Source organism: Salvia splendens, chromosome 7 (assembly GCF_004379255.2).
Source record: "Salvia splendens isolate huo1 chromosome 7, SspV2, whole genome shotgun sequence".
Classification (NCBI taxonomy): Eukaryota; Viridiplantae; Streptophyta; class Magnoliopsida; order Lamiales; family Lamiaceae; genus Salvia; species Salvia splendens.
In genome coordinates this window covers 150283-211230 of record NC_056038.1, presented here as the reverse complement: position 1 = coordinate 211230, position 60948 = coordinate 150283, and the positions used below count along the sequence as shown (strand labels likewise).

General features: G+C 39.1%; 8 protein-coding genes and 1 long non-coding RNA gene across 9 annotated transcripts; 7 read left to right on the top strand and 2 right to left on the bottom strand.

Annotated features, from left to right (window-relative positions):
• The first annotated feature begins 581 nt into the window (after positions 1–581).
• LOC121811123 (serine/threonine-protein kinase tricornered-like) lies at positions 582–5451 on the top strand. Its single transcript, XM_042211919.1, has 13 exons — positions 582–817; positions 2061–2235; positions 2353–2436; positions 2578–2819; positions 2923–3166; positions 3315–3394; positions 3561–3645; positions 4012–4143; positions 4210–4323; positions 4650–4697; positions 4775–4862; positions 4940–4993; positions 5071–5451. Exons 1-13 carry the CDS (start codon positions 672–674, stop codon positions 5142–5144), a joined length of 1566 nt encoding a protein of 521 aa, XP_042067853.1. The 5' UTR covers positions 582–671; the 3' UTR covers positions 5145–5451.
• A 2539-nt stretch (positions 5452–7990) lies between these two features.
• LOC121742751 (protein phosphatase 2C 50-like) lies at positions 7991–10783 on the top strand. Its single transcript, XM_042135994.1, has 5 exons — positions 7991–8186; positions 8578–9562; positions 9645–9965; positions 10032–10137; positions 10228–10783. Exons 2-5 carry the CDS (start codon positions 8858–8860, stop codon positions 10560–10562), a joined length of 1467 nt encoding a protein of 488 aa, XP_041991928.1. The 5' UTR covers positions 7991–8186; positions 8578–8857; the 3' UTR covers positions 10563–10783.
• A 2338-nt stretch (positions 10784–13121) lies between these two features.
• Positions 13122–14270, bottom strand: LOC121811420 (probable WRKY transcription factor 43). Its single transcript, XM_042212276.1, has 3 exons — positions 13888–14270; positions 13679–13808; positions 13122–13595 (listed from the first exon to the last, which is right to left on the bottom strand). Exons 1-3 carry the CDS (start codon positions 14141–14143, stop codon positions 13466–13468), a joined length of 516 nt encoding a protein of 171 aa, XP_042068210.1. The 5' UTR covers positions 14144–14270; the 3' UTR covers positions 13122–13465.
• Positions 14271–21626: 7356 nt separating this feature from the next.
• On the bottom strand, positions 21627–22645 carry LOC121741060. Its single transcript, XR_006037763.1, has 2 exons — positions 22540–22645; positions 21627–22213 (listed from the first exon to the last, which is right to left on the bottom strand). It is a non-coding gene; the product is annotated as an uncharacterized LOC121741060 (long non-coding RNA).
• Positions 22646–28165: 5520 nt separating this feature from the next.
• Positions 28166–28780, top strand: LOC121741623. Its single transcript, XM_042134474.1, has one exon. It carries the CDS (start codon positions 28166–28168, stop codon positions 28778–28780), a length of 615 nt encoding a protein of 204 aa, XP_041990408.1.
• Positions 28781–31385: 2605 nt separating this feature from the next.
• Positions 31386–33119, top strand: LOC121810266 (ankyrin repeat-containing protein ITN1-like). Its single transcript, XM_042211041.1, has 2 exons — positions 31386–32015; positions 32096–33119. The coding sequence occupies exons 1-2, from the start codon at positions 31443–31445 to the stop codon at positions 32834–32836; spliced, it is 1314 nt and encodes a 437-aa protein (XP_042066975.1). The 5' UTR covers positions 31386–31442; the 3' UTR covers positions 32837–33119.
• A 3142-nt stretch (positions 33120–36261) lies between these two features.
• On the top strand, positions 36262–38110 carry LOC121811173 (ankyrin repeat-containing protein At2g01680-like). Its single transcript, XM_042211973.1, has 2 exons — positions 36262–36930; positions 37319–38110. The coding sequence occupies exons 1-2, from the start codon at positions 36367–36369 to the stop codon at positions 37964–37966; spliced, it is 1212 nt and encodes a 403-aa protein (XP_042067907.1). The 5' UTR covers positions 36262–36366; the 3' UTR covers positions 37967–38110.
• Positions 38111–41995: 3885 nt separating this feature from the next.
• Positions 41996–46008, top strand: LOC121811666 (omega-amidase, chloroplastic-like). Its single transcript, XM_042212561.1, has 10 exons — positions 41996–42260; positions 42715–42831; positions 43365–43589; positions 43812–43905; positions 44375–44449; positions 44573–44651; positions 44784–44799; positions 45292–45372; positions 45513–45595; positions 45665–46008. Exons 1-10 carry the CDS (start codon positions 42021–42023, stop codon positions 45735–45737), a joined length of 1083 nt encoding a protein of 360 aa, XP_042068495.1. The 5' UTR covers positions 41996–42020; the 3' UTR covers positions 45738–46008.
• Positions 46009–49606: 3598 nt separating this feature from the next.
• LOC121741175 (protein BIG GRAIN 1-like B) lies at positions 49607–50387 on the top strand. Its single transcript, XM_042133867.1, has one exon. The coding sequence runs from the start codon at positions 49614–49616 to the stop codon at positions 50364–50366; it is 753 nt and encodes a 250-aa protein (XP_041989801.1). The 5' UTR covers positions 49607–49613; the 3' UTR covers positions 50367–50387.
• Positions 50388–60948: the final 10561 nt, after the last annotated feature.

The window sequence follows — 60948 nt, the reverse complement described above, 5'->3', positions numbered from 1 at the left end:
TAAACATAAAATAAGAAACATTGTTCCACCGACGAATAATAATTTAATTAATATAGTAGGAGTATCTACTCCAGCTGCCAAATAGTAAGATCTTGTCATTTGGCCCATAATTAATTTATCATCGTTACCTTTTCCTATTTTAAAAATATGATAGATCTATTACTGTAATTTATAAATGTTAGTAGTACCTTTTTCTATTGAAACCCGCAAATCGATCAACAAACCATATTCATAAAATTATTTATTGAGTCGTTCAAAATTACTGAAAAATCAATACCGTAAATTTTAGTTTCAATATTGTTTTATTACATGATTTGTTGGGCGTTTGATAAGATTATAATTATGATTAGAAATAATTTTATGAACATAATTAAAAATGTAACGTATATAAATGGTGTAAATAAATCCAGTAAAAATTTGGACGACAATGAATCGCATTCGCACGGACTTGAATAGAATGTGCGTTGGGGAAAAGTAGAAAATCCTGTCCGGAAAATTGAGCTGAAACGACGCCGTACAGTAAAACATAAAGACTCAGTTTGCTGTAGCTTGTACGTATATATATATATATATTGAAGTAGACAAGGTATCAAGGAGAGGAGAGGAGAGAAGAGAAGGTACAGTGACTAATTGGAAATCTAGAGAGAGAGTGAGAGAGAGATTCAGATTGAATGGAGGAGGAAAAGAGCAACGACAAGAGCGGCGAAGAAGAAATTCTAGGTTCGAGTTTGACTATGGAAAAAGTGGCAGCAGCGAAAAAGTACATCGAGAACCACTACAAAAATCAGATGAAAAGCATACAGGAGCGGAAAGAGAGGTATGCTTCGAAATGGCGAAATCGTTTGGTTTTACTGTTTTGCATATTCTGTGCTTCGAAAATGCAGCTCAGTGGCGAGAATTGATTGTTTCGAGCTGCGATGAAATGCGTGGTTTTCGAGATCTAGTGTCTGCTTTGATATTTCTGTCGTTTTTGTGGTCTAATTGCTCTGCAAATTTAGGTTTTCAACAGTTAATTAAGATACGAATGGTTTCGATTTTAGTGTTTCAGAGACTGAACTCTATGGATTTGTAAGTGAATTATGTTCAAATTAGGAAAATCGGTTTAGTTTCCAAGTTATGTTTGCTGTTGTATGCATATGTATGGCAAACATTTTGCCTACTAGAGAGGGAGGCTGGAAAATCTTTCATGATCTGTTTTTATATTCAACCCAAAGTTGTGTGAATCCCTACTGATAAATTAGCCAAGCAATGCGATTGATGCCGTTTGTTGGAATCATTGGAGTGTTTCTGTGGATTGAAAGGCGGTTTACTTTCCGGTACTTAATTTAAATACTAAAAAGTGTGATGCCGGAGGCGGAGGTTAACTGTGATTCGTTTACTCTTGGAACAATATATGCTTCCATATTCTTTTAATATTAGTAGATTTTAGTGGTAGTTAGACGCCTTTTATAGGAAGAAGAAACTCAAGTGATCGGCAGTTCCAGTCTTCCAGTTCCGCGTGAATATAACATTCGTAATTTTTGACCTGGAAAAGAAACTTCTCTTTTATCAAATATCAAAAGACATGTCTGCCTCTATGTGATTATAGCGAGACTCATCTAAAAAGTTCTGATGTATCTTCCCTATAAAGATATTTCAAGCCAGTTTGGAAAGTTTAGATTGCTCTTTACTCTTTAGTGTTATTGGCGACACTAGTTTTGATGCTAATATATATATAGGGTTTTGATCCATGCAAAACCATTCTTAATACAAAAATGCAGAACCAAGCATACAAAAGTCATTTTTAGGTCATTGTAAGCTTATTTTTACGTCATTATAGTAAGGATGACATGAAATGATCTTAACATGACCTCAAACCCAAAGTTTATAATATGACCTAAAACTGCTTTACAATGACCCTCCGTGTTTTTGTTTAATTATTGACCATTGGATTGTCAAATCTCATGGTCAGGATTTGGTTTGGATTTTGTATTGAGATCAAGTTTTGTATTGATCATTTTCCTATATATATATATATATATATATATATATTATATATATATATGCATGTATGGCTCTAGGAGGTGGGTACTCGAAAGGAAGTTGGCCTCTTCAGATGTGCCCAAAGACGAACAGATAAATTTGATCAAAGATTTGGAAAGGAAAGAAACGGAGTTCATGAGACTGAGGAGAAACAAGATATGTGTAGATGATTTTGAGCTTCTTACTATTATTGGACGCGGAGCCTTTGGTGAGGTTGGTGTCACTCTCGGATATAAATTTTATTTTGCATGCCATATTTTAATTTGTTCCTGAAATCTGATGAGTTTGTAAATGTGACTATTTGTAATTGCTCTATCTTTGACATTTTAGGTCCGACTATGCCGGGAGAAAAAATCTGGAAATATTTATGCCATGAAGAAGTTGAAGAAATCAGAAATGGTCTCAAGGGGACAGGTAAAAACATTGATAAAGCATAATTTGAATATCTTACCATTTTGAATCAGTTTATTAATCCACTTATTATGAAATTTTAGGAAAAACTTGTCCATTAGTCGAGATGTCCTAATGTCCGTGAAAATGTTATATGTTCCTCAGGTGGAGCATGTAAGAGCAGAAAGGAACCTATTGGCAGAAGTGGGAAGCCATTGTATAGTTAAACTGTACTACTCTTTTCAAGATCCCGAGTATTTATATCTTATCATGGAATATCTCCCTGGAGGTGACATGATGACTCTGTTGATGAGAGAAGACACATTGTCTGAAAATGTGGCTAAATTTTACATTGCTCAGAGTGTGCTGGCTATTGAATCTATTCACAAGCATAATTATATTCACAGGTTTGTGTGATTTGATGTATATATCCTACAAACGATTGTTACATTGATGCAATTATTTTATTTTAAGACTTAGCCTTCTGATCCCCTTTGTTTTTCTCATCAGGGATATCAAACCAGACAATCTTCTTCTTGATAAGAACGGTCACATGAAGCTCTCAGATTTTGGTTTATGCAAGCCACTTGACTGTAGGACTTTGTCCACGGTGAATGAAAACGAAGAATTGGATGATGAAAACATAAGGGAACCAATGGACATTGACGGCCGTTTTCCTGATGCTGCCAATGCTAGTAGTTGGAGAAGTCCCCGTGAACAACTTCAGCACTGGCAGATGAACAGGAGAAAGTTGGTAAGCAATGAGATGCGATGCATGTTTTTTCCTTCTCCAGAAACTTGCTCTTTGGGGGGATGGTGAATTATTGCAAAAAGCAGCAAAATACCGGCATCAGATTTTAACTTCTCTATTTAATTTCTCATCTTCACTTTGTCTTTTGAAGGCATTTTCTACTGTTGGTACACCTGATTATATTGCTCCGGAGGTGCTGTTGAAGAAAGGATATAGCATGGAGTGTGACTGGTCAGTCCAATTTCCCCCAGTAACACCCACCCCGTCTTCTATTCCCTTTATTGTTACACTTCATCATTCGTGAAAGTTGTTTATGTTGATATCGTGGTGTGTCATTTTCGAAGCTCAAATGTCATGATACAAGGCTTTTCGACTGAATTACCACATATACTTGCAGGTGGTCACTGGGTGCAATCATGTACGAGATGCTTGTTGGCTATCCTCCATTTTATGCGGATGATCCTATGACCACTTGTAGGAAGGTACATGTCTATAGATTTACTTTCTTCTTTCATTTTTTGTTGACTTAAAGGGTAAAGAGAAGATTATTGGCGTACATGCATTCAATAGTTTACATTGTCCTATCGGCACCCTTCATAGCACCATAAAAATAAAAATCTCTTGGGGTTATTGTGCTCTGGCCCGCCATCCAGTCAACTGCGTTATCTTTGTGAAACAGAGAGCAACATACATATGTCACTCCCCCATTTCAATAGCTTTCATTCTTTGCATACCTCTGCACTATCCAGGCAATTCTGTGCATGTGTTGTTCATTTATAGTTGTTACCTTTTATTCGTCCATCTATTTACTGTTCTGTTTCGTGATGGAGTTTTCTTATGTTCGCTAGATTGTTCATTGGAAAAATCACCTGAGATTTCCCGAAGATACCAAAATCAGCGCTGAGGCAAAAGATCTAATATGTAGGTTACTCTGTGATGTAGAGCATAGACTTGGAACAGGAGGTGCAGCACAGATAAAGGTATTACTTGGTCAACATGAGATTCTTGTGTTCTTTCTCTCTCCATTCACACGTGAGTTAATACAGGCCCACCCTTGGTTTGTCGGTGTTGACTGGGATAAATTATATGATATGGAAGCAGCATTTAAACCAGAGGTCACTGGGGAGCTGGACACCCGGAATTTCATGAAGTTTGATGAAGTAAAAGCCTCTCTTTGCTTTTATTACGTTTCACGCCTTCTTCTCTACTCCACAGATAGTCATTAGTTGCATACTGTTTTATTGCGCCAATCTCTGTGATACACTTGACCAATCTCATGGCAAGACATTAAATGCCGTGACGTTTTCTTAAGTTTTCATGATAATATATCCTAAAGTTGTCTATTACAGTTTCATTGTACTCGTTCCTCGTGTTCTTGAACGACTCTCATCTTCTAGTGTCTGACGTTTTTCATTTATGGTTGCCTTTGATGTCGCTTCTTTGGATAAGACTATATAATAATGCAATTATGCTGTTATTTGAACAGCTGGATCCTCCAACATCATCAAAGGCTGGCTCAGGACCCTCAAGAAAGGTCTGTATATTGCACTGACAATTCTTCAGAATTTGCCAAAATGTAGTTCTCATCTTGATATAATTTTCTTCAAACAGATGCACCTTACTCCAGAAGATTTGAGTTTCGTGGGCTATACTTACAAGAACTTCGATGCTATCAAGGAGGCGCTGCGTAATAAATCAGGTATTAAGATATTCCATATCAACATCTTTTGATTCATGTTACTGAATCTTGAAGTAAATTTTCATTGGTAATTGCAGGCACTGCAGAAGACACGAGGAGTACATCCCCGACATCAGTTGATTCAAGATATGGTATGCTACATTTCAAGATGATGCATTTTGCCCTCGTACTTGGGTTTGTGACTCGAGCACTGTATTTTATATGTTAGGTGAATTGAAGGAGATGACAGAGGGAAGAGATGTGCGGATGAACTCATCAATGGATGACGTAATGTCTCCATAGTTGCCTACATATACAAGAATGGAGACATTGCGAGGCCTGTATATTTGTAGAGGTTCGTCATCATTATCAGTATTTGTAGGTTTGTCGTCATTATCACCCGTATCCGGTGGTTAATGCTCTGCGGAGTGGTTGTACAGTATTGTTGGGAACCTTGGTCGCCTGGCTGCCCAGGTTGGTAGGGGGACCTGCTTCCTCTTGTGGCAGCTTCTGGTTTTAGACGACGATTTATTGCATCTCTAATTATTCGGACTTTACAAATCATGTTTTCGCAGTGGATAATAAACTCAAGGTTTCTTTTTCCTACGTTTATTATAGCTTTCAATCTATTAATTGCTGAAAACAAGACATTTATTCTATTGTTTCCGATAGCATTTACGCAAGTAAAAAACCATAAGAAAAAATTGAAATAATGCATTATTTCAATTTTATGATGCTGAGGGTAATGCACCCCTGTCCAATATCCTTGAGCTCTCCATCGGAGAAATCAGCAGCATGCCCCACACACATGACTTATCATTCCCTTGATGCTCTTGCACAGTCATTGTGGATAGGACTATATTTACAGTCAATAAAATATCAATTTTCAGCAAAACATATAAACATCTATTATCAAGTACTCCCCTCTTTCCCATAATAGATGACATACTTGGAAAATGCTACGAGATTTTAGAAGATATTGTTTTATATGTTAAGTGGCAAGAAAAAAATAATATATTTATATTAATATGAGAGATAGTTTTTTCCCAAAAAAGGAAATGTGACATCTTTTGTGGGACAAACTAAAAAGGAAAGTGTAACATCTATCATGGAACGTTGCTCGATGCATCGAGCACGTCCGTGCCAGCGAGCAGGTGACGTGTCGTGCTGCGATTGGGCAACGGCTATGCCGTTGCATTTGAATATTTTTATATTTTTTTCAAAAAATCGGTTTTTAATTATAAAAACTTAAAAACCGATTAAAGATAAAAAAAAAAAATTTCCCAATCCCCAAAAATGGCCGTTTTTTGCCCCTTTTCTGTATTTTTTAGATTTTCCCCCCAAAATCATCTATAAATACACACATTCATCTTCCATTTTCCACATCAAATCATCTATCATTTATATTTTTCATACAACTTATCTACACATTCATCTCTCACTCAAAACCTCAAATGAATTTCACCCATCTTATTGCGGAAGCGGAGCGCGAAGAACAAGAATACTACGAACAACATCGTGCCGCTTATGATGCATATGTCGCAGCGAATACCCCCGCCCCTCCTCCTCAACCAACTAGATCAACTAGCCGCTACATCCATCGTGACCGGGAGGGAGCCCACGAAAGGCTCGTTGCCGACTATTTTGCCGACCCGCCGCGGTTTCCGGCGGATTACTTCAGGCGCCGTTTTCGCATGTCAAAGCGCCTGTTTATGCGTATTGTCAACACATTGTCCGTCCGTGTTGAATTCTTCCAAACAGGTCCAGATGCAGCCGGCCGGCAAAGTATCACGTCTTTGCAGAAGTGTACGTGTGCCATCCGACAACTCGCTACAGGGCAAACGGCCGACCTCTTCGATGAGTATTTGCATGTCGGTGAGTCCACTGGAATCATTTGTCTTAAAAATTTTTGCGAGGGCGTTCGTACAACTTTCGGTGATGAATTCCTTCGGGCACCTACCACCGATGATTGCCAACGGTTGCTTCGTCTTCACGAATCAGTCCATGGCTTTCCCGGAATGCTTGGCAGCATTGAGTGCATGCATTGGAGGTGGAAGAATTGTCCGACTGCTTGGAGGGGGCAACACTTAAGCGGCCACAAAGGCGGCGGCCCAACACTTATCCTTGAGGCGGTCGCCGACTACCGCCTATGGATTTGGCATGCATATTTCGGTGTTGCCGGATCCAACAACGACTTGAACGTGCTCTATTATTCACCCATCTTCAATGATGTGTTGAATGGTGTAGCACCGGCGATCAACTTCACCTTCAACGGAAATACATACCACATGGGTTACTATCTCGCCGATGGTATGTACCCAAGGTGGTCGACTTTCGTGAAGACGCTCAGCAACTCGCAAGACCCGAGACGGGTTCTTTTTGAGCAGCTTCAAGAGTCCGCGCGGAAAGACGTCGAAAGAGCCTTTGGGGTCCTTCAAGTCCGATTCAACATTGTGAAGGCCCCGGCTCGACTGTGGTACTTGAACAATATCGCCGACATCATATACACGTGTATTAACTTACACAACATGATTATAGCCGACGAAGGACCGAGGGCGGCTAACTTCTACGACGAGGATGAAGCTGAAAGCTCAAGCGCGATGTATCCCCCACGCCGAGGTGTGCATACGACGGTGGGTGAGAGGATCGAAACAAGGCACACAATGCGCGATACCCGAACCCACGTTGAGCTACAAGAAGACCTAATCAAACACATGTGGGCGAAATTCGGCAACGCGTAGTGTTTTTTTTTAATTTTATGAATTTAATTATGTAATTTTTAATTTTTAGGATTTTAATTATGTAATTTTTATTTTTTAGGATTTTAATTATGTCTTTTTTATTTTATTTGTAATTTGTAATATTATTTCGGTTTTTTAATAAATTTTAATGTTATGGAAATGTTTTTATTTAAAATGATTGTGCTCGTCCTTGCGGAAGAGCACAACTGTTGGTGTTGTTCTCTTGCCTAAGAGCAGATAGGAATAGTGGCGCCGGGCCCACAACCGTACTCGTTGGCAAGAGCACGGTTGTGGGTGCTCTAAGTAAATACTCCAATACTCCTATTTGTTTGAGCATGATTACAAAAAAATATTGTACTAGCCTTTTAGTTACTACGATATCTTTTTAATTATTTAATGCTTAACTGCAAAATTAAGTGAAAAAAGAGCCCCTCTTTCGGTAATTTTATGCTCTTGTTCATTCAACCAACACAGAACTACCAGCTGCAAAATCGACCCACAAACAATTTTCGGTTGGATTCGTGGGTTTTCCCTCAACAATTTTCTTCTGTTAGATTCAAGAAAGTAGAATTGGCGGTACCTGCTTCAAAACAAGCAAAAGAAAGTAAGAATTCAGCAGTAGCTTTTGTTCAGCTGATCACTTTCTCCCTTCAGATTATACATAAATTGAATTATTAATGTGATTATTTGTTGAAAGAGGGACTAGACTAGGTAAAGGGTCACGATTACGTTGCCTCAGATCGTGGTAAAATCTTTCTTGCAGAGAAGAAAGATTGTCTTTTTTAAGATTTCATGTGATTCTTGAAACTCTTGTGTGTGTTGGAATTTCAAAATAGTGTTATGTGACCTAATTGAATGTCTGAACTTTTTTGTATTTTCACATCTCTTTTTTATATATTGTAGAATCCTTACTTTCACATTTCTGTATTTGGTGATTTATAGTTTGATGCCCCTTTTTCACGGATTCTAGTTGGTGTTTTGTTTTCATCAATCAGATTCGACCAATTTATTGGAGACGCTGTGATTCGACTCTGCATTTTGAGTGTTCATCCGTTTGCCATGTACTACTGTGTGATGGTGATTGGCATGTGAGCTTTAATCTCTAGTTTTTTCGAGGTTCTTTCTAGAAATGACTATGAATTAATGCGACAATGATAGGGCTTCAGTTTTAAGTAGCTCTTGCTATTTAGTTATAGGTTGTGATGGTGCCCTTTAGATTAGGTTATTGTGATTCTAAGTTTTGCAATACTGAGGTTTGGAGATTGCTCGATTGTTATGAGCTTCGAGCTGATGGATAGCTTGCTTTTGCGTTCTGAGATCGAAGCACTAACTAGTGTAGATGATGAGAATGAGGATTCTGCCTTGGGTGATTTGGGAAGTGAGATAACTTCTGTTATTTTCTTGGATTCTGATTCTGAAGAGAGTAGGAGTGGGGTGTCGTTTATTATGGCTGCGACTTATGAGGACGAAAACTGGCTGCATAGTACTGATGGAAGGCAACTGAGCGAAGTTGGCGATCCTAATCTTGATGGCCTGTCTATGGTGAGTGATGCTAGTAGTTTATGTGGTTTAGAAGTGAAACCTGAAACTGGGGCGCCCTTTGCGGTCGTTGAGAGCAGTAGAAGTGCTGTTGAACTTATTTCCAACACCAGTGAATCTCTATCTGTAGCAGTTGATAATGGAGAGGAGATTGTAGATTGTTCCAGCTCGAGACCATCTTTGGATGTTGTGCCATTGGATTTTGGATCGAATGGGAGAGCAAGCCGTAGTATTTTTGAGGTGAGCTATGTGCCACTTTGGGGTTTTACATCCGTTCCTGGTAGGAGAACGGATATGGAAGATGCAGTGTCAATCGTACCAAATTTCGTGGAAATCCCTCTCCAGATGCTCGTTGATCGCCCTCCTGATGGACTGACTTCCCGTGTGACTCATTTGACTGGGCATTTCTTTGGAGTCTTTGACGGCCATGGAGGCGCTAAGGTATGTATCTCTTCGTTTTCCCAGTATCCTCACATAATAAATGCTGTAGGAACACTCTTGATTATAAAGACTTTGTTTTCAGGTTGCGGATTATTGTAGAGATCGTATTCATTCTGCTTTGGCCGAAGAGATTGAAATAATCTCTACAGAGTTAAGTGATGAAGGAGATAGAAGGGGACCTCGTGAAGAGCTGTGGACGAGGGTGTTCACTAGATGTTTCCACAAGGTGGATGATGAGGTTGGAGGGGAAGGCGGTCGTGCACCCATTGCTCGGGAGACTGTTGGCTCGACTGCCATTGTTGCCATAGTTTGCACGTCGCATATAATAGTGGCTAACTGCGGTGATTCAAGGGCTGTTCTCTGCCGTAGGAGGGAAGCTGTTGCCCTATCTGTGGATCACAAGGTAAGCAAGCATGTCGCCTTGAGTTGAGATTTTTTTTACTAACATTATTGTTCTCTGTCTCTTAAGCCCGATAGGGAGGACGAGTATGCCAGAATCGAAGCAGCTGGAGGTAGGGTATTCAACTGGGACGGATGCCGTGTCTCGGGAGTTCTTGCCATGTCTAGGTCTATTGGTATGTTCTTCATAGCCTCCATGTACACTTACAATGGCGTATTTGCAATTTTGTTTGTGTTTGAATCTGAACGCATTAATGTCCTTGTAGGAGATCGATATTTGAAGTCTCTCGTGATCCCTGATCCCGAGGTGATGGTTGTCCCACGGACTAGAGATGACGAGTGTCTGATTCTAGCCAGTGATGGTTTATGGGATGAGATGTCAAACGAGGAGGCTTGTGACGGTGCTCGTAGGGTTTTGCAGTTGTGGTACAGGAATAACGCGGCCCCACCTCCATCGGAGAGGGGCAAGAGCGTGGATCCCGCATCACAGGCAGCAGCTGAGGCTGTCACGCAACGAGCTTTTCAGAAAGGGAGCCGGGATAACATCTCTGTCGTTGTCTTGGACTTGAAACGCCAACGAAAGGGTAGGAGCAGACCTTAGCATTGTCGGCTCCCGCCAACGATGGTCGATCGCATTTATCAGTGGTGGTCACGATAGGAGCTCACAGACTTGGTTACAACATAGCATTGTAGATGTACTACTTTGAAAGTGTATGTTACCTTCTACCTAAACGGGTGTGTGGGATTTTTCAACTTTTTGTTGTAATTGAATAAAATAACCTTTTCATGATTAACGAAATTCTTGGATGTTGAAAATATCAATATAGGACTACAACTATTAAATTATTATGAATACTATCGTTATACCATACCCACTTTAGTGATGAAGAAGATTTAGTTTTATATATGGTGAATTAATTAAGTCTATATCATAATAGAGTGTCAAGATCAAGTGTTTGTATTGTAAGAAATATATTAGCTAACTCGTGTTAGTGAATATTGAGTTAGTATTAAGTTTTTACATTTCTTTTTGAATTAGTATTAAGTTTTTTTAGGCGAAGTGTGCAGTAGACGAAATTAACTCCTTATATCATGAATACAACCCAATTGACCCTTATGTTGGAACTCTCTACGAGAAAAGATCGAACCCCTCATGCATGTGTATGAGATCGAAACACAAGCATAACTTTCCATCTTGATTTTAGGAATGTATTTTGTGCTTACACATTGGAATAAGGAAATTAACTGGAGTACTATTTATTTTCTTAAATGACCCAATTTATCATTATGTTGAATCCTTTCAATTAACTAAGAGATTAAATTAGACGTGTGTATATATGAGATTGAAACACAAGTACATGTATACTAAGACTTTTGAAACAAAATCATACTACAAAAATGCAAACAATTTAAAAGTAAATTTAAATACTACTACTATGTTACATGATCAAATATTATAGGAGTACCTAATTGGCTAGCCAATTTTCTACTGCGTTTACATTTGTCCTATTTTGGTGCTAGTAAATAGAATTTTGTAATCTCCAGTTCAATTTAGGTAAAAAACTAGCATATGGATCGTTTCACAGTAGGAGTTGGTGAATTATGCCTAAGAAAATAATGAAGGAATATTTAGGTGCTAGTAAATCAGCTGGAATCCGTCTCTTTGTTGCATCAGAAACCTGATGAGAAAAAGATGGGTGATCCCAAGGAGTTTGAGTTCTACAGTCACATTGACTGTAACCACCCCTCACCTGAGCCTGAGTATGTGGACACGAGTTTGATGTCACTGAATTTGAGCATATGTATCGTTGAGGGATCAAATAAGACCAGAAAGTAGTAGCAGTAGTCAGAGGTTTGACTCTTCTGTAATTGAAACAATTGATGTTGCTGAAATTTTCAGGCCAGGCCAGGCCAGGCCAGTTTTCTTGAGTATACTGAATGGAACTCGAAGCTTGATGTGGATAATCATGATGATCCTGGACACACTGCATATATTAGTGAACCAGCCTTTGAAGAACTTGATTCAGATTTCTTTGACCTGCTAATGTCTAAACCATCGGACTTAGATTCAGCACATACAATGAGCTTCGGATGTGCATGAGATCCGAGTCTAGAAACAGAGCTCAAAGATTGAGGAGATCACATAGCTTGGATGGCTTTGTGCTTGCAGAATCTATAGAAAATGATTTTCTCAACATGTTGAGCATGTAGTGGCCATGACTCGCCAAGAGATCTCCTTGCACTGTGTGGAGAGGCTCCGTTCTGAATGCTGATTTGATGGCAGAGGAGGATTCATGTAGCTTCACTCCTTCTGGCTATGAGAAAGTGGCAAATAATGGTGCTAGATTAATCGTGCAAATCTGTGCTCCAGTTGTGCTACCCTCATCCAAGCAATGGAAATACTAAAATGTTGGGCATGTGCAGGAGTTGAAAAGATGTGTTTATAGAAGATCTTGTTCCCATGGCTATAACAAACATTGAAGGCCTTTTAGTTTCAGGCTGGCATGCCCAATCAGGAACCGCCTTGACCCTCAACAAAGGCTTCAGAACCTTCTAGTAACTATGGTTACGAAAGAGCTTCTGACTTGTCAATTCTTGAATTAATCAAGTGTTCTTTGTCATTGGAGGAATGGCTGAGGTTGGATTCTGGTCATCTTCATATTAAAGAAGCAGGTCATGAAAATAGAGCTGGAAATGAATGATGAAGCGGTGGTGAAAACATCAGAATGTGCTTAAAAGTGCAGCTTAGAGACCCGCTGGGTTCAAGTTAATCGGGCTTATTCGTCACCACAACCAGAAGTGATCAAACGAGAAGATGAAGAAGCTGATTCTGAACATGATAAAAAGAATATCTATCAACCAATGTTCAAAGTCTCAGAAGTCCATCTTGCTGGATTCAATGCAGGTTTGGGGAAGTAGCAGGCAACACCAATCTGGATCGCGTTGGTTGCTCTCGAGTGGTATGGCAATGTCCAAGAAGAGTACTGTCTCAAACTCTAACATAGTTGTGAGATCATCATCGGGATTAGTGAGGAAGGCGAGATGTTTTGTGGAACATTTCGGTTCCTATTGAAGGCCAAGCAGCTACATGGGATGAAAGTACTGCCTTAAATGTTCATGTAAGAGATCCTGATATTATTTTCCCATAGAATCTGCCTAGTGATGAAAAAGGAGCAAAACATAGCTTCTTTAATTTATTACTAATACATAGGTTTTGAAGCTTGAAATTCTGTTGAAAAATGTAACAAGATTTGCTGCACATAGCATCACTGTACAAAATTCTTCATAAATTACCAATCCATTCTGTTTTTTCTACTGACTAGCATTGCTTCTCTCTCCCTCTCTCTCTACTGATTGGAGTTTATTCATACCACATGCAAGAAAAATCCTTAATATGTTCATTGCAAACAATGAACTTCTTGTAGCAGCCTAAATATTGATGTTTGTCGATCATACATCGTCAGAGCGCATCGCCATCATCTGCAAACTCAGGTAAACTCTAAACTACAGTTGATAAGGACCTTGATGGTTGTGAATTCCTTCGTACGTTGTCACAACGTAGAGCGGGTCCTCTTTGTCTCGTTCGACTCTCTTCTTCACTGGGCATCCTTCTACTGAACATCTATAGTAGTTCCTGTTTATTACATGAAATATTACATATATGCATAGGTTCTTCCAAGAAAGTGTGTATATAGATAGATTGATTAGCATGCATACCTTGGATTAGGGCTGTTTTTCACCATCTTCTTCCCATACTTTCTCCACTTGAAACCATCATCAAGAACTTCAACTTCAGATTTGGTCTTGAAAGCAACTTTCTCTCTCTTCTCCTCTCTCCCACTGTCTCCTGATAACAATGAAAAACAATGTGTTAGATATCTCTCTTATCCTACACCACAACTAAAGTCTGATATATATAGCCTTACTATTGATAGCCCCTTCAAGAAAACTACTGCTGCTGCTGCTGCTGCTGCTGCTGATGGCGCTCGAATAGCTCATATTCTGAGGATCGTAACAAGCAGCCGAGAGAGGGGAAGAGAACTGCGGGACCTCCTCAATCCAGTCGTTGAACTCAAAGAAATCAGAAACCTCAAAGCCCGGTTCGTGGAGAGACGAACCGGGCCTGATTGTGTTGTTCGGGTCACTGCGATCCTCATCCATGATCACCGATTGAGCATCCATGGATGTTTGATATATAAGTGTGTGTGATTGTGAGAGCTCAGTGGGAGGGGGTTTACTTGGTAAGCTTCCTATTGTATGGAGAGAAGCTTCATGGCTGCTGCTTATTAAGTGGTGGCTAAGGAATTTTGTTTTGGGCCCAACATAGGCCTAACCATCATAGCTTCTTGATTCAAACTGACAAGTCGATAGCGACCCCCCGTTTCCCACACGGCGCCGTTGTGGCAAACTTCATGAGGCGTATTCGTGTCTAGTTATTTCAAGACTCAAAATTATAAGATCGTGAAATATGAGAGTTATAGAACTTAGAGGTCTATATCAACTAATTTTTTTTTATTGTAGGCGTGATTGTATGTTGATCTTATGTGGTTTGAGTGATATTATGTAGAAACGTAATTTTTATTGAGTGCACACCGAAAATATGTAGAAATGTAATTTTATTAAGTGCACACCGAATATAATGATCGGAAATTTCTAAGAAATCAAATTAAGGAGGAAGGACAAGAAGGGGTGGGGCATGGCATGGAAGACTTGGGAGTAGACTTTTACTATTCTTTGTGTTTTGCCTATTACAAGTCCACAACAGTCATAAGATTGTTGAAATCAAAAGGTTTTTTATATTATTCTTTCAATTAGTTGTGTCTTAATTTATTTATATCAATTTTGTTAGTTAGTCTACCAATTACACATAATTTGGAATTAAATTTGAAGGTAGAATATCAAAATGGTCGACAAATATTTATTGGATGCCATTTCTTTTTAGTGCTTTAATTTTATCTTATCATATCCCACACTTTCGGCCACATTATAAAATCATGTGACCTAAATTTATATAGTAGTATTATTTTTAGGTTAAGTCTACTTACGTCATAAATATGACGCAATACGTGATTTTATGCTACGAGAAGGGCATCCATGATTCATGCTAAATTAATTAAAGAACAAATAAATCAGTTCACATTTGGATAAAGCGCAGCAAAGTAGATCTCTAAACAATGAAAAAGCAAGATAAAATAATAAACATGTAACTACTTTAAAAAATAAAAATCATGGTAATCATAATATCTTAACAGGGAAGATTGAGAATGCGATGCTTATTCGTGTAAGAATATCTATGTTTGGAATTCATTATAAGACGTACGTGTTTCACAATTGACACACATTATTTAATCCTTTTTAGCCTTAAAATATTAGAGTATTGTTTTCTTATTAATTTCGCCTCCATTGATTTTGCAGGAACGTTGGTATACTGCATACTTATATATGGACTTTTCAATTTTTCTATAATATGAGAAGCAATTAATCAATTAATCAAATATGATTTAAATATTAATTAATTTATAGAAGCATAATTAGATAATATCACAAAATTTAACTTGTTCTTATAGACAATCTGGAAATAAATAAATAATTTAAATTCATCAAAATTTAAAGAAGAGGCCTATTCTTTATAAAGACTTGTCTGGTCTTGGACTCTTGGTCGGCAAAGTCAATAGCTATATTTAAATTTGGCAATTTAATTCAATAATAAACAATGAGACTGTACTCTTGGATAAGTGGTTTGACACTTTGACTCCAAATCCAAAATTGCACGTCATGAAAAATAAATTCAGTCAATAAAAAAGTTGGGTCACTAAAAATTAATAATGCAATGGCATGCCCAAATTTGATGGTAGATAGTAGATATATTTATGATAAGATATGAAACCATTTAATTTTCTTAGTTCTAGAGTGTTTTTTTTGGTCTTGGTCAGAAATGATGATATTAAATCAAAAGTCTAGTCAATAAGTCAATGTTTGGTCAAATTGGTATGTTTCTTAACTTTTTTTTCTTCCAAAAATTGGAAATAAATTAAGGGAAGTGATAAACTACGTAAATTATACTTATATAATTATAATTTTCAAGATTTTACATTAAAAATCAATTTATAAAAATTAATTAAATCTAAATATATTTAAGAATTTTTTTTACTAAATATTGTATAATTATTTTGAATCAAGCTCAAAATAATGTAAAAATTTGTCAAAAATTATTCACATCTTTTCCTTTTTATTGCCATAGCATATAGCTAATAACAAAATTAATTTGTATAATATCTAGATATTTCCATTACTTATAAAAATGTCAATCTCTTTGAAGGAACTTGCAAGCTAGATATATTTTTTATTAAAAAAAAATATAATTTCAATCTCTTTGAAGGAACTTGTAAGTATATGTACTTAAAAACATTTTTTGGGTTAGAATTTGGACTAATATTTGGACCCTTTTAGTTTACTAAACTATGAGTTAGAATATAGATTAGCTTAGTTAAAAAATAAATCAAATTGAGGCCATATATAAGAGAAATACATACAATCTTGAATTTTAAAGATTGACACATGTACATAAATTTATTTGGATAAATAAGGCCTTTATGCAGTAAGACGGTAAGTTAGAAGAAGCTGAATGACACAATAATGAGGAAGCGATTGGGTTCGCGTATGCAGACAGCGTACGAGGAGAAGACCAATATAAATTTGATTTATTGCCAAGTATTAGACGACAGGTTGGGTAATCGATATCATTCTTATTCAATGTAATTAGATGATAGGGATTACATATTATATAGACTACACAATATTTACAAAAAAGGAAAACCTAATTTACATTGATTGCTTGCTCTATTTTAGGCTAAATATACTCCCGTATCTTCTCTTGATTTCCCGTGATATTCTCCGATATCTTTCAATATCTTCTAACACTCCCCCTCAAGCTATGTAACGGGGTTGCCGATACTTAGCTTGCACAATACATCCTGGAATGACTTTGAGTTCACTGCCTTCGTCAATATATCAGCCAGTTGATCTTCGGACTTGACATAAGGCATTTCCACCACTTTTGCCTCAAGGTTCTCCTTTATAAAGTGTCGGTCTACCTCCACATGCTTGGTTCTGTCATGTTGGACTGGATTCTCTGAGATACTAATGGCCGCCTTATTGTCACAAAAGAGTCTGCACAGATGGGTTGGCCGTAGGCCTAGTTCTGTCATCACTCTCCTTAGCCATAATATCTCTGTCAATCCACTTTTAATTCCTCTGAATTCTGCCTCGGCACTTGAAAGGGCTACCACCTTTTGTTTCTTGCTTCTCCACGACACAAGGTTTCCTCCTACAAAAGTAAAGTACCCAGCAGTTGACTTTCGGTCGTTTGGGTTACTTGCCCAGTCTGCATCAGTAAAACTGTGTATCTCCATGTGTCCATGTTTCTCGAACATAAGCCCGTGTTCTGCGGTTCCTTTCAAGTATCGAACAATCCTTATGACTGCCTCCCAGTGCTCTTCCTGCGGCGCATGCATAAATTGACTTACCACCCCGACTGAGTAGGCGATATCTGGTCTGGTATGAGAAAGGTAGATCAGTTTTCCAACCAATCGTTGGTATCTCCCCCTGTCTGTCTGCTTCGCACCTTCCTTCATCTGCAATCCATGGTTTTGAACCATAGGAGTGTCTGTCGGCTTACAATCAATCATCCCAATATCTGCCAATAAGTCCAGTATATACTTCCTCTGATTTATGAAGATTCCCTTCTTCGACCTGAGTACCTCTATTCCCAAGAAATATTTAAGAAGACCTAGATCCTTCATCTCAAACTCCTAGAAAAGATTCTTCCTCAATTCAGCTATCTCATCTTCGTCATCTCCTGTAATGATCATATCGTCTACATAGATAATTAGGCACGTGATCTTCCAGTTCCTCTTCTTAATAAAAAGAGTGTGGTCGGAATTACTCTGGGTATAATCATACTTCTTCATCACCTCGGTAAATCTTCCAAACCACCCTCTCGGAGACTGCTTCAGCCCATACAGTGTCTTCTTAAGCTTGCATACCTCCCATGTACCAAACTCACTAGCGAACCCAGGTGGGGGTTCCATGTAAACAGGTTTCGGCAGTTCCCCATGCAAAAAGGCGTTCGTCACATCGAACTGGTGTAGTGGCCAATCTTTGTTTGCCGCGACTGAAAATAATACTCTCACCGTGTTGATCTTCGCCACTGGTGAGAAGGTCTCTGCGTAGTCAACCCCATATGTCTGGGTGTACCCCTTTGCCACTAGCCGTGCTTTATATCGTTCAACTGTGCCATCTGGTCTTCTCTTGATTGTGAATACCCATCTGCATCCAACAGTCCTTGCACCTTCTGGTAATCTCCCTTTTTCCCATGTGTTGTTCTTCATCAGTGCCTTCATTTCGGTAAGCATTGCTTCCTTCCACTTCTTATGTTTCATTGCCTCTTCAGCTGACTGTGGGATTTCCTCCTCTTCATATAGTGCCGCCTCAAATGCGCGCGCCATTTTAGTCAGATACCCTTGTACAAAATTCGCTACTCCATAGCGACTTTTCTTCCCAATTTTCTCGGGAGAGTATCGTTTGGGAGGGACTCCCCTCGTAGTCCTATTGGGAAGCACATACTGCCCCGTGTCACCATCAACTGTGTTGTCCTCGTTTGCAGGTTCTGTATCAACATGATCAGTGGTAACCGTATTCTCGACAAAGCTGGGTTCAGAAGTTACCTCGGATATCATCGGAGAGGGATTGCCTGGGCTTGGATGAGATGACTCTTGTGGTGAGACGTGCTCGGCGGCAGTGACTATCTCTGGTTCTGTTAGATCCTCAATCGAGGAGCTTGGAACTGGCACAACCCAACTTAGGTAGTCTGTTGTATTACCTGGATCACTCTCCCCCTGACTACTAAGGTGGGTATGGTAGAAAAACTCGGTTTCCAAAAAATTGCAGTTCATGGTCGTGGTGATTTTCTTGGTAAGTGGGTCAAAGCAACGATAACCCCTTCTGGTTCATCCCGTATCCTACGAACACACATTTAGTTGCACATGGTGAAAGTTTGGTTCGCTCATGTCTAGGAATATGGGTGTAGACAGTACAGCCAAAGATTCTGGGTTGGAGGTTCAAGTGTTCGGGAATGTTGGCTTGTTTGGATAACATGTTTTCATGTGAAGGATTTTAGTGGGTAGGCGGTTAATGAGGTAGACTGAGGCGGCGACTGCTTCTGGCCAAAAAAGTTTGGGGACCTTAGATTCAATCATGAGGGCCCGGGTCATTTCTAGAATGGTTCTATTTTTCCTCTCCGCTACCCCATTTTGTTCTGGTGTATATGCACAGGAAGTTTGGTGGATTATACCGTTATCTCTGCAAAATTAGTTCATGGTGCCGTTTACAAATTCCCTCCATTATCTGACCTAAGGGTTTTGATAGTGGTATGAAATTGTGTTTGGACAAGTTTAAAGAAAACGGTAAATCTATCAAATACTTCATATTTATGTTTCAAGAAATAGATCCACATCATTATAGTGCAGTCATCAATAAAAAGCACAAAATAACGAAAACCGTTCTCCCCAATGACCGGTGCCGGCCCCCACACATCAGAATGCACCAAAGAAAACATAGATTTCATACGAGTGTTTGTTGGTTTAAATGATTGTCTGTGGCTCTTGGCCAAAACACAAGTCTCACAAGCAAAATCAGATGGAATAGAAAGGTTCAGATAAAGTAATTTAAAGTAACCCGGAGAGGGGTGTCCTAGTCTTCGGTGCCAGAGCCAAGTTTCCTGTTTTGTGGACCCGTGAGCCAGCATCGCACTGCCATGTTGAGCTATCTCGTCCACGTAATAGAGCCCATCTTTCTCAGTGCCACGCCCAAGTATCCTCCTCGTCTGAATATCTTGTAAAATACAAAAGTCGAGATGCATCAGAAGAGTACAATTTAATTCCTTAGTCACATGACTAATAGACATCAGCCGTTGGGACAATGTAGGAACATATAAGCAGTTCGTGAGTCTTAGAGTGGGGGATATCTGAATTGTGCCCGCCCCGACAACAGTAATCAATTCCCCATTAGCTGTTCTTATGTAGGTTTTTGTCACTTCACTAAAGCTAACAAAATCATCTTTTTCGGGTGTCATGGTATCAGTTGCTCCACAGTCAAAAATTCAACCCTTCGATTTTCTATCAGATACATGGTGAACATGGAATGCAGCGGAAATTAAGGGGGCAAACTGATTTTTAGACACAAAATTTGGGGTGTTTTCGGAAATTAGGAAAGTTCTGGACTTAATTTCGAATTTATCATAGTCTGGGGGCCAACATGAAATAAGGCGGGGTCTTTTCTGATATTTTTGTTTTTCAGGGGGGACAAACTGATATTTAGCAAAACATGAGTTAGGGTTTGGTTTTAATCCAAACTCTTTACCTCCACCCTCGGCGCCGCTCCTCGATTCCGTCCGTTCCGCGAAATTCCCGGCGCCTCGAATGTTGCCGCTGGCTGATTGACCCTCCAATCGGACTCCGGCACCCTGTCCAGTGTTTTCCCCTTCTCTTTTTCGTGGGATTCCTTCACCGCCTATTCCGACGGCCATTTTCGCCTGGGCCGTCGTCGCTCTCGCCTTTTGCCGTTCCTCCCACCACTCTGGATATCCCAATCGCTTGAAGCATGTCTCCCATGTGTGTTTATGCTTTCCACAGTGTGAACACCATAATTTTGAGGTGTCCGGTCGGTTGGAGCGGTTGGAGCGACAGTGCGCGGCGGTGGAGGCCCGTTCCGGTTCGTGGGACGCTGACTCTGGGCGGCGAGCCCTTGTCCGATCTCCCCCCCAAATGATGAATCGGCCAATCCAGGTGCTCCTCCGGTTGGTGGAGAGGACGCCGGTGGCATGATGTTTAATCGAGCCGCCTCCTTCTTCACCATGCCGTAGGCAGCCTCGACTGATGGGGTAGGGTCTTCCTTCAGGATCTCTCGCCTAATGGAGTCGTACTCCTGATTCAGTCCCCGTTAGGAACTTGATTAACCGTTTCTCGGTTGAATGCACTCGGAATTGGTCGATTCCTTTATCGCAGCAACTGATCGGCTGTTTCTGGCATCGATCGATGTTAATCCATAGTCCGTGGATTTTCCGGTAGTATGTCTCCACGTCCATGTTGCCTTGTTTGATGTATATTGCTTGTTCTTCCAGGTTGTAGATGAGATATTGATCTGCTTTGTTCTCGAATGTCACCGCAAGGCTGTCCCACAGCGCTTTGGATGTTTGGTGGTGTGCGAAATCGGGGATGATATCGTCTTCGATATTGTCAACGATCCACGAGAACACTACCAAGTCGTTCTCCTCCCATTCGTCGAACCCTTTACTCCCTGGGTTCGGCGGCTCGTTCTGGATGTATGAGTAGGCTCCTCGGCCTCCAATTTTCACCTTGATCAATCGTGACCAAAGGGGGTAATTTCTTCCATTCAATTTGAATGCAACAGTAATGCCTTTGCTATTCCTTAGGCTTGTAATCTGTTCGGTCGGTTTTGTGTCTTCTGCCTCTGACATTTTGATGCAGGATTATGGTTTCTCGGTTGGTTTTTGGCTGGAAACAGGTCGGGAAAGGTATATTTTGGCTATGATGAATCGTTTCTGAGCCAAGGATCGATCTGCTCTGAGGCCATATTAGACGAAAGGTTGGGTAATCGATATCATTCTTATTCAATGTAATTAGATGATAGGGATTACATATTATATAGACTACACAATATTTACAAAAAAGGAAAACCTAATTTACATTGATTGCTTCCTCTATTTTAGGCTAAATATACTCCCGTATCTTTTCTTGATTTCCCGTGATATTCTCCGATATCTTTCAATATCTTCTAACACCAAGAATATTGTGATGACAGATGAGATGAAAGCTGCCTGTATATCTTGGGGTGAGTATTTGCCATGACGGCCTCACTATGGCCATGGTCGCGATCAGGGTCATCACCATCATTGTCTGCTCTCTCTTCTCTGACAGTACTGTTTCTAGAAGATATATGGATTTGGCCTTGTCTCTTAGATATTAGTCGTAATTTTTGGGAGTCGGAAATCTGAGCTAGCTGCGGATTAAGGTTGAGCACCTCTTCAACGATGGCTACTTGCCTCAGTAGCGTTGCTACGTGCAGAAGATTTCTTGAACATGGAAACGAAACCGTATAAATCAGATATGGATCTTGTTGAAGCAGTTGCCGAAATCTGGTTGCATCCCTTTTTGAGGCAGCAGCATCATAAACCTTTTCCTCAATGAACAAATAATGAATTATAAGAAGCATTTTGGATAATTTATATTTTACAATTAAGTAGAAATAAAATAAAACAAAACATGTAGAAACTAGAACATATATATGAGTAATGAATACATAGTGTCAAAGTATATATATGCAATATAAAAATTACTACTAACCTTTCCATGTGGAGAATATGTAGATGAACGATGGATTAAATAAAAAAGAGTTTTGGTTAGTATTTTTAAATAAACAAATACTCCTATTCTATATTACAAGAATTATACTACTAGCAAATAAAAATAATTGACCAGTGGCGTCGATGCAAAACATACCTTTATTATACTGACGGCTTAGAAGGAGTGATGCTTCATCTCAATTGGCTATGAACTATACTACTATATCATCACATTTACACACACACACACACACATATATATATATATATAGAATATAAGAATTTACATGGAACTAAAGCCTGCTGTTTTACACATGCATGTTGGGAATAATTAAATATGCTTTTCTTTCTTTATTTGTTAAGATATGCTTATCTTTAATTTCTTTTTTCTACTTTGACATGAGCTTCGTTTGTGTACAGCTTCGTTTGTGTACGTTAGGCACATTAAAATTTAAAATCAATTCAAACGGGTTTTTTTGCGGGAATAATGTTAATTAGTACTCCCTCCATACCATAATAGATGTCACACTTGGATAACGGCACGAGATTTTATGATATGTTTTTATTTTATGTGTTAAAGTGGAAAGAGAAAACAATACTTTATATTAATATGAAAGAGAATTTTCTTCAAAAAAGAAAATGTAGCATCTTTTGTGGCCTTGTGGGACAAACTTAAAAAAAAAAGGAAATTTGCTTCATGCATTGCTATAGTACTACTACGTAAGGTTTTCAGCTCTGCAGTTTGTATGGAACTAATTAACTAAAGCTTGTTGTTTTACACATGTTGGGAATAATTAAATATACTTTTCTTTCTTTATTTCTCTCCTATTTTCTTTTCTTTTTCTCCTTTTCAGTGTAAGCTGCGTCTGTGTACGTTACAAACTTTAAAATAATAGTATTCTTAGTTTTTTTAATGAATCATGCATATTCTAAGTTAATATTAGACGCGTTGGCTCAATATTTTGAAACGGGACAAAGAGAGTAATAAGTTCACTTCTTTGGATAGTAGCTACTGTTTTCTTTTCTTTTTTTGTTCTGGCACAACAAATGCTTCAATTATAAGTGTAGATGCATGCAGCTTTAAATTCTTTTCCTTGTTTGGAAGATAGGAATTACTTGACATTTCAATATTGATATATACTTCGCCCAAAACAGTTTTAATTCGGGCAATTTCACGTATGCTACCTGGTATATATAACTTCAAGATTATGCAGTAAAAGTAACGATAAAATATTTTTCTAACAAAGTATTAAGTGATTATCTTGTGGTCTGGGCTTATATTCGGGCCTTGACTTCATAAAAGCAGAATGCAGGTTAGGCCGACCCATTACATTAAGAATTCCTACTAATATTTGGACCCACTTAATTAGTTTACCTAAAAATGTTTTTTCTATTTATAACAACACGTATGCCCTAATTAACTATTTTCAAAGTACAGATACCTTTTTGAAATAAATTGAATTGATGCAATAAATCGACTAAAATTCTGACTATAAACTACAATTAATTAATCTTTAGTTTCTCGTTGTATCGGGAAAACCGAGCATGCCTCCGACGAAGCTAGTGGACTCATCTCAACCGCGATCATTGATGTTCTATTATTCCAAATGTTCTACTAGTATTTTAAATCTAGCCGTATGAGTTAGTTATTGATGTTTGTTTCTAACTCTTTTAAAAGAAGTTCAAATTAAACACTACCTCGACAAATAAATTTTCCAATTGTTTTTATTGATTCTTGGTTTTTTGTTACTCCTTATTGTGGTGTGGACAGCCGCCATGCAGTTAATAGTAGCATGCAAGTTGCAATATTGCACTAGCCAACTTGATTGTGTTTCTTTAGTTTATAGATAGACTTCGAAATATATGGAGTAGTATATTATGGAGTAGTTTTTTTTATCTAATTGGGTTTTGCAAGGAGGAAAAGATTTAATTAAATTAGTTTGATTGACGGTCCTTTGTATTTTATTTAAATTGTGCAGCCCATAATTTATTTTCCACAAAACTGGACTTTTGTATTATTTATTCAATTTATCAGATCCCACACGAAATTGAGTCCAATAAATGTTCCTCACGGAAAGGAATTATTTAAATTCACATTGTGATTTACTTCACAAATTTCTAGCTCTCATAACAAATTATCAATTATTCAAAAACAATTAAATTCATCTCACATCAATTATTCAAAGCAGCCACGTCACATATTCAACAAAGTTGTCTCAGTCAAAATTTCAACTCAAAATTAGGTCACGAAAAGTATCCAACAACAATTCCACTCGACAATTAATCCACGGACTTCGCAACATTAAAAGCATTAAATGCAAGTACGTTAGGGTTCGAAAATTAGGGTTCAAAAAGTGGGGCGTTACAATCCTCCTTTGCACACACAAGCTCTCCCAACTTCTCCACCAAAACGTCCAAAACCTTAAGCTGGCCATGCTTCACACACAAATGCAGCACAGTCTGTCCGCGATCCAGTCTCTCCATCGCGGGCAAACAACTCTCGTGAAGGAGATGTTGTACAATCTCAACATGCCCGTTCATGGCTGCAAGATGAGCTGGGTTCATGCCTTGGTCATCGCAACAATGCCTTGGTCATTGAACCCAGTTCATCTTGCAGCCATGAACCCAGTTCATCTTGCAACCATGAACTGGCATGTTGAGATTGTACAACATCTCCTTCACGAGAGTTGTTTGCCCTCGATGGAGAGACTGGATCGCGGACAGACTGTCCTGCATTTGTGTGTGAAGCATGGTCAGCTTAAGGTTTTGGACGTTTTGGTGGAGAAGTTGGGAGAGCTTGTGTGTGGAAAGGATGATTGTAACGCCCCACTTTTTGAACCTAATTTTCGAACCCTAACGTACTTGCATTTAATGCTTTTAATGTTGCGAAGTCTGTGGATTAATTGTCGAGTGGAATTGTTGTTGGATACTTTTCGTGACCTAATTTTTAGTTGGAATTTTGACTGAGACAACTTTGTTGAATATGTGACGTGACTGCTTTGAATAATTGATGTGAGGTGAATTTAATTGTTTTTGAATAATTGATAATTTGTTATGAGAGCTAGAAATTTGTGAAGAATTTAAATAATTCCTTTCCGTGAGGAACATTTATTGGACTCAATTTCGTGTGGGATCTGATAAATTGAATAAATAATACAAAAGTCCAGTCTTGTGGAAAATAAATTGTGGGCTGCACAATTTAAATAAAATACAAAGGACCGTGAATCAAACTAATTTAATTAAATCTTTTCCTCCTTGACTTGGTCACCAAGACTTTTCTTAGTTCAAATTTTAAATAAATATTCTGCAGAGATTTTTCCTCTCCCCCTCCGTGATCTGCAAATAAAATTCCAAAGAAATAAAAGTAGTCAATCCTAATTAATTTCTATGAAATTAATTATCCATATTCCACCCCCTTTCCCACGTTAAAAAAAACGTATCCCACTCCGTAAATCTCTTCGAAATCTACACCACAACTAACTCCCAATTATACTCCCACGTTATGCAGTATAAATCTCCATACCCTATCTCTCCGCCTAACACCAATTCTGCAGTCACCCTCAATTCACTTTGAATCACAAAAATTTCTCAAGGCAGCAGAGAAGAGAGAGTTCATCATTCTCCCCCTCTCAATCCTAATTCCACCGAGGTATCCATCCATCTTTGTTCTATCTCACTAATGCCACCATATTCAAATCAAACTCATGGAATATCTTTTAACAGAGAGGAAGCAGAGAGTTAGACAAGCTTTTGTTCAAGCCACACACGATTCAATCCTTTCGCTTGATAATTTCAGAAATCTACCATCTCCTCCCTCACAAATATTTTTCACACAATGACGTACAAATCCCCTTCTCTGACAGGAACCGAGAACTAAAATCAGGGAAAGTGTCATCATCTATTCTTTCACAATCTGTCAGCAAATTGAAGGTATACACTTTCCCCATCCAAATCCAATTCCATACTTGTGCATCTCATGAAACCAGTAACCGAAGCAAATCAATAATTCGAACAATATAAAACAAAGAACCGAACTTTAATTCGTGAAACCAAATTAAGAACTTATCTTCGGGGCCGCCGGAGTGGCGACGCAGCGGCTGCTGCGGCGCCGAGCGACGGCTGTGGGTGAGGGCGTCGAAGCTCTAATTTGCTGTTCAATTTTTTGTTGTGAATTTGAGAGAAAGCCGACGGTATGGAATGGGGAGTTTTGTTCTTCATTGTTTATTTGTACTGATTTCTTTATAAGTATTTTTAGTTCGTAGTTTCTTTAAAAGAAAACGGGATGTGAGGGTACGTGTAAACAAATGGGAGTTTTTGAATTCTTATTAAATTGTTTTTACTTGAATTGTGTTACTAGTTTAAAGAAGAGGTGGAAAATGACAGTATTACTTTGGGAAGAGAGTATGTGTACGTGTATTTTTTTTAAAAAAAAATAAATAAAAAATAGAAGTGTACTCTTTTTCTTGTCTTTCATTGAAGTCAGGAGCTTCACTTTTTATTTAACTATTGGGCTTTTGTTTTAAATTAAAATTGGCTGAATGAATTTATTTGATTGGGGCGTGAGGCCAGAATTAATCAAAAATACCCAAGCCCCTAATCGTGAGAAATTGGTAGTCTTGAACGAGGAAGATAATTGGAGACATAGGATGCATGCATCTTATTTATTTATTTGGAAAGTGTGTTGATTTATATGTTATGTAAATTCTAAAGGTGATTCTTCGCAAGTGAATCGTGATCGCAAGGGAAAGAATATATTTGCGAATTAAGTACTCGAGGTGGACTTTCTTTTAAATAAGGACAATGTCCAAAATATTTTATCGATGGGAATGAAACTATGTTTATCATGCCTTGATTTGATTTTAACGTGCCTATCTGATGTGGTTTTTGCTATTATTATTTAAATCGAATTTGGATTAGTGTACACCTATGGTAGACCGTGTGCTAGCGTATGGGTTGGCCGGTCTAGTGACTTGGTTTGTGGCCACATTTCATGTCATGTATGTGCAGATGTGGTTAACGTCTATGGGAAAATGACTGATCGGTCGACTTTTTACAATGGAAATGATTTTGAGTGCCTCGGGCCTTTCTAAAGCTAAACCCCGATGGATACTTATGGATGGCATGATAAATACTATTTTGATAACATGTTTTCGGCATAAGTCCACTGAGTATTTTTATAGTACTCAACTCTGCATGTGTTTTCCTTATGTGCAGGTTGAGCGGCGACGAGCAATTGGTGGTGTTGAGCAATTAAAATTGAAGTATTATTTGGTTATCTTTGAACTACGAGTGTCGTTGTGTCTCCACAAATGACGGCACTCTTTCTCTTGAACGCTTCCGTTGAGACATTGTTTTTTTCTCATCATTTATTTAGCTTTGAACCTAATTATTTGGATATTTGAAAACTTGATATCTTTTGAATAATGCCGAACCTGTGGTCGTTTTTTTAAAAATATTAATTATTGGTCAAACTCTTTATTGAAACCCTAGTTTTCTACGCGTGTTTATTAAGTTCTTTTAATCACGACCGTCCGTATTTATTAACCCTAAAGGGCAGTCGTGACAATGATGATGGGGAGACAATATTGCATTTGGTTGTTAGGTGCAATCACCTTGAGGTAATCATACACCAACTCTTTTATCACAAAACCCTAATCGAATATTGACCGTTAAAAATCTCAATTTCAAATTCAATCGAAATATTGAAGGTTAAGATTATTCCGTTTCAGACTATAAAATACTTGGTGGACAACAAAAGCGTAGAGTAGCAAACACGAAACTCGATGGGCAAAACAGCCCTCCAAATCTTGAACGAGAGTCCTCCAAGAACTACCACCGCCGCCACATACTCAACGATGAGAAATCAATTAACAAATTTGATGAACGAGTCATTCTTCGAAGTCCTTCCGAAGATGACGGATGTGACAATGGTAGTGGTGGTCCTGATCGCCACCATGGCCTTCCAGGGCGGGCTCAGCCCCCCGGGAGGTGTGTGGCTAGAAGACACGCCGTCCCACAGGGCAGGCGAGGCAGTGCTGGCATCCACCCATCCCGCGAAATACAGACGCATGGTGCACGCCAACACCACGGCCTTTGTGTCTTCCATCATCACCATCCTCCTCGTCACCACGGGGCTCCCAACCAAGCACTTCTTTTTCATGGCGTCCGCCATGTACGCCATGTGGGTAGCCGTCACGGCTATCTCCATCAGCTACAGGGTGGCGCTGTTGGCGATCACTTCGGACAGCAAGGGGAATCTCGTGGCTGTGACAGTCGGGACGGTGGCCACGAACGTGTTTGGTGTGTTGTCGGCGTACGTTGTTGTGAGGAAGTTGCATCTGTCGTGGAAGAGGAAGAAGTGGGTGCAGCACGATCTTGCAACTGATAATTTTATATAAAAGATAATTTTAGTTAGTAAAATTAATAACAAAATTAGGAATATTAGTTTAGATTAATTTGATATAATGAATTATGAATTAATTTACTAATTGAATAATTAAATATATAATGATTAATTATATAATCAAATCAAATAGTAATAAATTTTTTTATAAACTATGAGTCAGTATTAATTAATTAACTAGTTAAAGAAATAAAACGTACTATTAATTAATTATCTAGCTAAATCATACTAGTATAATTATATCTTATGGAACCGGCATGTATTAATAAACAATTCTCAAATTCTCAAAATAAAGAAGCAATCAACACTTGGAAACTATTAATTCTACAATCTATAAATAATAAAAATAAATTATACTAAATCAAAAGCCCAAAATTGTCGTCACCATCATCATCATCATTTCTTCCCAAAAGAAAGATTAGAAAAAATTTAATCTTGATCATTTTTCCATCGACGAGAGAAGATGGAGAGGGGGAGCAGTGATAGGACTTGAATCCTATCGAAAAGATTAGAGCAAGCGAAAACGAAGAACACGACAGAGAAAACCTAGTTGTATCAACTAGGGTTTCGAAAATTGAAGATTTCAAGAAAAGATTTTTATTTCTTTATTCTTGAATGGTTTTTTTTTACTCTCTAATGAACTCTTTATATAGAGTTCGGACCCTGCTTGATTTGACTCTTACGATTCGGGAAAGAATCAAGAAGAAAAGCCGAAAAGATTTAATAAACTAAACTATGTAATTGTTCCAAAAATAACGAAAAACAAATAAATAAAAGATGATAAAATCTAATCCTAATATGACGTGAAATCCTTGAAATTCAAGGGCCGAGAAGCGTTCCTTCGCGGTCTGTCTTTCCTTGCCTGAGTCGGATTTGCTCTCTCTCTCTCTCTCTCTTCGTCGGCCTCTCGTCGGATGTTCTTGGTCTTTCGTGGAATATTTCCTTAGAGAGAGCCCCTTGCGTGAAACACGATCAACTTAGCACATTAAAGGTTCTGGTGGAGAGCTTGCGGAGGAAACTGATGAAAACGGGGAGACAATGTTGCATTTGGCGCAATCAACTTGAGGTAACATTTCTTCGATTTCTACCACCATTCATAAAAAAATAGTCTTGTTTTCTTTCTCTATATATTACTTTATCAATTTTGCATTGTAGTGGACGGAGGTAATACAATGGGTGATGGTATTAATTATGTTATCAAAATCTCAGACTACAAAATAAGGAAGACAATACGGAATTCCATGGGCGATGCACCGGTCGAGTCATTTGGAACTCCGGAGAATCTTGTTAAGAATGCCTGGGCCATCATTCTTCCATTTTGTCTTACCTCCAATGACCGACATGATGATGGTGGTCGCATTCCAAATATTTTCAAAAGGTTGATAGATTTCAACACCATACCCATTCATTTCATCCCTCGTCTCAATTTTGTTCATCATGTCTGGATGGCCATCGATTTACCGTCTTTCCATTTTCGATATCACGGTAAGTTGCTTAGCATCAAGAATGACGATCCACTACTTTGATATATAGCATGTTTTTGGATGTCTTTAACCGGATTAATTAGTCATAATTTTATTATGCAATGTATTAGAGTGGTTCTCGGTCTGGAAGAGAAAACCACGTCGGCTGGAAAATCAGTCCTCTACTAGAACGCATCAAATATTGGATTTCCCTATGACGTTTGGAGAACTTGGGGATATATGGCCTTAAGTGGAAGAAAACAAAGTTCAAATCGGAAGACAAAACTACAAATCCAAACAAATTAATAGGGTTTATGTAAGATAGCATGTAATCCTCTTTTTTAATATAATCAACTATTTTTGCTCTATCTTAATACAATGTGTTTCTTACTTCTCTTTCTACCTCTCCATCCACGGATAATAGCTACTTTGACACCTAAAAATGTTGACCATTTCTTTATACATAAAGATTCCAATTACTTCTGTTTAGGTCTTCTGAAAATTTTTGCATAATTTCCTTTTCCGACTCTTGTCATTTAATTATGATCTAGAACAAATTATGTATATTATATTGCAAAATAAGTCAATTAATTATGCCATAATTTTAAATGCTAAATACTAATCTCTCTCTCTCTCTCCCCACATCAACATCCAAATACTAGTTACTGGTTACCGGTTACTTCAATATGTATATGTTTTAGAATTATATCATTACTATAATTTTATTATTTCAAATGTTTTATTGAAACTCTTTTTTATGAATGTGTGAGCATCCTCAAATATCAATTATCATAAAGAAAAGTGCCATGTATAACTATACTATTTGCTAAATAGAAAGTGTCAACTTATACTAGAGAAATGAAACAGTAACTATTTGTTTGCACGGTGCTACACCTCCCTCACAAGTAGACTTTTCTTATGAGTCGACGTTAATACCATAAGGTATTTTTGTTCACATTGGTGAAGTTGTGAGGAAATTAGCTCTGTAGAATTTTCTTCGGACTCAACCTTATCATAAGTGGTCCTCTGCGAATAAATATACAACGAACATTTGTGGATAACCTTGAAATTACGTGAAGAATAACATCTCTTATATTAAAATATCTTGTGTGTAATAAATATATATGTACATCGATCAATTGTGTAATAGTAACAAGAAGAAAGAAAGAAAGCATCAATCATTAGTGGGAAAGAATGGTGAGTGAAGCAGTAGAAAAGAAACTCTATGATGCTGCATCAAAAGGGGATGTCACCACACTTGTAAAACTAGTTGAAGAAGATCCATATCTTGTTCATGGAGTCCCATATCCATGTTCAAGAAATATTCTACCCATAGCAACGATTCACGGACAAACACCGATTGTTGAACAAGTGTTGAAGCTTAATCCGAGGCTAGCGCGGATTTCAGACACCCAAAAAACATCGCCTCTTCACATTGCAGCAGAGGAAGGGCACATCAACATCTGCCAAAAGTTGTTATCAGTAGCCCCCGAGGCTTGCTGGTGGAGAGACGGTCATGATATGAACCCGCTTCATATTGCAGCCATGAAAGGTCATGTTGAGATTATAGAATTTCTCCTTCAAGAGAGTCCTTTGCCTGCTATGGAGAGACTGCGTTGCGGAGGGACTATGTTGCACCTGTGCGTGAAACACGGTCAGCTTGTGGTGTTGAAGGTTTTGGTGGAGAGGCTGGGAGAGCTTGTGGATGCAGTTGATGAGAATGGAGAGACGATATTGCATTTGGCTGTAAGGTCTAATCAACTTGAGGTAGCATCTTCTTCTTTTTTTGTCTTATTCATTTTAATTAGTTTAATGTCTAATTAATTGATGATTTATCAAAATTTCAGACTATAAAATATTTAGTGGAAAGCAAGAAAATAAAGAGGCTAACAAAGAATTCAATGAGCAAAACACCACTTGAAATCTTGGATGAGAACCCTCCAAGCACAAGTAGTAGGTATTCGGAAATCAGAAGAATTTTGTCAAGTGTAAAAGATCCATCAAGTTCGAATAGTGTGTATCCCCAGTTGACCGACGCCATAATGGTGGTGGCAGTCCTGATAGCAACGGTGGCATTCCAAACCACGGTCAACCCACCTGGCGGCGTGTATCAGGATGACATGTTACCACACAAGGCCGGAGATGCCATAATGGCGCATACTCATCCCACAATATTCAATTATTTGATGACATCTAACACCATAGCATTCATTGCATCCCTCATCACTATTTTCCTGATGGTCACTGGGTTGCCATTGGTGTACAACTCTTTCTATGTTATCGCCATGTTTGCTGGGGCGTTGTCAATGAGTTCTATTGCATGGAGCTATGGAGCATCAAAAATGGCGATCACTCCCAACACCGAAGGAAAACCACTTGACACTACTGATGCCACAATATACATGGTGTTTATTTGTGTCATGTGTGCAGTCATAATTCCGTGTACCAAGGTAAAAAGGTTGTACTTCTACTGGAAGGCAAAGCCACAGCGTAAGGAAGGTCTTACATCCGGTGCTTGGGGCCAACGTGTCCTCTATCGGATTTTCCGATGTTTGGAGGGCTGTGGATGTCTGAGACGCAATCGTTGAGCTATATAGGAGAGGCTGCATTGCTGTGTGAGCCATGGGAGATCGAGGTTGTGTGCCGACTGCCAAGGATATATAATTATGGGGAGACACTAGCTAGTGTAATTGGTTGTTATATAGGTGCATCAACTTGAGGTGCGTAATATGCTGTGTTTCTCATGTGAGTTTGATGTATTGTGTATGAAGATGACCTTGCTAGTTTTAAATACTCTATAAACACTAGACATAGTTATGCTCGTTGTTTATGGCTACATAACCATTTATATTTAATTATCATCTATTATGACGACTTATGTCTACAATAATATTAGTCAATCAAATTGCAGCTAGCATAATAAGAGTAATATATTATGGCATGGTTTTAAATGCAACATACTGATCAATATAGTCTAGAGTAATTAGAGAACATACAAGGAACTCACAAACTCATCGCAAACACGCCCTGTATCTCGTACGGTTTAGAAGGACTTAAAAGATGTTCAAACTAATAAAATGCCTAAAATTCTAGTATTTTATTAGAAGAAGAAAAATAGAAACACATATGAATTGGTGGATGAAGCAAAAATAGAAACACATAAGAATTTGTGTTATGAAAATAAATACTCTCTCTGTCCGCGAATAGGAGTCCCGTTTTTCCATTTTAGTCCGTCCGTGAATAGGAGTCCCGGTTCACTTTTACCATAAATTATAATAGGGTCTCACCTTCCATTAACTCATTTCATTCACACTTCATTTAAAATTAATATATACAAGTGGGTCCCCTATTCCACTAATTTTTTCTACCAACTTTTTTTAACATTTCTTACAACTCGTGCCGCTTATAAATAAGACTCCTAATGACGTACAGATGGAGTATATAAAGAGGAGCACTCCCAAATATTGAGAAGCATAGTGCATCCGTTCTAGTTAAAATCTTAGTATTATACACTATTTTATAAACTTTAATGAAAAATAATAAGCTTAAATTAAACACTGGTGAATACTTATTAAATTTAATTAAAATATACAGTCAAATGTACATAAATTACTTTCATTCAAAAATGAGATGTAAACGATATGTATGGTTCTAGAAAATAGACAAGCAGTTATAGAGAACCATCACACAGTGTAACCCGCACATTCACAGACTATCAGTTGATCGGCTGTATAACACATATTTAAAGTCACAAACAATTCCTTGAACTTTTAATAAGATGTAAAAAATTTTACTTTCTATAAAAATACACGAAAGAGATTAGCCGGGAACGCTAATCAAGAACAATTCATATGATTTTACTCTATACTGCGTCAAAAATAAGATAATTAATCGAGATGGAGGGAGTAATTACCAAGAACAATTCATATGATTTTACATCTTTATAAGGTACTGATACGAGCATATTTCTAGAGATTATCCTCATATCTATATTATTTAGTTAGTTATTGATTTACCATATCTTTTCATATTTATTAGGATTATTTTCTTGTTCGTTAAGTTAGGGTATCCACTATTATAAATAGTGGACATTGTTATTCATTTGAATCATCGGAGAAATATCAAATCAATTTATCTTTTATCGTTCTTTTATCTTTTCATACTTTATTTTCCGCAAGTTTATCTCGTCAAACCTTAATTGACCGAGAACCCTAGGCTGCTCGACGAGAGGATCCCGCGAACGAACCTAACCCTTCTCCGGCAACCTCGCGTTGCCGGGACCGATACGAGTACCCTCGTATCATCTGGTGCTTTCATCTGATCTCTTCCTCCGAATTACCTCCATCATGTCATCATCTACCTATGCTGCCTATTACCATCACCAATTCGACTACCGTCAGCCGCAATTCGCCCACCACCCATCGCAGCCCATATATCAGCCACCACACCACCACCCATCGCAGCCCATATATCAGCCACCACACCATCCGATTGGATCGTTAGATCTGCAACAATCCTATCCACATGATAGGCACCTCCACGCACAATATCAACCCTACCAGACCCGACAGCCCACTTGCTGGGACCCGCCATGGGGGCGCATGCAACAAAGTTCTTCGACCTATGATCAGTCCCCGCCTCACGGCCCGTACCTATGGTGAAGCGACATACCAGGGTTCTGACCCCAATAATCCTGACCTCATGGCTCGATCGTTCTCCCCTGCTCAACTAGCCGCATTAAACGATTACAACGAGAAGTTACGTGTGTATAGATTGGACCAAGCCGCCCTGCTCGCCCGTATGACCGCTTGGTTTGAGGAGAACACTGATGATGAAAATATAACTGAGGAGATTGATAACACTTTCACGATGGTATTGAGTGTGGATGTTCTCAAAGACATTCACGATGTTCCCAACAGCATCACCGATGTTGCCATCAACACTGCTGTCGGGGTGGATGTGAGCGATGAAATTGAACAGAGTGAAGGATCTCAAGACGAGGCACATGAGATGTTGAGGGACAACATGGTACTCCCGAGATCTGCTCTGCAAGTGTTTCCCCATAACCAAATTATGGGAGGACAACGTTTGTTGGACAAAGATGGCGTTGGGCACGTCTCCTTGAAAGTTCTCGACATCGCTATGGTCATCTCATCTATGAGCGTGAGTCGCGGGCTGAAGAAGGAGATGCACGATGCAGAGATATATAAGAAATTCAAGATTGCAGAAGAGGGGAAAGTGTTAGACGACGACCCAGTCCCACCAGCCGCGATCTCTCTGTCGTGCTGCCCCGGTATCGTGGTCACTGATGTTGTACTTGCTGATGATATCCGTCATAATATATGCATTCATGCTAAGACAGTGACAAGTGGCTATTATAATTGGACAGAGCAATCTTTTGCATTTGATCCAGGAGGGGATACGCGATGCTCGTTGTTGCTTCTTGGTTTCCACCTTGAGGGCAAGGTGAATTTTAACCGTGGGGGGTTGATACGAGCATATTTCTAAGGATTATCCCTATATCTATATTATTTAGTTAGTTATTGATTTACCATATCTTTTCATATTTATTAGGATTATTTTCTTGTTCGTTAAGTTAGGGTATCCACTATTATAAATAATGGACATTGTTATTCATTTGAATCATCGGAGAAATATCAAATCAATTTATCTTTTATCGTTCTTTTATCTTTTCGTACTTTATTTTTCCGCAAGTTCATCTCGTCAAACCTTAATTGACCGAGAACCCTAGGCTGCTCGACGGGAGGATCCCGCGAACGAACCTAACCCTTCTCCGGCAACCTCGCGCTGCCGGGACCGATACGAGTACCCTCGTATCAGGTACGCTAAGTAGTTTTTTTTTTCTTATTTTTCTCCTTACATTTTTATTTGAATAAAGAAACCACCTCCGGAATGGACCCGTTCCTGTGAAGAAGTTTTGATAATTGAATAAAATATAGTAGAAGTATATGAATCTTGTTCTAGATCAACCTAATTTTCAAACAATGCCAGCTTGTCTTACCAATCCCCATCTCATTTGTTTGTCCTAACGCCTAGATGTAACCTTAATTAATTAATACTAGTAATACTTGATTCTTGGTATTGAAGTGCAAAGAATATGGCTTCAGAAAGAAGAGTACACGATGCTACAACAAAGGGCGATTTAGCATCACTAAGACAAGTGTTCCAACAGGATCCATATCTCGTGGAAGCAACTTCATTCCCATTTTCAAGAACTCTGTTACACATAGCCATCACTCATGGGCACATCACCATAGTTGATGAGGTGCTTGAGATCAATCCGAGGCTAGCTCGAATCCTAGACTCCCAAAAACTGTCGCCTCTCCACATCGCGGTAGAGGAAGGGAATGTGGAGATTGTAAAGAGATTGGTGTTGGTGGCGCCCGAGACGTGCTGGTGGCGAGACAGTCATGATATGAACCCGATTCATGCTGCGGCCATGGCTGGGCGTGTGGAGATCTTGGATGAGCTGATCCAAGTGGATCCGTCTCCGGGTTTGGAGAGGCTGCGTCGCGGGCAGACCGTGCTGCATTTGTGTGTGAAGCACGGTCAGCTTAGTGCGTTGAAGGTGTTGGTGGAGAGGCTGGGGGAGCTTGTGTGTGCCAAGGATGATGATGGAGAGACACTTCTGCATTTGGGTGTTAGGTGCAATCAGCTTGAGGTAATTATGCACCAACCATTTTTTTTATCTTTTCTTCACTTTGACTCATTGGTTAGATAACAAGTTGCAATATTGTATGCTCTGAATAAGTATCCGTGGGCCATATGTTTTTAAAAAAGAACAACTTGTCTCATCTTTTTAGTCCAAGTCTAAATATTAGCATGTGCTTGTTAATTTTAATAACATAGTCCATCTTTTGATAATTTTATAATTGGTTTTAATATACAGTATGTTTGTTGAAAGCACATACAGTTTAAATTGGTTAGATGTTTTGACTTGGTCTTCTAAGTAAATAAAGAAGATAATTGCATGCTATACATAATATTTCAGGTAGGGCACATGGTCAAATTTTGGTATGTTGACAAGTAGTTGTATGGAAAAATGTCAGATGATAAGATACTTGGTGCGAACCACTAAACTAGACAAGGAGACAACAAATGCAATGGGCAAAACAGCATTGGATATCTTGAAAGAGAGCCCTAGAGATGACATCACCTATGGAGAAATGAAAAGAAGCTTGAGCAGTTTATCAGATCACTCAACACTGCTGGGAATCCTCCCAAAGATGACCGACATCACAATGGTGGTGGTGGTCCTGATCGCCACCATGGCCTTCCAGGCGGCGATCAGCCCCCCGGGTGGGGTGTGGCAGGACAACACGTCATCCCACAGAGCGGGGCAAGCTGTGATGGCATCTACTCATCCCAAAATGTATAGGCACTTTGTGAATGCCAACACCACGGCTTTCGTGTCGGCTCTGGTGACGATCATGCTGATCACGACAGGGCTGCCGCTGGAGCAGTTCTTTTTCCTGGTGGTGGCGACGACGGCGATGTGGCTGTCGCTGACGTCGCTTGGGGTGGGGTACGGGGCGTCCCTGATCATGACCACGCCCAATGAAGAGCAGTCGCTTGGGTATATTGTTGCCTCGGTCGTCTCTGTTTTCTTCTTCTTTGTTATGTTGTTACTGCTCTACCTTTCTATCAATGGATTGCGTTCATCCTTGAGGAGGAGATCAACCGAGGGATCGCTGTGATAAAACACAAATGACAAATGAGATCGCTCTTCAAATTTAATGTTGCAATTATCAAAAACTTAAGTTTTGAATCGATTTCTGAGACGTTGTATCAAATTTTGTTGCGGATGAATTAAATCTGTATGGATTGACATTGTCTTCTAATTTGTGTTTCAGACCAATCGTTCAACTTTTTTATTCTCAATCTTCCATATATGTGTAACAATGTTTAATTCAACATATGGATTATGGATTATGGATTAGACGACAAGGCCTAATTAATAAGATTAACCCAATTTTGATTGGCCCAATCTATAGCGATATACTCCCTCCGTCCCGGACTACTCGCACATTTCCTTTTCGGCACGGAGATTAAGGAATGAGTGTATAACAAAGTCAACAATTGCGGCTGTAGGTGATAATTTTTACTAAAAATGGAAAGAGTGCAAATAACTTGGGACGCCCAGAAAGGAAATAAGTGCAAGTAGTCCGGGACGGAGGGAATACTGATTTTGTTCAATAAATGACTAATTTAATTCAGATGTTCAAAATAATTTTTCCTATTGTGTGCTATCTACCATCCACATAAAGAACTAAAAATCTATAAATTAAATGTTTAATTAATCTGATTATAGTACTCCTATCCTATTAGTTAAGAAAATGAAATCTCTTAATTTTATAAACAATTGAATTTGCTCTCTATTCTGGAAACAATAACCGACACGTGTCCCTTTCTCCCATTTGCCCATGCTTCAAAATGGCGGCCTCGATCTTGAGGAGCGAGGGGTGGAGAGGTTTCTACCGCGGTTTGGGGACTTCACGTTCTCTTAAGATGGGTGCTCTTGAGGTTACCAAGAGTAATGTAGGCAATGTTGCTAGCGTCCGTCTAGGGTTATCCGAGGCGTCAGCTTCGGGCATAGCGAATGCTGCTGCTGGACCATGGGTGCTCAGTTGGTTTGGACTCCAATTGATGTGGTGAGCCAGAGGTTAATGGTGCAGGGAGGTGTTAGTGATTGTAACAAGTATAGCGGTGGGATAGAGGCGTTTAGGAAGATTGTTCGGGCAGGTTGTACAGAGGGTTTGGGATATCTATACTGACTTATAATTAAGATGAGTGTGTGTGTGTGTGTACATGGATCATAAGATGATAAGAAAAGGAGAAGCAATTGGGAAAGAATGGTGAGTGGAAGTAGTAGAAAAGAAACTGAAACTCTACGATATGCTGATGTTCATGGTGTCTCGTTTCCATTTTCAAGAAATCTTCTACACATTGCAGCTATGCATCCATTGTTGAAGAGGTGCTCAAGACTCTCAAAAATCATCATCCCCTCCTCTTCACATTGCAGCAGAAGAAGGGCACGTGGAGATCTGCCAAAGCTGGTTGTTATGAGTAGCCCCCGAGTAGTCATTTGCTTGTTATGGAGAGGTTACATCGCAAAGAGACTGTGTAACAACTGGTAAGCTATGTTTTCCACACTCGATCTCATAGGCAAGGAAGACAGCAACTTATTTAGGCTATAAAATGAATAGAAATGCACTTTGAAGTTCACACATTGTTGCAATTATCAACAACACCAATGGATATCAAGCAATTGTTACCGAGCTGAGATGACATCTGCACGTCACTTCCAGCTGAAGTAGACCCTTCATGATGAGACTGATCCGTGGACAGAGTTGAGGAAGAATCCTGGTCTTGGCACTGTGGCTCGGACAGCTTCAGATGGTAATAACTGCAGTCTTTTGTGGTTTCTACGCTCTTGGAGACGGGCTGTTTGTTGGAGAACCACATAGGTGTTCGGGTAGCGAACAACGTTGGGAGCGAGTCAGCAGTGGTGTCTCTGATGGATAAGGTTTGCATCCTACAAACCTTTTATGCTCCTTTTTTTATGCCAAGTTGGAGACAAGATCAACAACTATACACACTGGTTAAATCTTTTACTAGTACCTGTTTTGAAGAGAAGAAGCCATTAATTTTATCAGCAGGTATGAAATAGAAATATAGAAATTCAAGGTAATTCCTAATAGGATTGGCTCAAAAACACAGAATTCTAGAGAAAACACACTGTCAATAAACAGGTTTCGAAGTGTAATTTAGTTCTTAACTAACTGTTGTTCAACAACTTTTGTAGCTCCGAAACAAACCTTGATAAAATTTAGGCTAATTTCACAAATTTGAGGTAGATTTTATACAGAAGGGCTTGAGATTTCAGTTTATTTGACAGTATTTACTCGTTTAGCACTTAATCAACTCGAGAAATCCAAAAAAATTTGAATTTCAGCAGCTCAAAAGTCAAAACTCAAGAAAATTCACCATGAAATAGGAAAAAATCTCATTGCTTCTTAACAAAACTTCAACTTCAACTTCAACTTCATGGAAAAAAGTCAGAACTTTACACAAACATACTAAGGCCAGACGTAGAAGGTAGAAACCTCAACTCTACCAAAACAAAAGCATATTTCCCAAAACTAGGCAATTGATCCTTTACAACTACAATGAAAGAAACAAAGAAAATAGAAGGAAAGCAACGCACACATACATACATATAAGAAAAAACAAAATTAAAAAAACTGCCCCTTTGTACACACGTCTCACAGTCGCGGAGAACATACAAACATCCTCGTTTGTCATTGACAAAAGCCCATATTTAGTTCTGATGCAAACAAACTGAAAAAATATACACAAAAAATAACCCCACTGATTATTTCAAATAGTAGCCCACAAAAAAAAAAATCAACCACCTTTCAAGATTCAATCTTTAACTCCCCCGAAAAAAGATTCATTTTTTAAGTTTGTTTATTCGACATATGCAACACCTCATCACATTCTTTTTCCACTCTTAAGATTCTTGAAATGGGCAATCTTTATATTTAATAAGATTCCGACTCCTATTATTGTCATTAAACTATTTCTTTTGGGACAGATCATATGCCTAAAGCTACAAACTTTTTGTTTTAATACAAAAGTTGCCTCCATATTATATTTTGAAAATTAGTTGACATCCACACTCTGTGGCACATGGATCATCTTTTCCCGATTTCATATCCTAACTGAAATTTATGTTTTTCCCTTATTTAATCTTTTTTTATTGAGGATAAATTGAAATGTTTTCCATTACTTGTATAAATGTGGATTCACTGCTGTTGCCAGATCAAACCGGGTAAATAATGACTGGCATTCACCTATTGTCTATTGAAAAGAGATAAACTAAGGTTGATTAGTTCATTAATTAATTAATATAAAGTCATTAGTGGGCTTAATTGATAACTGTGGAGGCAGTTTTTTAATAAGAAGATGCTCTAATTATTGCTGCCTGACGTGCGATTAAAGACAAAGTAAGTTTAAATGTCATACTTTGAGTTTAAAATAAGAATGGCTTAAACCTATTTGTTAATGGTTTTTTAGGGCTTATAATTATTCAGTTCACAGAGTGCCACATGTGGATATGCATACGAAGACACCTATGAACAAAATTAGATTTAAAGTTTGAGATTTTATGGGACATGTTAAGTCTCAAGTACATGGTTATGAAATTTATTGCTTAGATTAGTAGAGTAGTACTATAAAAGATGGTTGGTTTATACTTCCATGTTGTGTTTTTAAATTATAAAATAGATTACTTATATTTTTCAGCAAGTATAAATTATGTGGCCCATTTTTCCTCTATAATAAAATATTCCTTTTTCTTATAAATACTCAAATCTTCCATTATGGTAGTATTATATTTTCGTTTGTATCCCAATTCTAAAAAATTAAGGGAATATTTACAATTTCAATATTTATAATATATTCCATAAAATTTGGTATATAAAGTAGTAGTAGTCCATTATTCAATTGTAAATTTTATGTATAATTAGATACATATCTGAATTTGAAACTGAAAACTTTGATTGAAAATCATTTCAAGCAAATCGAATTCAATTAAATTTCCATTATTCAATTAAAATTTTTATGTCTACTTAGATACATATCTGAATTTGAAATTGAAAATCATTTCAAGCAAATTGAATTCAACTGAATTTATCTGAAGTAATTACTCAGTTAGTACATTGGAAAAAGAAAAAACGACAGAGAAAAATGAGAGGAGTATTGGGTTTGTCATCAAGTCTCACTTTTCTCACTCGTCAATCCTCTGTACGCACTGCGACCTCCCATCTTCTCCATCGTCGATTTTACCGTACTCCTACTCAAAGCGCAAGTCCAACTCGCACAACAGTCACATCGTCGGTCTCAATCTCATCCATGGCCGCCTCTTTCTACCCAGAGAAGGCTAGAGTGCCCCCAGCTCTGCTGGCGCCCACTCCTCCCATCACCAAGGTACTACTCCCTCTTTGGGGGATTTTCTTCTCCTTGTAGTTTGTGTGAGGATATTCTTGTAGAGTGCTTAATTGGTAGTAAAAATTGAATCTTTTTATAAATTAATTGGGAAAGTGGTGTTTTTATTGTTGAGTGAATTTATAGTTGATAGGTTTCTGAGGTTTTGTGTGCTGGGTTTTTCTTCTATTTGTGATTAATGTGTGGGTTTTATGGTGGATATATTACTTGGTGATAAAAATTAAATCTTTTTCTCAATTGGTTGGGAAACTGGGAATTTGTTATTGTTGAATTGGTAGGTTTTTGGGAGGTGGGGATTTTAGATAGCTTAATTGGTAGGAAAATTAGATGATCTTTTCTAAATTAACTGGGGAAGTGGGGATTTGGTATTGTTTAGTGAGTTTAAAGTAGATGATTTTGTGTGATTTTTGTGAATTTCTGATTGTCGTGGGTGCAGTTTAAGATTGGTATATGTCAGTTAAGTGTGACTGCTGATAAAGAGAGAAACATTCTGCATGCGCGGACTGCAATAGAGGAGGCTGCTGAAAAGGGGGCAAAGCTTGTTCTGTTGCCCGTAAGCCCATTTCTTTCGTAACTCAGGTTGCTTTGTTTGGTAATGTCGTTTTACTCATTTGGTGCATTTGAAATTGCTACTGCAAATCATGATCATGATGGCCCTTTACGGTAGCTTACTTGGTGGATTGGGAGGTTTGTGATTGAAATGTTATTTTTTGTCTTGCTTTGCAGAAGTTGATAGCTGAAAAGAATATCAGCGATAATCTAAACATTTGGTGCCTTTATTCTTGTTTTGGGGGTATTCTTGTTTCTTTTGTTGGAGGGGAGGGGGGATGGTGAGGGGTGCATTTGAGTGCTTGCAACAGATATATGAAGGAAACGTACTGAGTTTTCAGTAGGTTGCTCGTAGAAACAAATGTGCAATGATGAGTATGACAAAGGAGAGGGCATATACTGACTATAATGTGGCTTCCTAATTTCTAAGTTGCGGGTTTAGAGTGTAGGCCACCATAGTGAATGTCGTTCATTTGTGTTGAGTGTTTTATTTCCTGCACTACAGCATAAGGTTTAATATGTGCATTCTTTCATCAGGAAATATGGAACAGCCCATATTCAAATGATAGCTTTCCAGTGTATGCTGAGGATATTGATGCTGGCTTTGATGCATCTCCATCAACAGCAATGTTATCTGAAATTGCTCGCCGTCTTAACATCACGCTAATTGGAGGTTCAATACCTGAACGGTGCGGAGATAAGTTGTACAACACCTGTTGTGTCTATGGCCCTGACGGAAAGCTGAAAGCTAAGCACCGTAAGGTGATTTCTCGGATTGGTCGGATAAAGGCTTACTTTGTTGCTATTGTTTTTGTAGAAATTATAAACGTTCATCCATAATCCAAGTATCAATTGTATCAGGATGTCATGCCATTTCGCAATATATATCATGTTTTGTAGTACTAGTAAATTGTAATAAATTGAAATAAGACATCAAACTAATTTCTCTTAACTAGTTCTCCAATGTACTACATTTGATGACAGATACACCTTTTCGATATTGACATTCCTGGAAAGATTACCTTCAAGGAATCGAACACTCTTACTGCTGGGGAGACTCCCACCGTAGTGGACACGGGTATACATTACTGATTGACTTGATATTTGTAACTACTGCTTTTATGAGTCTTGCCATCTCGATTTGTATAGGAGTCAAGCATGTAACTAGTGGATGTATATTTGTTTTGGTCACAAAAAAAGTGGCTTTTATTCCATCTAGATTCTAAAATCAAGAATGAGTAAGTTAATGGATGAAACCACATTTTTCATCATAAACTGGTTTGACCGAGTTTGGATGTACATTAAGTAGAAAGATTTGAGACCAAAGCTTACGCTGGTTTCTGATAATGAAAGACCGAGGCCAGTTGTGCACATGTAGTTGTTGACAAGTATTTAATTGTCCTATGTTTCAAACACCAAAACTTTTAAGTCATACAAATGTAAGTATTGTTGGTTGAGGTGCTTTTGAAGTGGTCGTTTATTGCTCATTTCCATTATTTTCTGTTCACACTCCTTTACTAACTAGTTATGGTACCTGCGATGTGCAGAGGTTGGTCGAATCGGAATTGGTATCTGCTACGACATTAGATTTCAAGAACTAGCAATGCTCTATTCTGCAAGAGGTCTATTAACTCTCCTCTTCTAATTTCTTCAGTATCTCGTAATATCTTTCTACGATTCTGACTATATACATGGGCTATTCATTCTTGACTATTGCTTATGACGATCATATTCTTATCGTGTAGGTGCTCAATTGATTTGCTATCCGGGAGCATTCAACATGACCACGGGTCCCCTGCATTGGGAGCTATTGCAAAGGGCAAGGTGAGATTGATGAAAATAATTTTGCTCTATGATTGAAAAATATCGAATAATAATGCAAATCTGCAGCCAACCACATATTTATTGGAATTAGTTCTTGATGTTACTACTCACTATCGCGTTACTCCTGTGCAGGGCTGTCGACAACCAGGTAATCCCAACAACCCCAATCACTCCTCTCTCCTTTTCCTTTATCAGCATGATTGTATTCTCGTTTTTGTGTGCGTGTATGGGGATTGAATGCTACAAGACGGTTCTATGATGTCTTACATGAACTGAAAGTGATTTATTTAATCCTAGTACTGTCAGACACTGTAGGGACCAACCCCATGACCACTTCACATCTTGAATATGTTTTGGTCGTTGTACATTAAGACAAGGTTAGTGTCATTGTTTTTTAAATGTCTTGTATTCATGTATATTATGGCCGCTGACCCTACGGATCATTACTCTAATCAGACGAGTCTCCCTTCAATGCTTCCGAATAATAATTAATTAGTATGGTTGAACCAAAGACAAAAAATCATCTAGTGATGGTTGGATGTGCAATAATAGAAGGGCTGCTGAAAAATACAAATACATTAGTATCTTTTTTATGTTATCAAGTAAATCTCTATTGTTTACTAACGACAAAATTTGATAGTTATACATAGCAACTTGTTCACCTGCTCGAGATGCTGCTGCTGGGTACATTGCGTGGGGCCATTCTACACTGATCGGGCCGGTAAGTTTATGGGTGGAGAGACAGTAATGGCAAGAAAATATTTGGTTACAACTCAGGAGATATATGTCTGTCTTATTATACAGAACAAGTCTCCACCATTTTTTGGTTCTTATTTAGATTTGTTTGTCTGGTTTCGACAGTTTGGTGAAGTTCTGGCCACAACGGAACATGATGAGGCGATAATCATCTCAGAAATCGATTATTCTCAAGTTGATCTTCGGAGGTGAGACAAGCATTCTCTTATAACACCAACCATCTGCATTAGTTTTTACGTGTGATTTTAACTGTCCAGAACGAACCTACCGCTTGAGAAGCAAAGACGGGGCGACCTCTACCAGCTGGTGGATGTCGGGAGGTTGGGATGAAATGAGAGAGACGGATTGTTCAGAAATAAAGAAGATGAATGAGTGAGAGTGAGGTGTTGAAATGCTGTAGCAGTTTTGTTGTGTGTGATAAATGCTATGTTGCCTGTTTCTTGTGTTTGATGGGCCAATGCTGTCGAGGAAGATTTCGAGTGTCATGAAATTGAAATCGTCGAAACTCGAGGCTTATGGATAAAGAGAATCAGCTTAACGATTTGAGTGTTATATTCGTTACCTAATTAACTAATTTCTTCAATCAAACTTCTTTCTGCAATAATGCTAGGCTTAAACGTATCACTCTCGTTTATTGAATTTATCTGATTATTAGCTTTTATTTGAATATACTTATTGTACTTGGATTAAGTCAAACCTTATTTTTTTAGTTAAAATTGTAACTGTTAAAAAGCAAAATATGTTTGTTTATATATAGTTGAAAAAGGTGACGAGGAAAAACAAAATGAAAATGAAAACATACACGGTTGGAGATGTTCAAAACAAATAAATATTTTGGCTTCTACAATTGTGCTTTTAATTGTGTTAAAATTAGGTTCTCGTCTCAAATTAATATGCATTTATACTTGTATCTCATTTAAATTAGTTCATTTATTCTTTACTTTCGTGTTAAAATTAGGTTCTTGTGCGTCTGATCAGCTCGAAAGATAAGTTTCTGCGACATTTAGCTTCTAGACATTAATTTATCTTAGGATTAGGCCTTTTTAGCTCATACAAGTAAAGAAACAATTTTTCCAAATTAAATAATTTTTTTAATAATAATTTAGCTCACCCAGACGGCTAGCGCGCCAACTCGCCACGCGTGACGCCCACTCACCGGCCCGCGAGTGGACTTCGCCACGCTGAAGCAATAAATTATTTTTTTTAAAATTCAAATTTAATAAAAATATTAAAAATTAAAAAACGGTAGTATGACCGTTCAACGGTCATTTTAAAAAATATTTTTTGTTTCTTTTTTTTATTCTATAAATACTCATCTTTCACACACACAAACACACATCTATTCTTCTCAAATCATCTCTCTTTCCTCTCCAATTTTCATCTCAAATCATTTCTTTTATTCTTCTCCCAAATTCAATCCATTCATGGATCCATTTGAGCAAATGCGTCGAATAATGGAAGAATCGCTTGAAGATGATCGACGTAAGGAAGTGGAGGAAGTCGCGCCGCCCCAACGACGATCCCGGACTTACATCCATCGTAACCGGGAGGAAGCCGCCGCAAGGTTAGTACGCGACTACTTCTGTGATAACCCGGTATGGGGAGAGACCTACTTCCGTCGCTGTTTCCGCATGCGGAAACAACTATTTCTGCACATCGCAAATACATTGGCAGCCCGGGAAGAGTTCTTCCAAGAAGGGTTCGACGCCGTTGGCCGTCCCAGTGGAGTGCATCTGTCTATGCAAGATCGGTTGTCTATTCGGGCAAGGACACGTGATTCTATCGCCCACGCCCAACTCCAAGATGATCTAATGGAGCACATTTGGGCAAACTTTGGCAACCAGTAGAGTGCGCGGAAGAAATTAAATTATGTATTTTTAATATTTTTTTAGGATTTTAATTATGTGTTTTTTAAATTTTTTTAGAATTTGAAGTTGTAATTTTATTTTATTTTATTTAATGAATTGTGTTTTTATTAATTGAATTTGTTGGAAATAAAAATAAAAAATGAAATTGAATGAATAGTTGGAGCATCGACTACGCGTCCCGCGACGGGCGCGTGTTTCGTTCCGGAGGGACAGAACCGCCGCGGGACGCGTTGCAGCGACGCGTTCCGTCCCTAGCGCGTCTACATGTCGTCCCGTAGCCCGCGACCACGCGACGTCGCGCCACGCGCCCAGGCGACGTGGCGAGCTCCCGATGCATGCGTGACGCCCACTCGCTGGCCCGCGAGTGGGCGTCGTCACGATGACGCAATAATTCAATTTTTTTTAAATTCGAATTTTAATAATAAAAAAAATTCAAACGGTAATGTTACCGTTTTTTTTTTGCCGTTTTTCAGTTTTTTTTATTTTTTTATTTCTTTACTCTATAAATACTCCTATTTCATACTCATTTCACACACAAACACACATCTATTCCTCTCAAATCCTCTCTATATCCACTCCAATTTCCATCTCAAATCAACTCAAACTAATGAATCCTTTTGAGCAAATGCATCAAATAATGGAACAATCACTTGAAGAAGATCGACGTCGGGAGGCGGAGGAAGCCGCGCCGCCCCCACGACGCTCCCGGACGTACATCCACCGTAACCGGGAGGAAGTCGCCGCAAGGTTAGTATGCGACTATTTCTGCGATAACCCCGAATTGGGGAGATACCTACTTCCGTCGCCGTTTCCGCATGAGGAAACCGCTATTTCTCCACATCGCGAATACTTTGGCGGCCCGGGAAGAGTTCTTCCGAGAAGGGTTCGACGGGGTCGGCCGTCCCAGCCACACGACGCTGCAGAAATGTACTGCAGCAATCCGTCAGCTTGCGGCGCTGCAAAAAAAATAAAAATATGAAATTGAATGAATAGTAATTTAAGGGACGGTTAAGAGACGGTCAAGGGACGGAGCGTTGCAGGTTCCGTCCCTTAGTTAAGGGATGGAGTAAAAAAGTACAGTGGGACCCTCAAATAGTAGTTTAAGGGACGGTATAGAGACAACGTAGTGGATGACCTTAATGGATGAGATGGTTAAGAGACGGATAAGAGATGGAGGGTTGCAGGTGTTGTCTCTTAGTTAAGAGATAGAGTGAAAAGTACAGTGGGGCCCATAAATAGTTAAGAGATGAGACAGATAAGAGACAGCGTTGCGGATGGTCTTATTATTTAGTTTGATGTGGTGGTTACATGCATGTGCGCAGCTCTTAGTTTGGCGGTGAACAATTCAACGTTAAAATAAATTATTACTCAAATTTGAAGAATTCAAATAATACATTAATTTTTAGATAAAAAACTTTATTATTTGATTCACCAAACATTGAATTATTAAAATTCTGAGGAACCGACTACAACACGTACATTCGTTTCACATGCCATTAAATATTGAGTGTTTCAAAACATATTAATTTAAGCATTATTAAAAGTTTGCAGTCACATTATCATTGCGCATAAAAAAAATTAATAGATACACATAAATTAATAATTAAGAATTTTGATTAATACTCAAATACTATTTAATTATTTTATTTTAATAGTAATTAGTTATTTCATTTCTTGGTTTCCTATATTGTTATTAATAAGTTTCAAAATAAATATTTAACATTAGCTGAAAACAATTATTAAGCCGTAATTGCCTGCCACTAAAAATTCTACTTCCAAAACCATAATCTAGTTAAAGGCCAATAAAACGTCAAGTTTCTTATTTAATGCTTGACTTAATAATAATAATTATTATTATTATTATAAAAAGATTATTTAAGTGTTTCTAGTTTCACTAAAGAAAGTTCATTATATTTTGACCCAATTTAAATCCCAGGCTTCAGGTATGATAGCAAATTAAAGCCAATTTTTGAAATGTTTTAATATTAAAATTTTTGATTTAGTACATTTGAGTCTCAATTTTATTTGCATAATACTCGAGCTAAAATAATTAAAATATTCATCCATGATTAAACTTAAAATCAATCTAAATGTATTAGTATTTGAAATGTGTTTTCCATATCACAAAAATTGGGAAATGTAACCGAACAATAAATAAATTTGAATGATTAATCAGACATTATGTCCTCAACAAAATTAATGTTGGCTTCAATTTTATACATTTAGTTTTGGCTTAAATTTATATCATTTCAATCGCATCCTCTCTCTCTCTATATATAGTAGACAGTTATTTATTTCCGACGACAAAATCAAAATTTATTCAAGAGAGAAACAAGAAATGCAGAAATCCCATCGCAACACTCCTTCATTCTCCTCCTCTCTCCTCGACGAAATCTGCCGCTCCATCGACCACAAACCAGACCCCCAAACGGCATCGCTTTCTAGAGTCGAGAAATGGATCGAAAACGACAGAACACTATTCCGCCGCCGCCCCCGATGCGACAATACCGTCTTCCCCGACACTGACCCCTCCATCTTCACCGCCGCCAACTGCCCTAGACCGATCCGCACCGATCGCTATCTCTTCCACGAGGAGAGGAACATAGCATCCACAGAGAATCTGGTCAAATCCAAATCCAGGGCGATGAGAATCTACGCGAATTTGAAGAAGATGAAGCAGCCTATCTCTCCCGGAGCGCGCATCACCACCTTCCTCAGCTCCATCTTTAATCGGAACAAGTCCAAAAGAGGCGATCGGAGCCATCCCGCAGCGCCGCCGCTGGAATCGCCGGTGAACACGAAGTTTGCCGCTGGGATTCAAATAAATAATGACCTTACACGTGCGAGCGACCGGAGGCCCCCGTTGCCGCCAAATGCATTTCAAAATGGAGCTCGTAGGAAGTATACTTTTCATGAATCGCGTTACGAGAGAGACGAAGAGGAGAGTGACGGTGATGCCATTAGTGAGTCGAGCTCGGATTTGTTCGAGCTCGACCACTCGTCTTTGTTTGGAATTAGGGATAGGTTTCGTGAAGAGCTACCGGTGTATGAAACTACCTTTTTCCATCAAAATCGCCCACTATTTCGATAATGCAATTCGATTTTATGTCTATTTAACCATATTTTGTTTGGTTTTTCTTGCGTTGGATATATGTAGTGTAGTATATGAATATATTGCGTAATTAATGTACTAGCTTTTATATTTGTAGTGCTTTTTAATCGCTTCTTTTTGTAGCTTTTCAGTTTGTGCAAATTCATGATTGAATTACTGAAATATGTAGCTCATAATTCATATCACCATTAAAGTTAGACTTCAATTTTTTCTGCAAAACTCAAATTCATGATTTTTAATCATATATGGAAGAAATGTTCTTTTTTTTGGGTCGTGATTTGCATTAAATAAATAATTATGTTTACAATTTCCAAGGTTCTATTTCAAAATTTTAAACTAAAGTGAAATGTAGTAGTATATTCACTTATTCAGATATTGCAAAAGATTCAGTTTAATGTACGAATTGTTCATCGATCACTTATATTGTCTCAATTATTACAATAAATACAAAAAACTTAATTTATTTTTGTGAAGAACGAACCTATGGTTGTGATGATCGAAAAGGAAATTAATGAAATGACAAGATGCAAGGAAGAACACAAGCGAATTACGTGGTTCGGCGTAAGCCTACATCCACGGGCAGAATCTGGTGTGTTTCTTTATTGATCACTCGAGAGATTACAAACACAAGAGCACTCAAAACTCTCAAGAATTTACAAGATGGAAAACCCTCAACTCGCCCGAAAACTTCTTGCTTCGAGAGCTAAAAACGCACAGCTGAAAGATAACACTTCCTCTCTTGAATTCTCTCTCTATCACTTTTGATTTCTGTTGTTGTTAGTTCTGGAATGAATCGCAACTTCCTTAAGTAGTACCGATCAAGAAAAACCGCCGAACAGTTTCCTTTGCCGAACAGCTTCTTTTTCCGAACAGCTTCCTTTGCCGAACAGCTTCCTTTGCCGAACACCTTTTGGCGAACACCTTTTGGCGAACACCTTTTGCCGAACACCTTTTGGCGAACACCTTTTGGCGAACACCTTTTGCCGAACACCTTCTGGCGAACACCTTTTGCCGAACACCTTCTGGCGAACACCTTTTGCCGAACACCTTCTGGCGAACACCTTTTGGCGAACAGCTTCCTTTTGCCGAAAACGGTTATAACCGTTTCCAACGGCTAGTTTCTGTTTCGGTTCCCAACGGCTATTTCCTGACTTGATTCTTCCACCAGCTCAATCCGATCTTGATGAGCTCAAACACTAACAAATCCTCCACCTTTGAGCAATCTAAGATCCATCACCACCAGTTCCACCTTCCTTCCCATACTTACAAATTTCGGACCACCCCAACCAAATCCAAGCAATGTCGGAACTTGGATCTCGGTAGGGCTTTAGTAAGTGCATCAGCCGCATTGTGCTCGGTGCTGACCTTCTCAATCTTCACCGCACCCTTCTCAACCTCATCTCGAATGAAATGCAGCCTCACGTCTATATGTTTGCTGCGTTCATGATATGTCTGATGTTTCGAAAGACAAATCGCGCTATTGCTGTCGCACTTGATCACAACATTCTCTTGCTTCACCCCAAAATCACCAACTATACCCCTAAGCCAGAAGCTTTCCTTTACTGCCTCAGCAAGAGCTATATACTCTGCCTCCGTCGTCGATAGAGCCACCACGGATTGGAGATTAGACTTCCAGCTCACCGCGGAGCCGAACAAGGTAAATATGTACCCAGATTGTGAGCGCCTATTATCAAGGTTAGCTGCATAATCTGAATCGCAAAACCCAATAATGCTATCCTTATCTCCTTCATTCTCTGATTTGAACATTATTCCCAGATCACTACTTCCTTTAAGATACTTGAGAATCCCTTTCAAAGCCAACCAGTGCTCTCTTCCCGGACAGGACATGTATCTGCTCACCACGCTTACCGCATGAGAAATATCAGGCCTTGTGCATATCATCATATACATCACACTCCCAACTATGTTGGAATAAGGTATCTGGCTCATCTCTCTTTCTTCTTGCTGATTTCTGGGACATTGTGATTTGGACAGCTTAGTCTGTTGTGATAGTGGAACTGAGGTTGTTCTACTCTTGTCAATCTGATATTTGTGCAGTACTTTCTGAATGTAGCCTTCTTGGGACAACCACAACACCCTCTTATCTGCACTTCTGAATATATCCATTCCCAAAATCTTGCTAGCACTCCCCAGATCCTTGATTTCAAATCCCCTTTTTAATAAGGCTTTCACCCTATCTAGCTCCTGTCTATCTGGTCCAGCAAGCAAGATGTCGTCTACATATAATAGCAAATACACAGCAGGTCCCTCAGACTTTGATTTGAAGTAGACACAACTATCATATCTGGAATTTATAAATCCCATACTCTGCATATGTTCATCAAACTTGATATGCCATTGTCTACTTGCTTGCTTCAAACCGTATAGACTTTTCTTTAGTAGACAAACCTTATCTTCACTCCCATGTATCACAAATCCCTCTGGCTGATTCATGTATATAGTTTCCTCAAGCTCTCCATGAAGAAAGGCTGTCTTCACATCAAGTTGGTCCAAAAACCAACTTCTTTGAGTAACTATAGCTAGCAAAATTCTGATTGAGGCATGCTTTACCACTGGAGAAAATACTTCATTATAGTCTATTCCCTCCTCTTGTGTGAACCCCCGAGCTACAAGCCTAGCCTTGAACCTAATCTTGTTCCCAACCTCCAATTTTTTCTTGTATATCCACTTACAACTCACTGGTTTTTGTGTGGAAGGTCTCTTCACAAGTACCCATGTCTTGTTTTTGATCAGGGACTGTATTTCATCTATCATAGCCTCCATCCACTGCTTGCTCTCCTTAGAACTCATAGCTTCCTTGAAGCTTGAAGGCTCTGCATACTCTATGTTTTCTGCAACACATAGTGCATATACCAAGTATTCTTCTTCACTGTATCTTGTAGATGGTTTAGGGATTCTTCTGACCCTATCTCTGGCTAGAACATAGTCACCCAAATCCTGCTGCTCAGGGTTCAACACATCAGCACCTGCTTCTTCTTGTTCACTATGATTTCCCATCTGCTGTTCAGGCTCAGCAGTTCTATCTGCTCCAGAAACCTCCACCTGAACTGATTCCTCAGCCTCCTCAGGTTCTGGAACACCCATCTCCACCATCCTCTCAGGCTCTGGTTCTTTCTCAGAATGAGATGGCCTCTGGCTCTCTTGAGCCTTTTCCAGAAATGGCATCCTACTTTCTTCAAATTGCACATCTCTAGAGATAATAACTTTCTGATTTCCTGGCTCTATGCACCACAGCCTGTAGCCCTTCACTCCCCTTTGGTATCCAATCATCACACATCTCAAGGCCCTTGGCTCCAACTTACTTTGCCTGATGTGTGCATAAGCCATACAACCAAAAATCTTCATATTCGAATAATCCATGGCCTTTCCATACCATCTCTGATCAGGAGTGTCAAAAGCTATAGCTGAAGAAGGACTTCTATTGATGAGAACTGCTGCCATACTCACAGCCTCACCCCAGAATCTCTTAGCCATTCCAGAGCCAAAGAGCATACATCTAACTCGCTCTAGGATGGTTCTATTCATGCGCTCAGCGACTCCATTCTGTTGGGGATTAGATGGAGATGTCCTATGCCTCTTCATACCTTTCTGCTTGCAGAAAGAATCAAACTCCCCACTCAGAAACTCCAGCCCATTATCAGTTCTTAAACACTTCAAAGAACACCCTTTCTCCACCTCCACTTCCCTACACCACTCCTTGAATTTCATGAATGTCTCTGACTTTTCCTTCAAGATAAACACCCATAATTTTCTAGAAAAATCATCAATAATGGATAGAAAGTATCTACCTCCACCCAATGAAGCTGGTGTAGCTGGGCCCCACAAGTCACTGTGGGCATAGTCTAGTGGTGACCTTGAGCTGTGAATTCCTCTCCCATAGGGCAGTTTCTTACTCTTTCCGAGCACACATTGCTCACACAAACCCAACTGCTCATTGGGATTTTCCAGCTTAATCAGCTCCTTCTTGGCCAATTCTTTGATTCCATTTTCTCCCAAGTGTCCGAGTCTGAGATGCCACATTCTTAAGTCTAATACCAGATTCACAGATCCAGTAACCACACTTGCCTTTAGATAGTATAGGCTTCTCTTTCTCTCAGCCATCATAACAACATCACCATTCTTGACGATGTTCATAATCCCATCAGACAATATGCAATTATATCCTGCTGCATCCAACACTCCAATAGAGATCAAATTCCTCTTAATCTCTGGAATAAACCTCACACCAGTGAGTAACCTGATGGAGCCATCATGAAGTCTAAGCCTGATGGACCCAACTCCTCTGATTCTGCATATCTGGTCATTTCCTAACAAAACTGATCCAGCTGCATTCTTGATTTCCTCAAAATGACTTCTAGTTGGACACATGTGGAAGCTACATCCAGAATCCATGATCCATGGAAGTTCTTCCATGTCCTCAGTCACACACAGAGCCTCCGGGACCACCAACTCTTCTGCAATATCAGCATTGTTCTTGCCATTCTCTTCCTCGGCCTGCTTCTTCTTCCAAACCCAACAATTCTTCTTTATGTGGCCTGGTTTCTTGCAGTGATGGCATGATCTGGTCTCTTTCCAGTCAGCTGTCTTGTTTTTCCATGGCTTCTTCTGTGACTTTCTTTTCACATTCTTCTTGTGATCAGTAACACTCAGACTCTCAGACACCATTTCAGTGGACTTTGGATTAGATTTCTGGATTTCCTTGAGCTTTAGAGCAGAGTACACCTCTTCATATCCAATCTTGGACTCTCTACCAAGAAGTATAGCATCCTTGAAATGCTCATAACTTGGTGGCAAGGAATTCAACAACATCAGAGCCTTGTCCTCATCTTTAATCTCTTCATCAATGTTCTCAAGATCATCGATGCACTTCCCAAATTCTTCGAGCTGTTCCAACACACCTTTTCCATCAGCAATCTTGAAAGTGAGAAGTTTCTGCTTCAGGTGCAGCCGATTTGCCAAAGATTTGGCCATGTATAATGACTCCAACTTGGACCAAACTCCAGCCGCTGTCTCCTCCTTTGAAACTTCTCTGAGGACTCTGTCATTGAGGTTGAGTATCAAGGTACTATATGCCTTGTACTCTCTGTCTTGAGCCTTTGCCTTCTCCTTTTCATCAGGCTCGGGCTTCTCCCCCTCATTACTGCCTCCACCATTTAGGGTTTCCCATAAACCCTGTTGCATCAAGATTGCTTTCATCTTCAGCCTCCATAGACCAAAATCATTTCGGCCTGTGAACTTTTCAACATCAAACCTTGCTGCAGCCATTATTCAAACAGGTTGAGCGCCTTCTTGAGGACAAAGAAAGAACTCCCAAAACTTTGTGCCTTCTCGATCAATTCAGTGGGTGAAGTTCCCACAGACGGCGCCACGTTGTGAAGAACGAACCTATGGTTGTGATGATCGAAAAGGAAATTAATGAAATGACAAGATGCAAGGAAGAACACAAGCGAATTACGTGGTTCGGCGTAAGCCTACATCCACGGGCAGAATCTGGTGTGTTTCTTTATTGATCACTCGAGAGATTACAAACACAAGAGCACTCAAAACTCTCAAGAATTTACAAGATGGAAAACCCTCAACTCGCCCGAAAACTTCTTGCTTCGAGAGCTAAAAACGCACAGCTGAAAGATAACACTTCCTCTCTTGAATTCTCTCTCTATCACTTTTGATTTCTGTTGTTGTTAGTTCTGGAATGAATCGCAACTTCCTTAAGTAGTACCGATCAAGAAAAACCGCCGAACAGTTTCCTTTGCCGAACAGCTTCTTTTTCCGAACAGCTTCCTTTGCCGAACAGCTTCCTTTGCCGAACACCTTTTGGCGAACACCTTTTGGCGAACACCTTTTGCCGAACACCTTTTGGCGAACACCTTTTGGCGAACACCTTTTGGCGAACACCTTCTGGCGAACACCTTTTGCCGAACACCTTCTGGCGAACACCTTTTGCCGAACACCTTCTGGCGAACACCTTTTGGCGAACAGCTTCCTTTTGCCGAAAACGGTTATAACCGTTTCCAACGGCTAGTTTCTGTTTCGGTTCCCAACGGCTATTTCCTGACTTGATTCTTCCACCAGCTCAATCCGATCTTGATGAGCTCAAACACTAACAATTTTTTCGAAATATGGACTAGCATCAAAAATATTAGATATCCGTCAACTCAAAAAAAGGATATCCATAAATAATACTAGTAGTAGTAGTAGTTGTTGGAAATATAGGAAATATATTGGAGGATTAATTTGGTTTGGAGGAAATATTTGAGAGGACAATGGGTGGAATATTTGGGAAGTGATTTAGGAGATGTTGGTGTGGGGAAAACTAAGACACTCTTTATTCCTCAAACTCTCTCAAGTTCTCAACTCTTTCAACTTCTCAACTTATCAACTTATACAAAATGTTACAACTCACCCCTATTTATAGGCATCACAACTCATTCTAGAATTCTCTACTTAATTCTTTTTATATTCTAAATATCTAGAATTTTCTCCTAAAATATCTAGATTATTTTAATGCCTACTAATTCTAGAGAATTCTACATAATATCTATTCTAGAGAATTCTTGGTAATATCTAGATATTTATCATATCTAGATAGTTCTACTACAAAATCAAGTTTAATTATTTTATTCCAACACCCCCCCTTAAACTTGATTTGTCATTCCGAGCAATGTCCTGATCTTGATAAAGTCTTCATGATTTAGTGGCTTTGTGAAAATATCGGCAACTTGATCCTGCGATTTCACATACTCGACTTGAATCTCTTGATTTGCAATGCATTCTTTGATGTAGTGGTAGCGGGTGTCGATGTGCTTGCTTCGGTTGTGGAATACTGGATTCTTGGAGAGCGCAATGGCCGACTTGTTATCCACACAAATAGTTGTTGGCTCCTTTTGTGGCCACCCGAGCTCCGATAGTAAACTTCTGAGCCAAATTGCATGACAAACACTGAAGGTGGCAGCCACATATTCGGCTTCGCAGGTTGATAATGTGACAATGGGCTGCTTTTTAGACATCCAAGTGAAGGCAGTGTCTCCCATATAGAACACATATCCACTTGTACTCTTTCGGTCATCAGTGTCTCCAGCCCAATCACTATCACTGTAGCCAACAAGTCTATAATCATTAGTAGCTGAATATAATAGGCCATAGTCGATCGTACCTTTGATATATCGGAGTATTCTCTTCGCTGCCTTGAAGTGGGTAGTGGTTGGATTCTCCATGTAGCGACTTACGAGCCCAGTAGCGTACAATATATCTGGCCTTGTGCAAGTTAAGTACCGTAGGCTTCCAACCAAGCTTTTGTATAGTGTCGGATCCACCTTTTCTCCTTTGTCGTTCTTAGATAGCTTGACCCCGCACTCCACCGGCGTGTTGATTGGCTTGCAATCCTCCATTTTGAATGTCTTCAAAATCTCCTTTGCATAGTGTTCTTGTGTGATGAATACTCCATCTTCAAGTTGCTTCACTTCCACACCGAGGTAGTATGCCATCAGCCCAATGTCCGTCATCTCGAATTCGTCAGTCATGGCCTTCTTGAATTCCTTTAACATGCTTGGATTGTTTCCTGTGAAAATGAGATCATCCACATACAAGCACACTATTAAGACATCGTTTCCTTTACTTTTCACATAGAGTGCATGTTCATGTGGGCATTTGGTGAAGCCGTTATCTTCAAGATACTTGTCGATCCTGCTATTCCATGCCCTTGGTGCTTGCTTTAGCCCGTACAAGGCTTTCTTCAACTTTAGAACTTTATCTTCTTGGCCATTCACCACGTAGCCATCAGGTTGCTTGATGTAGACTTCTTTATCAAGGAATCCATTCAAGAAAGTCGACTTTACATCCATTTGATAGATCTTCCATCTATTTTGAGCTGCAAGAGAGAGTATTAGTCTAATAGTTTCTAGGCGAGCAACGGGAGCAAATACCTCGTCATAGTCGATTCCAGCTCTTTGGCTATATCCTTTGGCGACGAGTCTAGCTTTATATCTTTCAACTTCACCGTTGGAATTCTTCTTGATTTTATACACCCATTTGACTCCAATTGCCTTGTGTCCTTTTGGTAGTGTCACCAGCTCCCACGTGTCATTCTTCTCTATGGCTTTGATCTCTTCATCCATCGCGACTCGCCAATTTTCACTTGTTGTAGCTTCTTCAAAGCTAACTGGTTCACAATCAGCAAATAGGCAAAACAAGGTGAGATCTTCTAACCTTTCGGTGTCTTCACACACTCCATCCAAACTTCGTGTGCGTTCTGTGGCTCTTTCATTCAAGAAAGATGGTGGTGAGCTTCTGACAGATGATGTAGGAGATGTAGGTGGAGTTGTTTGTTCTTGTTGCACGTCTGTCACCTGCTCCATTGTTCCTTGATCTCCAAGTGGAGGTATGAAGGTGGAGTCATTGTCTGTGCCGAAATCCCATGCTCCTTCTTCATCGAACTCCACGTCTCGGCTAATCATGGTTTTCTGCGAAGTTGGATCATATAACTTATAGCCTTTAGTGTTAGAGTCGTACCCGATGAAGATGAATGGCATGCTTTTGTCGCCGAGTTTACTCCTCGTCTGATCTGGTACATGTGCATAGACTTTGCTCCCGAATACTCTCAAGTGGGCGATTCCTGGTTTTCTCCCGCTCCAGGCTTCTTGAGGAGTCATTCCCCACACACTTTTTGTTGGGGACCTGTTAGACAGATACACTGCGCACGCCACTGCTTCTGCCCAAAGCTCTTTTGGCAAATTCTTCGTCTTTAGCATGCTTCGAGTCATCTCAACGATGGTCCTGTTCTTTCGTTCAGCCACTCCATTCTGCTGGGGGGATCTCGGAACTGTTAGTAGCCGCCGAATTCCGCTTTCTTTGCAAAATTCTAGAAACTCCCCAGATGTGAATTCTCCACCTCGATCGGTCCTCAATGCTTTGATCTCTAGACCGTTTTCCTTTTCTACGGCAGCCTTGAACCTCTTGAAGGCGTCAAATGCTTCTGATTTCTGCTTCAAGAAGTATACCCACGTTTTCTTTGAAAAATCATCAATGAAAAGTAGGAAATAATTATTTTTACCGAGGGAGCTTGGCTTGACTGGTCCACACACGTCTGCTTGGATTAACTCCAATGGTTTCTGAGCTCTCGAACTCGACTCCTTTCTGAAGTGCTTCCCAAGTAAGCATCCTTCACAGAGTTGATCGGGATGCTTGATGGGCGGTAATCCTCGTACCATTTCTTTATTTGATAGCAATTTTAAGCTACCAAAATTCAGGTGCCCAAATCGAAGATGCCATAACCAAGACTTATCTTTGTAGCATGCTTGAAGACACTTCACCACATCATTTTGCACATTTAATAAAAACATTCTATTCTTGGACATTGGCACTTTGGCGATCAAATTATTTTTGCCATCTCTTATTGAAAGGCTATAATCTTTCATATGAATATTATAACCTTTCTCTAAGAGTTGTCCAAGACTCAAAATATTATTTTTCATATTGGGCACGTAATATACGTTAGAAATAAAATCATGAGCTCCATTCTTCAGACGAATTAGAATCTTGCCTTTTCCTTTGACTGGAATTTTAGATTCATCACCAAAGGAGACATTGCCACTTACTGATTCATCAAGCTCCACGAACATGCTCCTATTCCCGCACATATGGTTGCTCGCTCCTGTGTCGAGGTACCACATATCATCTTTTCTTCCAGCTTCTCCTTTATAAGCTAGAAGAACACATCCATTTTCTTCATTCGTATTCTCCACGTAATTGGCCTTCTCTTCAACTTTTGATTTTGTGTCTCTGCACTCGGAAGCATAGTGCCCATATCTATGACAATTGTAACACTTTATTGAAGATTTATCGTACCTCGACTGTGGGGAACTCCTTCCTCGTCCCCTATTTGGGAACTCCTTTCTTTCTTCATTGTTCGGAAAATATCCTCGGCCACGTCCACGAGCATATCCCCGGCCACGACCACGATCTTGTCTTTGTCCGCGACCTCTTCCTTGTCGACCACCACCATTGCCCGAACTTTCTTCTTTCTCCTTTGGGCTCACTTGCAACTTTAAAAGTTGCTCCACAATTTCCTGTTTCTTCTTTTGTTTCTCCTCATATGCTTGTAGCGATCCCAATAGGTGATCGATACTAATTTCCTCTAAATTTTTTGTTTCCTCAATTGTAACTACTATATGCTCAAAATTGGGAGTTAGAGAACGCAATATTTTTTCCATAATTCTAACATCCTCCAGTTTTTCACCATTTCTTTTCATTTGATTTGACACCGCCAAGACTCTTGAAAAATAATCCGAAATAGATTCGGACTCTTTCATATGTAAAGACTCAAATTCTCCTCTTAAAGTTTGGAGACGTACCTTCTTTACTCGCTCCGCACCAATACACGAGATTTGGAGCTTCTTCCACGCTTCTTTGGCGGTGCTTGCACTTGAGATCTTCTCGAAATCGTCATCCCCTAGAGCTTGATAGATGAGATAGAGAGCTTTCTTGTCTCTCTTTCTCGCATCTCGCAATCTATCCCTTTGTTGTTGGGATAGAGCGGTCTCAT

What these genes read in the sequence shown, in the direction of transcription:
- LOC121811666 (XM_042212561.1), top strand. Translation starts at nt 42,021, where the DNA reads ATGAGAGGAGTATTGGGTTTGTCATCAAGTCTCACTTTTCTCACTCGT. An exon ending in CAAAGCTTGTTCTGTTGCCC is followed by an intron (nt 42,832 to 43,364) that starts GTAAGCCCATTT and finishes TTCTTTCATCAG; the next exon opens with GAAATATGGAACAGCCCATA. An exon ending in ATTCTACACTGATCGGGCCG is followed by an intron (nt 45,373 to 45,512) that starts GTAAGTTTATGG and finishes TGGTTTCGACAG; the next exon opens with TTTGGTGAAGTTCTGGCCAC.
- LOC121810266 (XM_042211041.1), top strand. Translation starts at nt 31,443, where the DNA reads ATGGTGAGTGAAGCAGTAGAAAAGAAACTCTATGATGCTGCATCAAAA. An exon ending in TAAGGTCTAATCAACTTGAG is followed by an intron (nt 32,016 to 32,095) that starts GTAGCATCTTCT and finishes TCAAAATTTCAG; the next exon opens with ACTATAAAATATTTAGTGGA.
- LOC121811420 (XM_042212276.1), bottom strand. Translation starts at nt 14,143, where the DNA reads ATGGATGCTCAATCGGTGATCATGGATGAGGATCGCAGTGACCCGAAC. An exon ending in TCTTGAAGGGGCTATCAATA is followed by an intron (nt 13,809 to 13,887) that starts GTAAGGCTATAT and finishes CATTGTTATCAG; the next exon opens with GAGACAGTGGGAGAGAGGAG. An exon ending in AAAAACAGCCCTAATCCAAG is followed by an intron (nt 13,596 to 13,678) that starts GTATGCATGCTA and finishes TGTAATAAACAG; the next exon opens with GAACTACTATAGATGTTCAG.
- LOC121741175 (XM_042133867.1), top strand. Translation starts at nt 49,614, where the DNA reads ATGCAGAAATCCCATCGCAACACTCCTTCATTCTCCTCCTCTCTCCTC.
- LOC121741623 (XM_042134474.1), top strand. Translation starts at nt 28,166, where the DNA reads ATGGGCAAAACAGCCCTCCAAATCTTGAACGAGAGTCCTCCAAGAACT.
- LOC121811123 (XM_042211919.1), top strand. Translation starts at nt 672, where the DNA reads ATGGAGGAGGAAAAGAGCAACGACAAGAGCGGCGAAGAAGAAATTCTA. An exon ending in ATACAGGAGCGGAAAGAGAG is followed by an intron (nt 818 to 2,060) that starts GTATGCTTCGAA and finishes GTATGGCTCTAG; the next exon opens with GAGGTGGGTACTCGAAAGGA. An exon ending in ATTTCATGAAGTTTGATGAA is followed by an intron (nt 4,324 to 4,649) that starts GTAAAAGCCTCT and finishes TTATTTGAACAG; the next exon opens with CTGGATCCTCCAACATCATC.
- LOC121742751 (XM_042135994.1), top strand. Translation starts at nt 8,858, where the DNA reads ATGAGCTTCGAGCTGATGGATAGCTTGCTTTTGCGTTCTGAGATCGAA. An exon ending in ACGGCCATGGAGGCGCTAAG is followed by an intron (nt 9,563 to 9,644) that starts GTATGTATCTCT and finishes CTTTGTTTTCAG; the next exon opens with GTTGCGGATTATTGTAGAGA. An exon ending in CCCTATCTGTGGATCACAAG is followed by an intron (nt 9,966 to 10,031) that starts GTAAGCAAGCAT and finishes CTGTCTCTTAAG; the next exon opens with CCCGATAGGGAGGACGAGTA.
- LOC121811173 (XM_042211973.1), top strand. Translation starts at nt 36,367, where the DNA reads ATGGCTTCAGAAAGAAGAGTACACGATGCTACAACAAAGGGCGATTTA. An exon ending in TTAGGTGCAATCAGCTTGAG is followed by an intron (nt 36,931 to 37,318) that starts GTAATTATGCAC and finishes GAAAAATGTCAG; the next exon opens with ATGATAAGATACTTGGTGCG.